Raw genomic sequence first — 71078 nt, forward strand, 5'->3', positions numbered from 1 at the left:
TTATTCTTTCCAATCAATCCGGTGGGCTATTCCTATAAGTGTCACAAATAGCCCTAGAGTTCGTACTAGAATAACACCTTAAGACACAAATCAACCAAAACCCTAATGTCACCTAGATACTCCAATGTCACCTCAAGTATCCGTGGGTATGATTATACGATATGCATCACACAATCTCAGATTCATCTATCAACCAACACAAAGGACCTCAAAGAGTGCCCCAAAGTTCTACCGGAGAATCACGATGAAAACGTGTGCCAACCCCTATGCATAGGTTCATGGGCGGAACCCGCAAGTTGATCACCAAAACATACATCAAGTGAATCACGTGATATCCCATTGTCACCACAGATATCCACGGCAAGACATACATCAAGTGTTCTCAAATCTTTAAAGACTCAATCCGATAAGATTACTTCAAAGGGGAAACTCAATTCATTACAAGAGAGTAGAGGGGGAGGAGAAACATAAGATCCAACTATAATAGCAAAGCTCGCGATACATCAAGATCGTGCCAAATCAAGAACACGAGAGAGAGGGATCAAACACATAGCTACTGGTACATACCCTCAGCCCCGAGGGAGAACTACTCCCTACTCGTCATGGAGAGCACCGGGATGATGAAGATGGACACCAGAGAGGAATTTCCCCCTCCGGCAGGGTGCCGGAACAGGTCTAGATTGGTTTTCGATGGCTACGGAGGCTTCTGGCGGCGGAACTCCCGATCTATTGTGCTCACATATGTTTTTAGGGTATATGGAGATATATAGGCGGAAGAAGTACGTCAGGGGGGCCACGAGGGGCTCACGAGGGTGGAGGGCGCGCCCCCCTACCTCGTGACCTCCTCGCAGATCCCCCGACGTGCACTCCATGTCTTCTGGGCTTCTTTCCTTCCAAAAATGAGTTTCGTGAAGTTTCAGGTCAATTGGACTCCGTTTGATTTTCCTTTTCTTCGAAACCCTAAAATAGGGTAAAAACAGAAACTGGCACTGGGCTCTGGGTTAATAGGTTAGTCCCAAAAATGATATAAAAGTGTATAATAAAGCCCATAAACATTCAAAATAGTAGATAATATAGCATGGAGCAATCAAAAATTATAGATACGTAGGAGACGTATCAGCATCCCCAAGCTTAATTCCTGCTCGTCCTCGAGTAGGTAAATGATAAAAACAGAATTTTTGATACGGAGTGCTACTTGGCATAATTTCAATGTGATTCTTCTTAATTGTGGTATGAATATTCAGATCCATAAGATTCAAGACAAAAGTTCATATTGACATAAAAATGATAATACTTCAAGCATACTAACCAAGCAATTATGTCTTCTCAAAATAGCATGGCCAAAGAAATCTATCCCTACAAAATCATATAGTCTGGCTATGCTCCATCCTCACCACACAAAATATTTAAATCATGCACAACCCCGATGACAAGCCAAGCAATTGTTTCATACTTTTGATGTTATCAAACTTTTTCAATCTTCACGCAATACATGAGCGTGAGCCATGGACATAGCACTATAGGTGGAATAGAATGGTGGTTGTGGAGAAGACAAAAAGGGAGAAGATAGTCTCACATCAACTAGGCGTATCAACGGGCTATGGAGATGCCCATCAATAGATATCAATGTGAGTGAGTAGGGATTGCCATGCAACGGATGCACTAGAGCTATAAGTGTATGAAATCTCAAACAGAAACTAAGTGGGTGTGCATCCAACTTGCTTGCTCACGAAGACCTAGGACATTTTGAGGAAGCCCATCATTGGAATATACAAGCCAAGTTCTATAATGAAAATTTCCCACTAGTATATGAAAGTGACAACATAGGAGACTCTCTATCATGAAGATCATGGTGCTACTTTGAAGCACAAATGTGGTAAAAGGATAGTAGCATTGCCCCTTCTCTCTTTTTCTCTCATCTTTTTTTTATTTGGGTCTTTTCTCTTTTTACGGCCTCTTTTCTTTTCCTTTTTTTTCGTCCGGAGTCTCATCCCGACTTGTGGGGGAATCATAGTCTCCATCATCCTTTCCTCACTGGGACAATGCTCTAATAATGATGATCATCACACTTTTATTTTCTTACAACTCAAGAATTACAACTCGATACTTAGAATAAGATATGACTCTATATGAATGCCTCCGGCGGTGTACCGGGATGTGCAATGATGCATGAGTGACATGTATGAAAGAATTATGGACGGTGGCCTTGCCACAAATACGATGTCAACTACATGATCATGCTAAGTAATATGACAATGATGGAGTGTGTCATAAATGGAACGGTGAAAAGTTGCATGGCAATATATCTCGAAATGGCTATGGAAATGCCATAATAGGTAGGTATGGTGGCTGTTTTGAGGAAGGTATATGGTGGGTTTATGATACCGGCGAAAGTTGCGCGGTACTAGAGAGGCTAGCAATGGTGGAAGGGTGAGAGTGCGTATAATCCATGGACTCAACACTAGTCATAAAGAACTCACATACTTATTGCAAAAATCTATTAGTTATCGAAACAAAGTACTACGCGCATGCTCCTAGGGGGATAGATTGGTAGGAAAAGACCATCGCTCGTCCCCGACCGCCACTCATAAGGAAGGCAATCAATAAATAAATCATGCTCCGACTTCATTGCATAACGGTTCACCATACGTGCATGCTATGGGAATCACAAACTTCAACACAAGTATTTCTCAAATTCACAACTACTCAACTAGCATGACTCTAATATTACCATCCTCATATCTCAAAACAATCATCAAGCATCAAACTTTTCTTAGCATTCAACACACTCATAATAGAGTTTTACTATTAATCTTGCATACCAAGCATATTAGGATTTTAAGAAAATTACCATGCATTAAGACTCTCAAAATAATCTAAGTGAAGCATGAGAGATCAATAGTTTCTATAAAACAAATCCACCGCCGTGCTCTAAAAGATATAAGTGAAGTACTAGAGCAAACAACAAACTACTCCGAAAGATATAAGTGAAGATCAATGAGTAGTTGAATAATTATGCAACTATGTGAAGACTCTCTAACATTTAATAATTTCATATCTTGGTATTCTATTATAACAGCAAGCAAAGCAAAAGAAAATGACATTCTAAGAATAGCAAACATCATGTGAAGAAGCAAAAACTTAGGATCAACCGAAACTAACCGATAGTTGTTGAAGAAGAAAGGTGGGATGCCAACCGGGGCATCCCCAAGCTTAGATGCTTGAGACTTCTTGAAATATTATCTTGGGATGCCTTGGGCATCCCCAAGCTTGAGCTTTTGTGTCTCCTTAATTCCTCTCATATCACGGTCTCGCTAAATCTCAAAAGCTTCATCCACACAAAACTCAACAAGGACTCGTGAGATAAGTTAGTATAAACCATTGCAAAAACCTTATCATACTATACTCTAGAAAATCACTAAAATTATTATTCAACATTTCATACTAAATGCCTCTGCATATTTAATAGTCCTATCCTCAAATGGAATCCTTAAAGAAGCAAACATATGCAAACGATGCAAACATAACAGCAATCTGCCTAAACATGATAGTCTGTAAAGAATGCTGCAACATCCATACTTACCTAGCTCCAAAAATTATTAAAGAAAATTCCCACTGTAGTAAATTTATCAGAGCTTAATATGCAAAAGGTTTCAACATTTTATCACATTCTGACTTTTCTAGGGAATTATTGCAACAGCGGTAAACTTTCTGTTTTCAAACAGCGACATGTATACTTGTAACATAGGCATAGTAAAGGCTATCAATGCCACTTTTATTGAAATAAAAGATGCCAAATATTGTTATAAATAACAGCAAGAAAATCCTAACAAAATAAATTGACGCTCCAAGCAAAACACATATCATGTGGTGAATAAAAATATAGCTCCAAGTAAAGTTACCGATGAACGAAGACGAAAGAGGGGATGCCTTCCGGGGCATCCCCAAGCTTAGGCTCTTGGCTATCCTTGAATATTACCTTGGTGTGCCTCGGTCATCCCCAAGTTTAGGCTCTTGCCACTCCTTATTCCATAGTCCATCGAATCCTTACCCAAAACTTGAAAACTTCACAACACAAAACTTAACAGAAAACTCGTAAGCTCCGTTAGTATAAGAAAATAAATCACCACTTCAAGGTACTGTAATGAACTCATTATTTATTTATATTGGTGTTAAACCTACTGTATTCCAACTTCTCTATGGTTTATAAACTATTTTACTAGCCATAGATTCATCAAAATAAGCAAACAACACACGAAAAACAGAATCTGTCAAAAACAGAACAGTCTGTAGTAATCTGGATCAAACGTATACTTATGGAACTCATAAAATTCTCAAATAAATTTCTGGACCTGAGTAATTTATATATTAATCATCTCCAAAAATAATTAACTAAATATCACTCTCCAAATAAAAATGGCAGCAATTCTCGTGAGCGCTAAAGTTTCTGTTTTTTACAGCATGATCAACAAGACTTTCCCCGAGTCTTCCCAAAGGTTCTACTTGGCACAAACACTAATTAAAAGCATAAAACCACATCTAAACAGAGGCTAGATGAATTATTTATTACTAAGCAGGAGCAAAAAGTAAGTAACAAAAATAAAATTGGGTTGCCTCCCAACAAGCGCTATCGTTTAATGCCCCTAGCTAGGCATGATGATTTCAACGATGCTCACATAAAAGATAAGAATTGAAACATAAAGAGAGCATCATGAAGAATATGACTAGCACATTTAAGTCTAACATACTTCCTATGCATAGGGCTTTTGTGAGCAAACAACTTGTGGGAACAAGAATCAACTTGCATAGGACGGTAAAACAAGCATAACTTCAAAACTTTAAGCACATAGAGAGGAAACTTGATATTATTGCAATTCCTACAAGAATATATTCCTCCCTCATAATAATTTTCAGTAGCATCATGAACGAATTCAACAATATAACCAGCACCTAAAGCATTATTTTCATGATGCATAAGCATAGAAATTTGATCACTCTCCACACAAGCAAAATTCTTCTCATTAATAGTAGTGGGAGCAAACTCAACAAAGTAACTATCATGTGATTGAAAATTAAGATCAAGATGATAAGTTTCATGGTTATCATTATTCTTTAAAGCATACGTGTCATCACAATAATCATCATAGATAGGAGGCATGCTTTCATCATAATAAATTTTCTCATCAAAACTTGGGGGACAAAAATATCATCTTCATCAAACATAGCTTCCCCAAGCTTGTGGCTTTGCATATCATTAGCATCATGGATATTCAAGGAATTCATACTAACAACATTGCAATCATGCTCATCATTCAAATATTTAGTGCGAAACATTTTATAGATTTCTTCTTCTAGCACTTGAGCACAATTATCCTTTCCATCATACTCACGAAAGATATTAAAAAGGTGAAGCGTATGAGACAAACTCAATTCCATTTTTTTGTAATTTTCTTTTATAAACTAAACTAGTGATAAAACAAGAAACTAAAAAACTCGATTGCAAGATCTAAAGATATACCTTCAAGCACTCACCTCCCCGGCAACGGCGCCAGAAAAGAGCTTGATGTCTACTACACAACCTTCTTCTTGTAGACGTTGTTGAGCCTCCAAGTGCAGAGGTTTGTAGGACAGTAGCAAATTCCCCTCAAGTGGATGACCTAAGGTTTATCAATCCGTAGGAGGCGTAGGATGAAGATGGTCTCTCTCAAGCAACCCTGCAACCAAATAACAAAGAGTCTCTTGTGTCCCCAACACACCCAATACAATGGTAAATTGTATAGGTGCACTAATTCGGCGAAGAGATGGTGATATAAGTGGTATATGGATAGTAGATAAAGGTATTTGTAATCTGAAAATATAAAAACAGCAAGGTAACTAATGATAAAAGTGAGCATAAACAGTATTGCAACGATAGGAAACAAGGCCTAGGGTTCATACTTTCACTAGTGTAAGTTCCCTCAACAATACTAACATAATTGGATCACATAACTATCCCTCAACATGAAACAAAGAGTCACTCCAAAGTCACTAATAGCGGATAACGAACGAAGAGATTATGGTAGGGTACGAAACCACCTCAAAGTTATTCTTTCCAATCAATCCGGTGGGCTATTCCTATAAGTGTCACAAACAGCCCTAGAGTTCGTACTAGAATAACACCTTAAGACACAAATCAACCAAAACCCTAATGTCACCTAGATACTCCAATGTCACCTCAAGTATCTGTGGGTATGATTATACGATATGCATCACACAATCTCAAATTCATCTATTCAACCAACACAAAGGACCTCAAAGAGTGCCCCAAAGTTCTACCGGAGAATCACGATGAAAACGTGTGCCAACCCCTATGCATAGGTTCATGGGCGGAACCCGCAAGTTGATCACCAAAATATACATCAAGTGAATCACGTGATATCCCATTATCACCACAGATATCCATGGCAAGACATACGTCAAGTGTTCTCAAATCTTTAAAGACTCAATCCGATAAGATTACTTCAAAGGGGAAACTCAATTCATTACAAGAGAAACATAAGATCCAACTATAATAGCAAAGCTCACGATACATCAAGATCGTGCCAAATCAAGAACACGAGAGAGAGAGAGATCAAACACATAGCTACTGGTACATACCCTCAGCCCCGAGGGAGAACTACTCCCTCCTCGTCATGGAGAGCACCGGGATGATGAAGATGGCCACCAGAGAGGAATTGCCCCCTCCGGCAGGGTGCCGGAACGGGTCTAGATTGGTTTTCGGTGGCTACGGAGGCTTCTGGCGGCGGAACTCCCGATCTATTGTGCTCACGAATGTTTTTAGGGTATATGGAGATATATATAGGCGGAAGAAGTACGTCAGGGGGGCCACGAGGGGCTCACGAGGGTGGAGGGCGCGCCCAGGGGGTGGGCGCCCCCCCTGCCTCGTGACCTCCTCGCAGATCCCCCAACGTGCACTCCAAGTCTTCTGGGCTTCTTTCCTTCCAAAAATGAGTTCCGTGAAGTTTCAGACCAATTGGACTCCGTTTGATTTTCCTTTTCTTCGAAACCCTAAAACATGGTAAAAACAGAAACTGGCACTAGGCTCTGGGTTAATAGGTTAGTCCCAAAAATGATATAAAAGTGTATAATAAAGCCCATAAACATTCAAAACAGTAGATAATATATCATGGAGCAATCAAAAATTATAGATACGTTGGAGACGTATCACCCTCCTCTTTCCTTTTCCCCCTCTTCCTCCTTCCCTCCTTCTCCTAGTTGGAATAGGAAAGGAGGGGCGAATCCTACTTGGACCGAGAGTCCAAGTAGGACTCCCCCCTTTTGGCGCCCTCGCCCCTTGGGCCGGCCTCTACTTCCCCCCTCCTTTATATACGTGGGAAGGGGTATCCCAAAGGCACAACAAGTCTTTTCTTAGCCGTGTGCGGTGCCCCCTCCACAGTTACACACCTTGGTCATATCGTCGTAGTACTTAGGCGAAGCCCTGCGCCGGTAACTTCGCCACGCCGTCGTGCTGACGGAACTCTTCCTTGTCCTCAACTGGATCAAGAACTCGAGGGACGTCATCGTGCTGAACGTGTGCTGAACACTGAGGTGTCGTACGTTCGGTGCTAGGATCGGTTGAATCACGAAGACGTTCGACTATATCAACCGCGTTACTAAACGCTTTCGCTGTTGGTCTACGAGGGTCCGTTGACACACTATCCCCGCTCGTTGCTATGCATCTTCTAGATAGATCTTGCGTGATCGTAGGAATTTTTTTAAAATTCTGCATTCCCCAACGCTCTAAATATTGTGTCTGCGTTCCAAAACATGAAGGCTGAGATTTGATAGGAGATACGGAAGTGACATAGACATACATAGTTTAAGCTGCACGTACTAGTACTCTAGTAGTGTAGAAGGGAAGACAAGACTAAAACGGAATTTCAGAACATGGGGCAACGGAGCACTTTATTTTGAACCCCCCAAAACAAGTGTTTAAAATATTTGAAACTTTTTTGATCTTTTTACATGAATACTCATGCATGTGGTCTAAGTGCGTGCGAAAATTTGTTCGAAAATACTTTGTATTGTCCGCTGCACAAAAAAGATAAAATTTCGGCCTAAAAAGGAAAAAAATCTGGCCCCAAATTTGCATGTATTTTGTCTCTTTTGTCTCTCTCACATGCAAGCACACATATTGATGAAATTTTGGCATGTTAGCTATACGTGCACGTACACAAAAATTTGGAATTTTTCAAGCCGTACAGATTTTTTATTTTGAACTTCAAAATAACGGGCACATAGAGCCCGTGCTCACATGTCATTTTTCGAGACAAGACGCCTGATACAACATGATGATCAGCTACAAAGCCCTTTCCAAGAGGGAGAAGACAAAAACTGAAAGCCGAAAAACCGACTACTCGCTACATCTGAGCCCATCTACGAGGTCCGCTGCATGAAAGTCATGTCGTCCTCTAGTTAGTCCCTTCTTATTGGACCATGTGGAGTACATCCCTAGGGGTTACACCATTGTACACCATGTCGTTCCTGTGTCTAAATGTCCAGAGAAGAAGCAAGGTCACCGTCCAAATGTCACTGGTGAGCTGCCTGCAGTTTCTTTAGACCCACCAATCCACCAGGTTACTGTCCATTGTAGGGATCCACTCATGCTTTTCCCATGCCTAGGGATGACCGTTCACATCTCTCTCGCAAGGACACACCCAAGAAGAATGTGTTATAGACTCTCTGGTTGTTGGTCGTAGAAGGTGCAAGCCGCCGGGTGCAGCATTCCACGCTGCTCCAAACTATCGGTCGTCCAACATCTATCTCGAGATGCCAGCCACCCAAACACCTTCTGGCGCCCTAGACCTCCTTATCATGCAAGCACTGGGCCACATCGTATGTCCCCGCAAAGAAAGAATGCACACTAGGCCAACCTAACAAAGAATCTCTCGTCCTTATCCCACACCAAAATCAGGTAGTCCTCCACCTCCTCATCCAACCAAACATCCACAAGCTTATCTCCAAGTATAAAGAACTCCCTCAGTGCTTCGATCGAGATCTGGTTGACATCTTTCGGCAACCCACCGCCCCCAGGCCATCATACACTGCTAGATTTGAATGCGCTTATGCACACAATGATGGAGATGTGGTGCGAAGTCGTGAATGCAGCCATCCAGCAACCACAGATCCTCCCAAAATAAGGTCTTCACGGTGGCCATCTACATCAATTTGAAGGCCACCATGATCGTCCATGAGTTGTTTTCTTCTGACTATGGATTTGTAGCAGTAGGCAGATGGTTCTCTCTCCCTTGCTTCTCAATACAAAGATCACATGAGCTGTTCTACATGATTGTGATCCATCAGATGTATAATCTTCTATTGTTGTTTGTTGGGATATGATGAATAGTCACTTTATGATCGTATTTATTCATGAATCTTTTTTAGATCTATTTTAGTTTCTTTGCTACATAACTTGTATTCATATATGCTCCCCGATTTATTTTCTCTTTTTGGACAAGTTTGAGGTTTGATCTTCATAAGGAGTTGTGTATGATAGTTGGGTTGAACTGTGCAAGTAAGCTGTTGCAGTGACATAAAAAGTGGAAAAGGCTTGTTTTGTGTTGTTGCCACTAGGGATAAAAAGACGATTACGTAGTTGTCCTTTGAAAGCGAAGTGAAGACAATATATCATCTACTACTTCATGTCATCGTACTCATTCCAATACTCTGTTTTTAACTTAATACTTTAAGATGCATGTTAAATAGCGGGCTTGGGTGGATGTATATATATAGGTAAAACTGTGTCTACCATAGCTTGCCACAGAACTTGTTTAGGCTCACTAAACTATTAACAATTTAAAAGTTATCAAAAATATGAAATAAATATGGGAGCATCTCTCTAATGTAATAAGATGATTCAACAGAGGGATTGTAAAAATATGCATTCATGTGCCCTCGGCAAAAATAACAAGCATTTCAGCTCACTGCGACATAAATATATACTGAACTATTTATCTTTTTTGTCCAGGACACATACAATCGTATTTTTATAATCCCTCTGTTGGATCTTGTTATATTATAGATGTGATGTTTCAGTATTCTTTTCAGGATTTTTGAGAATATTTACACCGTTGAAACTCTTAACTAGTTTTGTGGCAAGCTATTGCAAAAAAATTATATAATATATATATGAAGTTGGATAACGTTTTATAAATTTACAGACATGATGCTCATTTATTAATTATGTTATGAACAGTCATACTCATAAAAAGTGTAATTTAATCGCTGTCCAGCTGTAATTTGTTACTACACCATTTTTTTAGAGAGACCTCTAGTGAACTTATGGACCTCGGTTCATTTTCTTCCAGAAAGCCTCCTATCTCAATTAACATTCTTTTAATTTCCTGCTTTGACATTTTCGTCAACTTGCCATCAAGGTCGAAGCCTTTTTTTCGTTTCCATTGTTGCTTTAATCCTTTGTAACTAGCAAAGCTAGTGAGACTGACAACCTCGCTAGTTCAGTTGAGGGCACAAGAAAGTTTTGTGTTTGTGTATGTGTACTGGTCATTGGATGTGCCGCTTAGCTCTTGTTGGTTCGATAAACTTTGAGGTCACTTAAGAAAGAACATTGCTTACTACAAACACTTGCACTTATGGGCCCAACAACTTCCTAATCAAGAGAAAGTAGTGCTCACGACTGAAAACATAACCACCATGCTTCAGCCTCTTGTTCGTGTGCATCGTCAAGATCAATACTATGTCTTCCTCTTCGGTCATGTAAAATTCCTTGTCCGATGAGGGATCACCCCACGGATAAGATGAATCAATTGAATTCATGTACAATACGAAAATCTCCATCGCAAACTACTTACATTTGTGCACAACAAAAAATGAGAAAGCAAAAAAAACATTGTAGACAATTAGTCGAACACCTACAATGCGAGAAGAAGACAACCATTCGATTGCTCGACGAAGCTGAGGTGCTCGCTGCGCTCGATCAAAATGGCCGGGAGGGGCCTCGTTGACGCCGGGAGTTTGACTTCGCAGCAAAAAAACGACGACGACGTACCGTGGCCGCCATCCGAAGCAACGAAGGTTGTGCTCGATCGTGGATGTCGCGTGGCCAACATCGGAGCTTCGGCGGCCGCTAGTCGAGGTTATGACCCGCTGAGGAGCGGCGACGACCATGACGGGCGGCGGAGGACCAACAACCAATCGGAATCGGGCGGCGGAGGGATGCGTCGCCGGATCCCGATTTGACGGTGCGGGGCTCCGACACGTGTCTGAAGCGACGGAGCCGGAAGATGAATGCGGGCCGGCGACGGTTTTGACGACGGGGCAGAGGTGGTGCTGCTAGGGGAAAATATCCAGGTGACGGTTGGGCGTTCACGCGCGGCTGTTTTTGTTTTGCGGCAACAGTCCGCGTGCCACAAATACGCAGCGTGTCCTGCCAATCTTTTTGGCTGTTCAAAAAAGATTTTGGCAAAATTTTGCAACAAGGCCCCTTTCGGGTTGTTGAAGAGTGTTTATTTTTTAATCTTCAATTAAAGCCTAGAAAACAATTAGACCCTAAAAGAGCAATGCTAGACACACGGGCAAAGTTTTACAGACTTCACGGACTGTCACACATGGCACCATCTGATTGGGATTCAGGGAAGGAAGGGCCCCACCCCACTGAAAAATAGGGGGGAGAGGTTAATTAGCGTTAAGGCTTCTCCGTTGTTTGTCCGTGAGTCTAACATTTTCGGACCCTAAAATAGAGCTGCTATTGAAAATAAAAAAACCCGATGAGACATGAGAGTGAAAACGGTGGTGAAGCTGGTTCTGTTGGAACCTGCCTTGCTCTGCTCCCCCAATCCCCACCCAAAACCCTCGCTTCCGCCGTCCATGGCGTCGCTGATGGACGACGTCACCGCCGAGATCTTCCTCCGCCTCCCGCCGGACGAGCCCGAGCACCTCTTCCGCGCCGCCCTCGTCTGCAAGCCCTGGCTCCGCGTCCTCCGCGACCCCTCCTTCCGCCGCCGCTACAGCGTCTTCCACCGGGCCCCGCCCCTGCTCGGCCTCCTCCACAGGCTCCAGGTCTTCGAAGGAGATCCCGCCGCCCGCCTCGCCCCCACCACTGCGGCGCCCCTCTCCCCCTACCCCGACCTCTGCCGCACGCGCCCCCTCGACTGCCGCCACGGCCGCGCCCTCCTCCACGTGGGGGTCGGGGCCTGGCATTTCGTCGTCTGGGACCCCGTCACGGGCGAGCAGCACCGCTTCCCGGAGCCCGGCATCCCGAAGCTCATCTACACCGCCGCCGTGTTCTGCGCCGTGCCGGGCTGCGACCACCTCGACTGCCACGGCGGCCCCTTTCGGGTTGTCTTCCTGGTCACCGAAGACTACACAGATCTAGTCAAGGCCACCGTGTACTCATCAGAGACAGGTGCGTGGAGCGCGCCAGTGACAATGGACGCTGGCTGCGATGTCCAGCATAGGCGAGAAGCCCTTGCGGCTGGATTCTACTACATACCCTATGTCCAGCCTAGGCGGGGCGCTGTCATTGGAGATGAAGCCTACTTCACGCTTCGCTGGGGTAACCCAGTCGTCAAGTATAACTGGAGCAAGAATCGCACATCCCTGATTGATCCGCCAACAAAGTGTGTGTGCAAGCCGGGTGTCAGAAAAGAGTATGGTAACAACGTCGCCCTCATGGTGATGGAGGACAGTTCACTGGGGTTTGCCTGCGTTGAGGGTTCCAGCCTTCATCTGTGGTCAAGGAAGGTGAATGCAGAAGGAGATGCAGAGTGGGGACGGTGTAGGGCCATCCAGCTGGAGAGTATTATACCTGTTGCCAATTCTGATGACAAACCATTTGTGGTTGGATGTGCAGAGGGTGTGGGTGTCATATTCGTCAGCACAGGCGTTGGCTTATTCACAATCAAGCTAGATTCTGGGCTGGTTAAGAAGGTTGCCGAGTCTGGGGTCTACTTCAGCGTCCTACCCTACATGAGCTTCTATACTCCAGGTGTGGTCCTGGCCCTTCTTTCTTGTCTGTTATCCTGTGATTTCTTTACAGCATTTATATGTTCGCTTAATTGGTTGGTTTATGGTCTGTGAACAATTGCTCATAATTTAAGTAATGTGTGTTGGTTTGATTTATGTATGTGCTAGTATATGACATTCGAAAACAGAGCATGACTTTTGTTATGAGATTTAACTTGTTACGGAGCACAAGCAAGCACTAGTGGAATTGCAAAATATGCTGACAAATATGTTCATGTAGTATTACCCTGTTACCTTGCTTCAGATTTAGTTTTAAAAACAGTTTGTTATTTTCTGGCATGGCTGAAGTCCACACCTCAACTTAGTCTTGTAACACTTATAATGAGTACATGCACTTAGTTCTTCAATTTAGGATGCTAGTTGGACAGTTACTTATGAGTTTTTGTGCATGGTATCTTTTCTGATGGTGGCACATTATTACCGTGGAAGTCACTACGATCAATTGGGGCTGTCTCGTTGAATCCACCCTGATCGTACTGTCCAAATTTTGTACTTAAGTTTATTGTGTCAGGCATATTAGAGTACTGCTTGGTCTATGCTCGATTCAGTTACTTGGAACTAAAGGCATGTTTACTCTATGTTGTTTCTCTTTCCTGAAATTTAATATAACTCTATTACAGTATTATTGTTGCCTCCAAAAGTGCTATCAAGTATCAGCACCAAACCTTTTCGACATATCAATTGGAGATATTAGGATCCAAGTCCTAATTTGTGTTTATTTATTTATTTTGGAGTTACGTCTGGTTGTTGTTCTTCTGCTATTATATAGATCAACCCATGGGAAGCCCAATTGCATCACTAGCCCTTAAATTTCTACTTTTCCTTAGAGCCATTGATTGGTCAAATACTTTTCTTTTCTTGAATGCTTATAAGAACTGCACATCATTGTACTAGAGAAGGAACAATAATGTCCATACGATGGGAAGGGGAAGGAAATAGAGAACAGAAAAAACACTACTACAAGCCTGTCATAACAGGGAACACCGAGATAGATTAAAAAAAAACTACCGACTATAAAAATGTGAAGTTTGATGTAATCGATGAAGAGTGAAGTGGGCGCTAGCTGTTTGATAAATACTACAACAACCTCGTACATATCTGTTGCCTTGCATTTTCTTTACTGTATCTGTGTCTGCTTAGTTTGTTAGTTCTGGTTTGTAAACAGCTTCAACAAAGTCAAGCTGTAATTATTACTCCCTCTCTCCCAAAATAAGTGTGGTGGCTTTAGTTAAATTTGCTCAACTTATTTTTGGACAGAGAGAGTAGTTGTTATCTTCACATGTAGAGATTGCCACAGACCATTTGTGTTTGCTAGTGCAAACTGAATACATGTCCATCGGAAACTGAGCTTAATTTGATTCTGTGATTTCGATTGTTATTATGGACCGCATTGGTAAAAATACAAATATGCATGCAAACTTTTAAATCTCATATGATGTTCTTACTTTGTTTCAGATAATCTTTTCAGAACTATTATATTGTTATTCTGGTATATCTGAAGCTCAAATCTGGAGATCATTTTCTATTATTTTGTGAAGCGTTACTTGATCTTGTATTATGCTCTACTTGTATATAGCAAATCAAGCTGTAAATGCTGAGTTGGAATGTTGGTTTTGATTCTTGTGCATAATAATTTTTCAGATCGCGGTAGATTTCCATCCCTGGCGGAGATCACTGATGTCTGATATGCGGAGTGCAAGACCTTGCGAAATGGACGAAGCCATTATCATAAATGTACTGCTGGTGGCTTCTTGCTGAGCTACCGCTATCAAATCATTTTTACTTTCTGTTGAGTAGGCAAAGCATGACTGTTGCAAGTAATTATGACCAAAACAAAGGATGCATAATTTGAATGATCTGGGCCATTTGATCTGCCCGAAGTTCATCCAAATGTACTAATTCGGATTCCAAAGCGGCAAAAGTGGAACAAAGACCACATATGCTGCCACATGAAGCTGCTCGTTTTTACTGTATTTTTGAATTCCGGACGTTTAATGTAGCGTTTTGGTTATGGAGTAGTTGATCTGGTTGATTGAAGATGAATCGGCTGCCATGGTAAAACGGAGTATGAAAGTTGACCTGGATGTCATGTCATGAGTTTTCTGCTTTATTATTTCTGAGAATAACATGAATTGCCCCCTTTTCTTTTGTCACGGGAAAGAAAAGCTGGGAGTACATTTTAGCGTGTTGTGGAGTGGAGCCCGTTCAGTTTTGTTCCCCTGCATTTGCAAATAGGAAAAGGAAAACGGATAGGGATAGTTGTGGATTGCCATTGTACAAACATAAATGATACTCCCTCCGACTCACAATTTTTTTAGAAAAGAAGGATGACCCCCGGCCTCTGCATCTAGGCGATGCATACGGTCACTTTATTAATTATCCTCACAAGACCTTATAAAGTAATACAATAATAAGACTAAAGTCACCGTCTAAGCAACAAACTGTCGCTACACCTATCCAGTTGACGAAGGGGCGCAGATAGCCTGGGCCTAATACCAAACAGACATCGCAGCCAAACCTAACATCTAAGACCTGAGGTCCCATCTAGGACGCCTGCCGGGCATGGGTCTCTCCGGTCCGGCGTGCTCTCATAGGCCGCCACCGCCAACTGCCACCGCTCCATCTTCAGAACTGTACTGATGCATCAACCTTGCTCGGTCCAGCTATCGTCGACGCCACCATGGCGCCCAACGGCACCTCCTCCCTGCGCGCAAACAGCTGAGCACGTCGCGGTCGCCACTGCTACACCTCAGCATCATGCTGCCAAGTACCACCAGCCGACACAGCTTGAAGTCTTTGAAAGATCTGTCGTGCGTAGCACCTGCCGACTAGGCATGACAAAGCGTAGCACCTGTCGGTCAGGCAGGACTTGACATCTCCACCGAAGCTCCGCGCAAGACGAAGCCGCTCCACCTCCTGCCTCTGACATCCAGCTCTGCTCCACAAACGATGCTCCCAAGAGAGAAACGACACCGCAGTGCCGCCATCGTCCGATCTGGAACACCAGGTCCTAGGGTTTCCTCGGAGCAGCACGAGTGGGTCGACAGTAGTTACACGACGATACCGGCGTAGAACGCCGCCATCGCCTGCCGTCGGCTCGGTTTTCACCGGGAACCATGTCTCCCCAACTCCCAGCCAGGACTAGATGATGGATCTCGAGATCGAATCACCAAGCCTCTGGCCGGCCACCTCCGACGAAGAAAATGACCACCACCACTAGCTACACCGGCCAGAACAGATCTGCCATGTGCCGCCAAGCAGTCCACCAGGCCCTCGACGTCGCCGATCTAAAGCCAGATGACATGCCGCCGAAGACCGCATCGCGCCGCCGCCCGATCCAGGCCAGCTGCCACCGCAGCCGCCCGTGGCCCGAGGCAGGGTCGACCGCCGCTGTCGTCGAAGCCATCGCCGCCGCTTCTAGATCGGCCGCACCTCCACACATGTTGGGGCCCCGCCACCCCTGAGACGCGGGAGGGAGGAAGAGCCCCCGCCACCGCCGTCGGCCTCCGGGCGCAAGCCGGCGGCGTCCTCCAGCGGCGGCGGGAGGAAGGGAGGAGGATCGGGTGGCCTGGCCTGGAGGAGCGTTCTTATATTATATTATGGGACTGAGGGAGTATTGGATTGATTTGATACGGCACGCATGCATTGCAGTGAGTAGGAAACACGTATGCGTAGATATCCAAACATCCTGTTCTCCATCCGCTCGTAGACTAGTGCCCACTCATCGATCTCCCTCCTGGCCATACTAATGGTACTAGTACAGGAGCTCGGCAAGATTGATATGCAAGCTACTACTCCCTCCGTCTGGAAATATTTATCAAAGAAATGAATAAAAGTGAATGTATCTAGAACTAAAATACGGTTAGATACATTCATTTCTTCGATAAGTATTTCCAGACGGAGGGAGTACTACTGTATGTTGCATATTCTCTGTGTACTGTGCAATCAATGTGTGTCAAATTTCAGTTCATATGTACAAGAAATAATTAGCGCCTTGTACACGAAGCTAAACCCTTAGTTTTTTTTTGAAGTTAGCTAAACCCTTAGTTGGGAGAAGTTTCCTGCCTGTAGCATTTTTTTTTGAGAAATTCCTGCCTGTAGCACCTATTGTGGTATGCAGATTGCACAGACAGGCGCATACGGCATGAACGAAGGAGATTCCGAGCCCGGGAAAAAAGTCAAAAACCCTCCTGGGCCGTCGCCTGTAAACAGGGGTACACCACTTTCAAAAAAAAAATCTACAGGGGGACACCCGAGAGTATACAGAGCTATGGGCCTATGGCCAGGCCCAACCGTGGAGCCGCAGATGCAGCGTTGTGTTTAGCTTTTGTTAGTACCATACCGCTTAGCTGGATCAGGAACGGCCAGTTTATAAGTCGCTCCCCGGGCACTGCCAGCACCACACGGCAGGTGTGGTCAGCCCTTCATATTGATGAGAAATTGATTGAATGATGTTGAGTGGAAGAGGAGGAGAAGAAAAGGAAAAGGCCAAGAAAGACGCAAATCGTTTGAACGACCGCACGCAGGCTGGATTGGCATGCTTGCTACCAGCCAAACAAAACACACCGACATGGTGTGCTCGCAATTTTTTTTTTTTGCATACACCATAAATTTAATAATTTTTCTTCTCCCGATCATGGGATTTTTTCCTTGGGTAGAATGAAGCCGCAGTGCATCATGTAACTGGTCTCTGATCCATGTTGCTACTGTGCTCATCTCTCACGGGCCCAAAAGCTTAGCCTGTGGCATGGACCATATATAGCATTTGCCTCACAAATTAAGCTGCAATTTTGTTACGCCAAATGCTCATACAAGGTGTGTTAATTATACGAAAAAGGGTCTCCCATGCTTTAGATTATAAAGCAACAACCAACCGATACAACCAGTTTGATGGGGCCGCAGCACAAACAAGTCTAAAAGAAAAAGGAGAGAAAGAAAAAAACAAATACTGACGCCGACAGCTCAACTAAGCAAAGATGGCCGACACTCGCTGCACCCTCTGGAGAAGTACCACCGCCCGCCAAGCACTCCGAAGCCTCGCATACCAACCAACATCTTCATGAAGAAATGCGACGACGACGCCGCTGCTGCCCAGACTAGTCCTAGGGTTTCCCTCGGTACGCGTATGGCAGTGGGGAAGGGGTATCATCGACGCCCCTCGGGAGGGTCCGGCAACGCCCACGGGCGCAGCCGCGCCAGTGGCGAACAAGCCGCCAGAGATTTCTTCCGTCCCAAAACCACCACCGCCACCCTAGACAATCGGAAGCGCACCGCCCAACATGTCGCCCACCAGCCTGTGCCACCACGGACACTGCACCATCTTCACCTTCTCACTGAGGCCACCAACACGAGACCTAGAGGTAGGACGAGAAGACACCGGGCTCGGTGGCAACCGCAACGCAGCCGACAGGAAGGAACAACCTCCACCGCCGCGCGGAGCCGACCGGACGTAGCAATAGGGACCTACCAGGCCACCACCGGCCCGGCCGGACCTCAACGGGCCCGGACAGTCCCTGCAGCCATGCTGCAGCACGCCGGCCGCCGGAGCCATCACCACCGCAGCCACGGCCGCCTCACCTCACCACTAGGGAGCTACGCCGTCACGCCCCGGACCGCTAGCCCACCCCAGCCCAGATGGGGCCCAAAAGGGCCCAGATCTGGGCCAAGCGGGCGCCGCCGGCCAGCCCCCAACCGCGCCGCCCCGCAGCCAACGGCCACGCCGCCGTGTCGAGGGCACCCGAGGCCCGGAGAACTCCGCCGCCGAGCCCCACCGTCGCCGGGCAAGAGGGAGCCCCGACTCCCCCTCCAGGCGCGTGGGGAAGGGACGTTCGTCGCCGCCGGTGCCGCTCGGACACGTCGGAGGCCGCTGCCGGCGGCGATGAACAGAGATGGATGATGAGGGGGTCGAGACGGGGAGGAGGGCATGGGAGGGGGGGGGGGGGGGGGGGGAGGAGGAGTGTGATCCGTGCTACACCAACTGTGTTAATTATCGAAAGTTCCATCCATCATGTCGTAATTTGAACAAATACCCGGAAAGGAAAATGAAAACGAAGGCAGCATCCAGTGTTAAGAGACAAAGTTAGAATGCTACAACTGTCTGAAACATATTCCTCTTGCACGCACTCTCACCGTGTCACCCTGATAAGCTGAAACGCAATGAAGCCATGCATGGAGGAGGCGCTCAAACGTGAAAGGATTTCATTTTCGTACCAAGATATCACAAACTGTTCAAGTGATGGATGGTCACGACTCACAAGGTCCGGCTCGGACCGGGGGTGTCATTTGACATCGGCTGTGCGCGAGGGCCAGCTCCGCTGTTGGCCGTGGGGTTGCTTGGCATGGGGAGGTGTGTGCCGGTGTTGGTTAGCATTGCCACAACTTCAGGCATGGCAGGCCTCTGCTCTGGCAAATGCTGCACGCAGAGAAGGCCAATATGGATGCACCTGGCTAGCACTGAAAATGCCTCTTCAGGTTCACCCACTTGCGGATCAAGAAGCTCCCCGATCTCGCATTGCTTCCACGATTCCCAGACCTGCAAAAGAAAGAAATGCACCATCATACAGCGTCGCGCTCATTTTTCGATGTGGCCATGTTCAGAATGTGTGGAACGTGTGTTGGGGTATCCGCTGAGTTCATACTCACCGGTGCTCGTTTCAGTGGGAAGGAATTAGAAGACGTGTACTTATTATTTATTTTGGAACTTAGAAAAGGTGTACTTGGTACTTACTTGAGGAAGGAACGCCGGCTCATCTTTTTTTCTTTTGCCTCTGACTATCTCCAGCAAGACGACTCCGAAGCTGTATACATCACACTTGTCTGTCAGGGTCCCTTCCCCTGCATATTCTGGAGCCACATATCCCCTTCATTTAGCAACAAAAAAGAAAATGGAGTTAATTGAGGTCACTCCTGGACGCTGTGAAACAGGAACAGAAACATCCATAACTGTTGGTCAGCTAGCTAGACTTGAATTTGGAACAGCTAATAGATGAGGATTTGAGATTTCAAACGTACGCTGTCTGCACCAACGTCTGATTTGTCGGGTCCTCAATTAACGTCTTAGCAGTGCCAAAGTCTGCTATCTTAGGTTCCAATGTGTCATTCAGAAGTATATTGCCAGGTTTTAGATCCCTGTGAATGACTCCCTCGCCGTGAAGCCATTCCAGACCCACCGCGATCCCACGAATTATTTTTACTCTTTGCGCCCAATTCAGCAAGGAGCGGAGGCTGCTATCTTCTCCTGACAGTTGCTAATAGGCGTGTGAGGCAGAAAAACAGATAGGAATAGCAAGTTGTGTCTTACACGTTTCTACATGTAATGCATGATAAATTAGATGTCATGCAATGCAGTGATTACCAAATATGTAGAGATTCAAACTCCTGTTCCTCATGAACTCGTAGACAAGTATGCACTCAGCATTTTCTTGGCAATAACAGAGAAGCTTAACAAGATTGGCATGTGTGAACCTTGACATCAGTACTATTTCCCTTGCATAATCCCCCTTGATTTTCTCGCTAAGACTATCTTGTTTGAGCCTCTTTACAGCAACCGTTCCATAACCATCTAGCTCCCCCTGGTGATTGTACAATGAAGTGTTATGATGTAGATTCCACGGATATACTGAAGGGTGCAGCTGGGATGACTGAAACTCTGAATTCAAACTCTTTTGTGTGTACTGTGTAGTCAATGCGTGACAAGTTGTCAGTTCATACTATGTACAAGAAATAATTAACACCTTGTAGATGACACTAAATCCGCCTTTGCCAATGATATTTGCTTCGGAGAAATTTCCTGTAGCCTGTACCACAGCAGGAAGACCAACTGCAGGGAAGGACGTCGTGAGTAACGCAAGATTCGGAGGATGACTATCAGGACCGACATTGTCTACAACCCTTGGAGCATTGTCTACAACCCTTGGAGGATTGTCTACTGCAAAAAAAAATTGGCTTGTCAGGTTGTTTCTATCCTTTTTCGCAAAGCTACAACCAAGGAATATGAACGCAACCAATGTGTCTATATAGTTGAAATTTTACCTAATATTCTTTCTCTGTTCCATCGTCTCCTCCAGGGGGAAAACCAGAAAGCAACGAGAGCCAGAATTATAGTGACCAGGGGCACTGTTACACCAATAACAATCCCAGTAGGAAACGACTTGGGTGGCTGCGCTTCACCTGTGACAGTTCTGCATTATTGCTTCGGCGAAAATGTGTTGCATTATATTGCGCATGTAGGTAAGAACAATCCAGCAAACGGCAAGACCAGAGAGGAGGGTAAACCAGATTTTATGATGCACATTATTAGTGGAGGTATGTGTCAGTTCAGTTTGTGCAACAACCTAGCTAGTGCGGTATGGGACATGTTACGAAACTTGAACCTCGAAATGCGTACCGGGACGGAGGGAGTACCATTTATGGCATACTTACTTGCTTTTAACTGCTTCTATAAAACTACTCCTTTTACTTATTACACAAATTGTCACCCCTAAAATGAAAGTTATATGTTTTTCCAAGAGGACATCTTCGTTCACCAGTCCTGATCGTAGGAAGAAGGAAGATGTCGTGACAAGCTATATATGGATGAGTCCATGTAATGGGAGTTTGAGTGATTTCTGTTCTAGGTATTTTTGTTTCTGTGATTTCTGATCTATCCATCTATTATGAAGTGAATCCTGCTAAACAAATACGGGAAAAACTAATCAATAGCCAATGACCTTGCCTCATTTGCCCCTTTTGTAGGTAAGCGATCCTCCTCCTTCTCAGGTTCCCGTCTCCTACATGGGACATATATCTATCAGCCTCCTGATCTTGCCCTTCTCTGTTCTCTCCCTCCCTCTCAATTCCCCATAAATTTCTCAATGATATGTGTTGCTGCGGTTGATGTACATACGTTCAACTCATATTCTTGCAAGAAGGTTTGATTTACCTTTTTATTTGCGGGGCAACTACCACAACATCTCAGGCTGTAGTGGCTTGACAACTGAAACCCCCAATCCATCTAATGTTTCTTTGCGCAGATGTCCATGTTTTAAAATATGTCAGCAAGGTCTTTGATGAAAATGGTGGTTGAAAATAAATCAAGGTAATCTTTATTCTCCACTGCCAATATGTCTTTTGAAACTTTGATGCAGTCATTGATAACAAGTTCATTAGTTCATATAGCAGGCCATTATTTGAATTTTTGGAAACAAAAGCCTATTCAATAAATTTATGATTCATATTTATCTTAAGAATACCCAATTACGTTTCATAAGAATATTATCCTCTGTCTCTTCTTGATAGGTATGATATATTGCTATCTTCATAATGTTTGGCATTATATAGATTGAACTACCAGTTCTGTCGCAGTTCACCATTCGTACAATAGCTGATTTTGTTAAGAAAAGCTTTGTTTTATACTTGAATTGCTATCTGCCCTATGTGCAGATTCTTTTTGAGTATCTATCGACAAGTTGTATGATAAAAAGTAAAGTAGGCCAGCGATCTTTCTTAACTATATAGTATATACTATTGTCACCTGCCATTATTTTCCTAAGTCTGATGCATACATCCAAGAAGCGTGTGATTTCAAAAGTGTTTCCCCAGTGCTAAATATATTGATGCACAGGTGTCTTATGTCCAGTCTTATTCCTGCTTATATCTTATTTACAGTAACATCATGTACTAAGTCGTCTCTCTTTTGTATCAGCTACCCTGCATCTCCTTCACAGTAACATTGTAGGTGAAGCTCCGCGAACAAAGATTGAAGCACGCGGTTTTTCTGCGATCTGGAACATGTCACTCCAACACTTCTATGCTTTTCAGAGATTATGTTCCAGTCAGGTTTTTCAGTCAGGTGCGGTGATGCTAAAGTGGTGGCCGTTTCACCTAATTGGCTTGGAGGTTTACTCTCCATAGAAAATACCCGACCCCTTAGCCTTGGGGGTGGGTAGGACAAAGTAGATGGTGGACGGGTGGGGCAGAACAGGACACAGAAAAAGCAAAATCGATTGAGACCAGGGAACCTAACTCAATAACAAGCTACACATATGTCATTGCGCCATTGGGTGACTGGTGATAAGACAGTCCCTATTCTTTTTTATTGTTCCGGTTGTTTGTTGTATATGTACTTGTATCCTAAGATCTGGACCAATATCTCCCCTCGCAACAAATTATGCGTATTAAATTGATTTGTATGTATGGAATTCGGCTATCCCATTCAGTTTTTTTTTTTAATTTGACATCCTGTTTTGTTTTGGATCTGTATCTATCTTTGTACAATATATAAAGTTCGTTTAATCTGATTTCATTGTCATACATCAATGATAACAATTTCCTATAGATGTATGTGAGTGATAACCTAACTAATAGGCCATTGCCTATTATAATGATCAGGATTACTACAACTCAGCCTGAGAGCATTTAAACTATCGTCCTCAAGTGCTATCTTAACTGATCTATGAGCTTCAGAGTTGTGATCCCTGGTGATATGGAATACTTGAACAAAGTAAGATTTGTAATGGCACAAAAATCTACTAGAAGGCACCTCCCAATGTCCAGGAGCAACCATGGCAAGGGGTAGATTATGTATGGGGATAGCGGCTTCCTGAAGATGTATGCTTGACGTAATGATGGCAGCAAGTTTTAGTCCCTATGCTTCCCGCCCATGATGTCTGTTGTAAGTGTGCTTGCATTGCCAAGGAGTGCTTGCATGGCCAAAGAGTTCTGGTCCACGAATTTCATTACTGTCCATAAATCATAAGTCTAATTATTGTTGCAACTTTGTGATGATACTTGGAAGAATGAATGCCTTACTATAATTTTTCTTTGGTTGACAAACTTTCTGTAATTTGCGACATTGAAACAATATAGAGCTATCATTTTGCAAATGTAGTTTGCCTGAGCTCACAAGCATCCCACTTCAGCGGTAAAATTCATTTCCTTCTCATATCTTATTTGTCCTTTAGGAATACACTTCAACCGTTTTTAGAACTTGATATACTAATTTCCCGCAGCAACGCACAGGATGTTATCTAATATGATTAACACCGAACCTGTAGTTTTTCTCATTTCCTCTACGAAATGAAGCGTTTGAAGGGACGATTGTTTATATAAAAAAGAGACTAGAAGGGACTAGCCCCTATGGAAATTTATTGAAAAAACCACCGATCCATGAAAAAACGCGCAGTTCTTTAGGTCTATTGTCCATGAAAAAACCATCATGCAAGTTCAAAATTACCACTGATCCATGATTAACATCTTTAAAATTGACCGCCTTAGTTGCTATAGCATGCACCAAATTAAATATTTAGTTAAATGTTGACAATCTAGCTACGAGTTGGAGTTCTATATGATATTTAGTTAAAATTAATATTTCCAGTCTCAAAGCTAGATGGGTGGAGATCAGATGTGGGAAAGGAGGGCATCCATGTTGTACTTCTCAAGAGCACCCCTAAGTTAGCAGCACAGAAATCTGATTTGAAAGAGAGTGGATTTTCTAAACCCTGAACTGAAAGGTAAACGAAACAACTTTTTTTGAGCAACCTAGCAGAATCACCCCCTTTTTGAGGAGGTGAATTGCAGCTGTTGGTTTTTTAAAGAGGAATAAAACCAAATAAACTGCATTACTAATTGTTTGAAAGGTAAAAAAAACATCCTTGCAAAAAAAAAGTGTAGCAGTACCTAATTCTGACTTGGCTGATCTCAGAAACAGGCTTTGCCCCCCATCTACATGCCGGAGGTCCATGAGGCCCTCTCTCCAGATGATGCAGCCTGTTCCAGTGCCTCCTCCTTTGAGATCCAATGGAGCATACGCCACACAAGAACAGTTGGCCAGGCACCTCGTCCTGCACTCCTCCAATGTGATGCTAGCATCCACTGATGCGTTGTGCGTGTCAGGAAGCTTCACTCCCTGCATCACAACAAAACCATCCGTGGTGGATATTCCATTACCACAGTCCAATGTCACATTTCGGCGGCAACCGTTGGAGGTGTCCCTCATCTTCCACTGCATGGGAGATGCTGGGCTGAACCCCCTGACGCAGCTGCAGAACGACGTCGACGGTGCACTGGCGTTGCACAGTCCAAATGCCCCACACCTGCCGTACTGGTCGCAGATGTCCCTCGGCCCTTGGAAGAAGATCTTCCACGCCCAACTGCTCCCGTCCCATACCAGGCGTCGGAATAATCCGTCGTCGGTCAGAACTAGACGTGAGAAGGGCGTTCCAGCCTTGGCGACATAGCCATAGGTTATCTCGCTTGGGCTGCTCGTCAATCGGTAGATGAACATGTCAGAATACGTGCCCATCTCCGTGACACCACTGAACCGTAGGCCGTTCCACGGTCCCGTGCGGTAAATCCTTTTGCCACCATCCAACATCACATTTTGTGGTACGCCCTCCGTGTCAGTGATGTAGCGAAAATTCCCTGTGGCAGGGTCGTCAGCCGAACGCCATGACGTGAGGTACCACTCTTCCCCGGTCCATAGGTTCTTGCCAATCTTCATGCCGGGCAGCAATGTGTTCGACGGATGGTCAAACGACTGCCACGTGATGGCACCGCTGGCGTTCCCATCTCTCGAGACTAGGTTGCCGGACTCGAGCAGCTGCACCGTCGTTGAGGCAGTGCCTGTCGTGTTTGAAGACCACACAACCTGGCCGGAGCTATCAATCAAGAGAAGGTTTCCCGTGTCACTGATCATCAGCGCCCCGCGAGCATCAGTGAGAGGACGGTCTCTGTTGGCTACCCAACAGATGGCGTCCACATCCATGGAGAACCAAATCCCAAGGTATCTCTTGCCTAGCACCCCAGGAGGGAAGAAACCCAGGGTGAATGACCCACCAGCTGAGACAAGGGTCTCACCGTCGGTGATGTTGCGGGCCTTGTCGAGGATGTCAGATCCAGGATTCGCGGCAGAGGCTGTGGAAACAAGGAGGAATGGAACGACGATAAGAAGGAGGCTGTGGAGGTGTGGCTGATTCTTTGACCACATGATGGCTGGTGTTTCTTGTCCCGCGATCTGGGGCAAAAGACTACTCGAACAAGGTAACTAGGCTAACCGCCAGTCTGCATATACCCGGCCTTATACATTTTTCGTGTGTTTGGATGTGTCTGGCCCAATTTGGTGCTTGAATCATCCGAAGGGGCAGTGGCAGAATTATGCACTTGTAGAAGATAAACATTATCCAGTGGCTGGTCTTGGGTAGGAAGTAAGGACGGCGCCTTGTCACGGCAATTTTTTATCCTTGATTGACATCAACCGTGTCTACATTGAACGGTTCTTGCAAGGTTGGAAGAAACTTCAAGGAACTTGTTCACCAACCGATTGGTTCACCATATAAAATAAAATTTTATTAAGAAATAAGAATTAACAACTCCCCTTTTTGATTAAAAAAAGCAAACTCCAGCGAGAAACTTGCCTGGCAAGAAACTTTTGAGCACCAGCATTGACAGATTCTTCAGTACATTCGTACCAAGCATGTCAGACAAGACGAGGTGTCAAGGTGAACGACACGATGCAAGGTACCGCTCGCTTCATGCCAGGACACATGGTGTTCTGTTTGATCAACAGATCACCGAACGACTGCAACTACTGATCCCGTTTGCTGCATTTTGTATGACCCTCCAGATAAAAATATCGGTACACCAACTACAAGCAAAGTCAGAGGTTTGAACATGTCCTGATCGGGTCTCCTCCCTAGATGGAAGGCCATGTTGAGCTGTTTGCTGCATTTCTCTAATGGCCGCGCATACCGGTTACAGAGAACAGCACTTTAGATGCAATTGGTGGCTCGCAATTTCGAATTATTAGCAAGGCTGGTAAGAACTTCCATATCTAGCTACTGACCAATTCATTGGTTTGGTTTAGGCAACTCCCTGGATAAAACTGGCTGGGCAACAAGCCTTTGAGCAGCGCTGGCATCGACAGATTCTCCGGTACACTCAAATAGATAGTGTTCTTTAAACAGTTCAAACCAATAATGGTTCATAATCTACTCCGTGTGGGGTGTGGGGTGTGGATAAAATATGACATACCGTGTGGGGTGTGGATCACTGCATCCGGAACTTGGGGTGGATTCCCTGAATGTCTGAACCTGAAGATGCATCCGGAGGTTGGGCATGAAAGCGTCGACGTCCGTCAGGCGCTGGGACGCCACCGGGACGGCGGGACGCCACTGGGAGGACGCGAAGGCCCGGGAACGGCCAGGTGGTTGCCGTGGGGAATTGGGGGCGGCAGAGGAGGCCGGCGAGTGGCGGCCGCCGCCCCCAGATCCCGTCGACGACGCCCCGCCGTCACTGGAGGTCCAGATCCCCGTACGTGTCGATGAAGATGGCGCTGGTGGGGGCCGGCCGCGTGCCGGTGGCGTATGGCCCGTCGCCGCCACCGTTGGCCACCGTGGCAAATCCTCCATCCCTGTCTCCTCCCGTCGCGGAACGAAGTAGCCCAAGAAACTGGGGGAGTAGCACATGGAGTTGTTCGGCGGGGGGCGGTAGCCGTCGTTCCTGACCGCCGCCGGCGAATGGGGGCACTGATGTCGTGCGGCCGCACGTGCGAATGGAGGGCTGGGGAAGAAGCAGGCTGAGGGGGCCGAATGGGCTTTGGGGGGACTGAATCCAGCCCATATCCCAATAAAAAAAGCGCAATACTGTGTGAGCTCCTGTTCCGCATGTCGAACAACTATCCAAAAACACTGTTTGTGAATTTACTAAAAAATGCATCCGAATTTGAAACTATTCATAATTTAGAAAACTGTTCATGAATTCTAGAAAGAAATAGAAAAATGGAAGAACATCAGCAAAATAAAACACATGGAAAAAAAGTTAAGACCGGTCAGAAGGTTCAAAAACTTTCCCAAAAAAGGCGAGGGAAGGCTGCTACCCACCGACCCTACGAGCGGATCAGGATCACGAGCTCTATGTCTTAAGCGAGACAGAAGCTACTCTCACGTCAAGTACTATATGCACTGACGGGCTGGCCCACTAGCGCAGTTAAAAGAATAAAGGAGTGAAAAGGGCCCCGAGCGGAATGATAATACATACTCTTAGTTAGAGTGAGGTGCTGCTAGCCACAAAGTACTCGTCGATTTGGTGTTCGACTACTAGGGCGCGACCGACTTGAACAAAACGACCCGGGTTTCCACATGCTTTCCGGGTTTTTTTTGTTTTAGTTTTTTTTCCTTTTTTCTCTCTGTTTTTTTATTCTTTCACCATTTATATTGGTTTTCTCTTTCCTTTTTCTTTGTTTTCTTTGTTTCATACTCGGTTTTCAATAGCTATTTTCGTTTCTTTCCTTTTTCTTCGGTTTTATTTGTTTGTTTCTCATTTTTCATCTATTTTCTTTTGCTTTCCCTCGGGTTTTCATTGTTTTTCTACATATTTTTGACATATATCTAATACATTTTTCTATTACGCATACAACATTTTTTAATACAGGTCAACAGCTTTTATAAACATTTCACATTTTTAAATGCTTGTTTAACATTTTTAAAATATACTTGTTAAACATTTTTCTCAAACGCTTGATTAATATTTTTATGTACATGATAAAAAATTCATCATTTTTTAATACATTGTCAACATTTTTTCTATACACATTTAATATTTTTTAAATGCTTGATAAATATTTTTCAAATAGTTGTTCAACATTTTTTTAAAATGCTTGATTAACATTTTATATATACATTATCAACTTCTTTTATGATTTTTAATAAATGGTCAACATTTTTTGTATACACATTTATCATTCTTAAGTGCTTGAATAACATTTTAAAAATAATTGTTCAACATATCTTCAAATGCTTGATTAAGATTTCTGAAAGACAAGTTTAACATTTTTTAATACATGGTCAACATTTTTTCTAGACACATTTAACATTTTCCAAATACAAGTTTAACATGTTTTGGATACACGGTCAACATATTTTCCATATTATTTTAACATTTTTCAAACACTTGTTCAACATTGTTTTCGAATTCTTGGATTAACATCTTATAAATACATGATCTACATTTTTTGTATACAATTTTCACGTTGTATTTTTTTGTATACACATTAATCATTTTTAAATGTTTTATGTGAAGTATTTTTTGTAATATAGAATATCTGAGAATATAAATAAAGTAAAATAAAACAAAAAAGGAAAACATGGTGACGCCTTGGCAATGGCCTTCCTCCTCAAGCAGCCTGCGGTCAAGGTCGTTCAGGTTCGGACAGAAGCTTCCTCCGGCTGTCCAGTACGTTGAGCACGGCAGCGTTGGTGATAAGGGTCATCTGCATTCTTTGGTGCACCTTGTTGTTGCCGCTGGCAGATCACAAGGGCAAAGGGGGTTGGTGGTGGCGCCTTGGGACTTAGATCGGTTAGCCGATGCTTGTCACTTGGCCGCAGGTGGTTCATCCCATCCATGCGACGGGGTGATTTTTGTCCTGACCGTGGCGGCACAGTTTGGCCACTCGAGCGGCGGATTGCGGTGGCCATTCAAGGGTCTTCATGAGAATTTTTTTTCTTTAGATCAGATGGCTGGCGAGGTTGTGTGATGTAACTAGAAGGCTCCATTGAGAGTTTCAGTGGCTCTGAATCTGGCCAATTTTGCATTCAGCGGTGAGATAAATTCTATGGATGGCGGCTTGACGCGGAGGAGATGATTGTGCAGCAACAGTCATGCTGGAACGTAAAGACTGTGCCACACTTGTAGTTGCTGGGATCGCAGAAAGTGGTGGCGACAACATGATGACTTCAATTTGGTGGTGCTTCTCGAGTACCCGGTCTCGAGTTCTGGGGTGAAAACCCTAGGTCTGACCCGAATTGGTTATACCTGGCGATGGCAATGTTTTTGCGTCATTACCTGGATGAAGGCATTGCTCGGATGTGCTCGGACGTGTTCTTAGGGTGAAAACCTAGAGTCTGGCCTTTGTTGGTTGGATCTAGTGACGACGACGTTTGAGCGTCGTTTCATTCATGAACGCGTCACTATTGTAGAAACTTTCTCATTGCGCTTGTACTGTCAAGAGATGGTTGGTACGGATATGAGTTTTGTATGACTTTGCTCTTTGCCGGTGTTTTTTTTGTGTGTGTTGATATTGGTTGTGTACTTGTGTGCATCATGACTATTCAGAGGTCGGATGTGTGCTTATTGTGATTGTATCCCTTTAATGCTTCATTTTGAGTCAATAAAATCCACCCTTTGCCAAAAGAATCCAACACTGATGAAACCAAAAAGACACAATCGACCACAAATAACCTGCTAGAGAAAAAATATATCCCACCAGTGAAGAACGGCATGGCGAAGATGTGCGTTAGCCTCTGGTTTCAGTTCGTAAGTACGAGAAATAATTCGCACCTTGGATGACGAACTGCTAAGTCCCCCTTTGCGAATGATATAGTCTACTTCGGAGAGATTTGCTGCATGTAGCATCTACTCCGTATTTGGCATGATAGGAAAACCAACTGCTTGCTTTTTTTTTTTTGAGGGGTAAAACCAACTGCTTGCTGCAGGGAGCCAGGGACAGACACAGACGGCATGGACGAAGCAGATTCTGAGCCAGGGAAAAGTCAATGCTGGGCCGTCGCCTGTAAGCACTTCCTTCCATTCTGCTGCTAGGACGAACACCCAAAGAGTACAGGGCTATGGCCCAACCGTGGAGCCGCAGATGCAACGTTGTGTTTCGCCTTTGTTAGTACCACTAGATGACCAGTTGCGCCAAATGGCGCAAAGACCCGTTTAAAACCATGTTCGTGTTGAAAATATTTGCATTTTTTCAGTAATTGTATATTTGAGTACATTTGGTAAGAACTTATGCCCCTATATATAAGCGAAATTAAATGCAAATATTTTCTTAAGGTAATAATTAATGCCACAAATTAGATCATCGGTAGTCAAGATAGTTGAGTCTGCAATTAGGAACTCCGAGTAGCTGTAAACTTGCATTAAAAAAGGAGTAAATACAAGTGACACAATAAAATGTACTTAATACATGAACTTGTGAATATTGTGTACAGGAGAAGTTAAATAGAAATAGTGGTCAATTAATCTAACCTCACCATCCAGAGAACTAATCTGGACGCGCTTCCTTCAGCTTTGTCAAATAAGAACATAGGCCAAAAGAAAGGGATGAGATTAGCTGATAGACAGACATGCATCATATAGATAGCTTTGGTCACCTAGCTTATGGTAACTAAGATATGCAGTATTTAGATCAGGTAGAGCCTGTACCAGCCGTGTCGAAAATGACCTCATCATCTAAGCTGCTCTTCATGGTGGGTGTGTTTCGGCGGGTTGTAATTGGCAAAAGCAGAAATGCCTTCCATAGACATCATCCACCAGCTGCTGCTCAGATAGTCTGTGATTCCATCTTTTTCTTTCAGCTCGTGTTCCAGAGATTTACTTTTTGTTGAACCAACTGCAACTTATCATAGTTGATGTCTTGCAGCACTTTGTTGTAAGAGGCTTCCATGTATTTAAGAGGTTCGTCTGCCAGCCAATCTTCAGACTCATCCAGTTTCATAGACATAGATGGATATTAATGTCTTTGCAAGTTCATTATTTAGCTGGTACTCAATGGATAGAATTAAACACTTGCCTCGAGGTCCTTGCCTTGTGTGTTGAGTAAGCTGCGCTTGGAAGGCCAAGCTCTCTCATCGTAGCATCCGGAAGCACTTTTGTTGGAATATTAACGTTTTCCATCACGGCGGACTGGTCACAAAGAGAAAGACATTGTAAGCAAGTGTTTGAAGCTAGGCTACAAATTGATATTCTGAATGTGATCCGTGATCCAGCAAAGAAGCAATAAAAATACCATACAAATTTGCCACTAAGGTAACACTATATATATAGGCCTTACCCAAATGGAAAAGGAAAAAAGAATGGGAAAACTTCCTGTATTATTATGTAGTTGAACAAAATATTTTTCCAAAAACGGGACACAGTATCTCCAAAATAGGCATCATAAACGGCAGACACTAAGCTCGTGATCATTTGTTGAACTTTTAGTCTGGCACGTAGCAGTATATCATGGCCAGATCTTCTCTCAAGTAAATGAAATCCATGTTTTACTTTCTTGCTTTATAACTTATAGTGCATCCTCTTCCAGTATCAGAAGATGATGAACTCAGACATGATGTTGTATATGGATAAACAAAAACAAATCTGACTATTTTTTGATAAAAGGTGCTTTATTACTTAAAATACTTAAGCATTACACCCGGCCTCTGCATAATTGAGATGCACATAGCCATAACCAAGTCCACGTTCCAAAAAAAACAACAGAAAAAGGCGAAATACACTTAATCAAAGAGTCTGTATAACGCCTAAAGCGTAGGAGGACCAATCCGAAGATCATGCGGTCATCCATGTCAGTTAAAAGTATCCCTCGTCGTGGCCTCCAATCGTGTACACACCTCCGTAAACAGGTCTCGATACTCCACACGTTATAGAGACGACCATAAACGGAGCGTACCCATACATCTGTAGATAACCTACACAAGAGAAGTATTTTTATCGTTAAAAATCTTATCATTTCCACATAGCCAAAGCGACCAAATAACAAATAAAATTATCTGAACCCAAAGTGCCGTGAATAATCTGTATATTTATTGCTTCTTCTGATCTTAGCTACCAGTTTCAAACCCTCAGTATATGTAGTGCACTTGACCATCTATTTGGAACATTCTGCTTGCACTGGGGTGTCTAAGCATGGGAGAGGGGAGTTACCATGATGTTAACATCACACATCGACATTACTTCATATTATAAAGCAAATGCAGGATTGGTCCTTGGTCCACCAGCCATCTCACCGAAGTCGACGTTGTCGCCGCCGCATCTGTACCCTCCAGTTCCACCATCGCCAACAGCATAGTCAGAATATTGATAGTAACAAAATACACCAAATGGGGCAAGGCCCTAATTCATCATTTGTAATGTATCTAAGAAAATTCATTGTTGGTGTATCTACAAAATACTATATACCAAGTGATGAAAGGGCCAAACTGCGCCAATTAAGACTGTAATATTTCTTATCTTGTTTTTTTTTTTGAAACAAATGAGTTCTTTCAATGCAAAGAACAGATAAGTGCTAACCAAGAATTAAACCAAAGTATGTTCTGATGTAGATTTGTTACCAGCATCTCTAGCATAAAGGAAATCAATGTCAATAATAGCCTCTAAAATCTCAGTACATAAAAACTAAGATGCTTCTCAAGTGTTTTTCTGTTTCCATAGGAAATCATCGAGCTTATTATAGCAGCATGAACGGTCAATACATTTCATTAATACGCAGACTGAAATACATACCACATATTCTTGCCATCTCTTACACTTGATGATCACATATTGTACTTCTGATTGCACAGTCCTCTCTCTCGAAGAAGAAAATACATCACTATGAATCATTGGGTTCCACATAGTCGGCGCAACGTCATGGAACTCAAAGCTGGTGCATAAATTTGTCCTCTAAATCCACCATCCATATGGCAAAGTAGACATGCTTGTGTACTGGCCCTTACATGAACATTCTCCAGGCTGAGATCAGTATGTGTCATTCCATGGTTATGATAATTTACCTGCATTAAGTAAGACACATCCTCAGAGAAACTCGCTGAAAGAAAATCTAAAATATATAGAAAGCTCTAAATATGCCAAGGTTCAGCGGAAAAATATGTTGATCCAACCATGACTTCTATTGGCAAATGCTACTTTATCTAAAATATACAGATTTCAGTGCTCAGAAAGTGAAACAATGTGTACATTGAGGAATCTATCTTGGCATTCAGTTTATAACATAACAAGGAATGAGAGCTTTGACAAGCTTTTACACTTGGTCAGATTTTTGCATGCATGATTTGTCAGATTGTAATGTCATGATTTGTCAATAACTGAATGTTTTCAGTAAGCTGATGTACAAAACTTGAAAAATAAATTCAGTTAAAGCAGAAGTGCAGAGTGTATGTAACAGAAAATTCAGCTAAAGAAGAAGCGCAGAGTGTATGTAACAGAAAATTCAGCTAAAGAAGAAGCGCAGAGTGTATGTAACAGAAAATTCAGTTATACTAAAACCTGAATGTTTTCAATATGCTGCTGTACAGTGTATGCATATTTTCAGACTATCACTGAAAATATGCAGTGTATGCATATTTGAAGAGTACTCAAATGTTCTGAAAATAAGATGTGAGACCAATGCATAGATAGACCAATGCCGAGACCAATAAAATTTAGCTAACACTGGACAGAGATGCCTCCTTGCAACAATCTCTACAGAAAATTCTTGTACTCATCTTAGCTCTTAGCTAACACTGGACACTGGAGTAGTTTCAATTTCTAAAAAAATGGGGTGCACACCATTTATAAGCTGTTCTAGAGACAAGATGGCACTGCACCATTTTACAAGCCATTCCAGTGACAAATTCATGGAATATTTTCTTTGATTTTAGTAGTCCAACATCATTCTTTCCCCAAACTACTTACTTTGTGTGGTGATCAATCAATCCATCAACCCTACAAGACACATGCACATCCTCTTTTTTATGATACATAGATTTCCTTTGTGTGGTTTACCTTCTTGAAACAAAGGTAAACACACACCTCATGAATCATGATGGCAGGCAAGGCACACACACCTCATATGACACTTGCTAGTAATGATACCAAGAAACAACAGGGGCACCCTCTAATACAGAAATACTGAGGTAGTGCTTTACCTTTTCGAGAAATCCATAAACTTTAGTTAATTCAGTTAATTTGAAAAGTTCAGTTTGCACTGCAAAATTCAGTTAGCACGTTCAAGTTCAAAATCAGAACATCATGCAACATCAGAAAGAACTCTTAACACTGGCAGATTCTTTTCAACTAAAAGTTAATAGAATTATTCACAATGTAAGCAACTAATTTTGAAAAATCCATGCTGTACAAACATAAGCAATTCAATAGGAAGGTGAGGTCCTTGACAGTAATGCTAGCATAAAGACCATGCTCTCTGAGATTCATTTAACAAAAAAAAAGAGATGGAAGCAGAGCACATTGCACAAGCTTCCAGAGTTGCAGAAAGAGAGAGAGGGGGGGGGGGGGGGGGGGGGGGGGGGAAGAAGGATTGGGCGAAGCTCACCTTGAGTGTTGAAATCAGCCAAACTTGCCGGCCTGCGGCAGCTGCATCAAGTGCCCCGCTGGGACACACGACGGGCACCTGCGCTGCAAGCGACCCTACCCCTCGAGTGCCTCATAATGCACCCGGCAGCGGAGGCCGTGCCCTCCACCACGAAGCCTATCCAGGGATGTCACCAAGCATCTCGCCGTCGATTTCGTCCGGGTGTCCGCTTCTTCCTCCAGATCGGTTGGCATCCAGTCCTCCCCTCCTTCTTCGGCCGTAGATGGGTGAGACAGGCATCGGCAGAGCACGGGGCGGACGCATCTGGGACACCACGCGACACGGACGAGGCGCGTCTGGCTGCTGCCACTCCTCTCCCTCGGACTGACGATGAGGAAGATGCGGCAGGTCCGGGTGCCGCCATGGAAGCGAAGAGGGAGGAGGATCCAGGCGCCGCCATGAGGGAAGGGGGAGGAGGATCCAGACCTTGGTAGGAGAGGACGGCGTCGACGGCATGACGGACTGCCCGGCTTCCTCGTCCGTCTCTGACGCACACGCTGAGGGGGGAGAACGACAGCGCCCCTTTGCCCCTCACCGCCGTCCTCGGCAGGGGCGAAGAGGCATATCAGAGGAGCATGAGGAGCAGGCCTCCACGGCCAGAGCGCCGCCGACCGCCATGGGAGAGGAGGAGCGCCGCCGTTGTCGCCCCATCTGCCATCATCACAGCCACTGCGTCCCGCCCCCCGAAGAGGCGAAGCCAGGGTGGGAAGGAGGCGGGGCTTGAGGGAGAGGAGGCTGCGCGTGAAGATGGGGAGGAGGCGGCTGGTTCGACGAGGAGAGGAGGCGGCCAGGATGGAGTGGCGGCGGCGAGGAAAGGAGAGTACGAGGGAGAGAAAAAGGGGAAAGAGAGCGCTCGGCAAAAAAGGAGAAGTGGCCACAGCCGCTAGTTGGGCGCAGTCCTTCATCCTTTATATGTTCAATACCGCTTAGCTGGATCATATTTTTTTTTCGTGAATACACTGAGCAGCGTATTATTTCATTGATAGGTGAGAAAAGAAACAGTTTTACAGAGTGCAGTCCTCGCGAACGTACGCTAGATGGCTTTCGGGAGGGTGCAACGCGAGCAGCAGAGGAGGATGCTCATCCTCGAGTCTAGAACGTCAGGTTATAGGTAAAATTCTTCCTAAGCCTCTAGCACCGGCCGCGGCCCATCTACTCACCTCCTCCTTGATCAGTTGTACCAGGCCGGTAGTAGACGGTTGAGCGCCGTTGAAGATGGGCGCGTTCCTGTGCTTCCAAATATTCCACACGGTGAGGGCGATGATGGAGTTGAGGCCTTTCCTAAGGCTATCCGGAGAAGCCACCATAGCTTGAGACCACCAATCGAAGAAAGTGATGGAGTCGAGCATGGGCAGCGTTACCAATCGACACCAGGAGAGGATTTCGTGCCAGGGCTAGTTTATAAGTCGCTCCCCGGACACTGTTAGCACCACATGGCTGGTGTGGTCAGCCCTTCTTCATATTAATGAGTATTTGAAATGATGTTTGTGGAGGAGAAAGAATAAGAAAAGAAACGAAATGTAGATATGTCACATTGCATGCTTTTTACTGTTTGACTAATACACCGACACGGTGTGCTTGCTATTTTTTTTCTTTCATAATTTAATCATGTTTTCCTCTTGAGACTGTACATACTAAAAATTACATTGTGTTCTTGGAACAACCGAACGATCATTGCGATGAAGCCGCTCCCGTGCCAAAGCCAACCCCTAAGGACCAACACCCCATCGCCACACTTATCGTCGTTCAACCCTCGAATCAATTTGAAGAACCTACCACCAAATCTTGCCGTCATGTACACATGATGAGAAACCCTGACCTTGTAGCCCAAGGAGCCGACAAGAATCTAAACCAGAGCTCTGTCTAATGTGCCCCGACGAATGAGCTCGACGAGGATTAGAGCAAAAGACCGACTCAAAGCTGAAGCGTTACCATCCGCCGTCCTTGCAAGGACGAAAAACATGACCCATCTATTAGCCCGAGCCGAGGCATCAGGATTTCCCTCTCGACATCGGCCGCCGGAGAGACATGCAGAGGGGGAGATGAATCCACAGCCTCGCCGGCAAAGATCGAGAGGAGGAAGACTTAGCCCTAGGCTCCTTGTGGAAGGAGAAAGGAAGAGTTGACTGTATTCATTGACACCCGAAGCGAACCGGAACTCGGAAGTGATGGGATTTTCTTGGGGAGATCCATGTCAGTTATTATACACCAATGCTGCAAAACCTGCAATGCATCACTGGCATGCTACTTGTTCATCCAGTAGGCCTTCATGTTCCATTTGCTACTGGGACTGTGGATCATATCATATTAGCATTGCCCAGTTGCCCACACAAGATTTACTCTTCTGACTTTGCACTGCACCAGTTCAGTTCGGGGCCTCCATCCTGAGAACCGGGCTCAGCTCTGAATAGTGTTCATGCGTACCATTTCACTTTGCTGTGTTTCAGTCTGCTCTTGTTTCCAAAACATTAAGGCTGTGAGATCTGACAAGAGGTAAGAAAGTGACATACAAAACATCCACCACACATTCTACTTGGTGTGTGTGTAAATTATTATTTTCATAACAAAAGTTCCGACAATCTTGTTGTAGTTCGAACAAGCACAAATCCAGAAAGGAAAATGAAGGTGAAAGTCTGATAGAGATACCCAGTGTTGAAGTGCAAAAATAAAATGTCAATTTCAGGCCGCGAGCCCCGGACTGGCAGTAAATTTTAGGGAGTGAATTGCAAGAAACCACCACGTTTGGAGCTTCTCTTGCAGAAAACAACCTGGTCGCTAATCTTTTGCAAAAGCCACCGCACATTCAGTAAAAATTTTGCAGAGTGCACTAAACATGTCATTTGGCTCGGTTGAGGGCGTTTCCGACAGGTGGGGCCCAAAATCGCTGACGTGTCCTAACGGATGCGCGGACAGCGCCGTTTGCTTAAGACAGACGCGGTCGGGTCGCCAGAGACAGACCGCCCGCGCCCGACCACATCTGGCTCGATTTCTCTGCTCTCACGCTCGCTCTCTCTGCTTCCACACTCGCTCGTTCCCCTCCCATTTGCTCCTCTCCTCTCCGGTCGCCGCCGGCCGCCGTCCGCCATGGTGTCCTGGACCGACAGTGAGAGCACTGACGGCTCCGCTGCGCAGTACATCTCCTCCGACGACTCCCCTCTCAAGGTCAGAACATTGTATTCCTCATTTGTGTTCTAGGGTTTGTAGGGTTGAACATTTACTCGATTTGAACAAGTTTTTGTTGGATTTCTCAGATCCCAGCTACAATTGATGAGCCGTCGTTCGAGGGTCTTGCTGACGACTTGAATGTGATTTGTGAGCATGGGAATCCAGGGAGGAAGTATGTTGCATTTGAGGGGATAAGCACTGGTAGGATGTTCATTGCTTGTGCCATTGAAGTAAGTTTTAAGTTGTGTTTGCAGCATTCCAATTCTTGTTCTAGGGTTCATAGTTACTGTTCATGTTCTAGGGTTCATAGTTACTGCTCATGTTCTAGGGTTTATAGTTACTGAATTTAGTTCTAGGGTTCATAGGTAGTGTTCTTACCTGTAGTTTTCATAATTATTCATCATTGAATGAATGTGATTCTGGTACATTAACTGAATCAGCTATTTAACTGAATCTGTAAGTAATGTCTGTAATTTTGAACTGATTTTTTTCTATTGTAGGGTGTTGCAAATTGTGGATTAGTGCAGTGGGTAGATGAGCATTGGCCAGAGCATCTGCAGAATTCTATTCATAAGCTCTGGCTTATGTATGAGCATAGCCAGCATGAAAACAGGATGGCATGCCTGGAGCATTCAAGCACTGTACACAATCTCACACAGCAGAAAAAAGAGTTGCAGGAGACATATGAGAAGCTTGTTGAAGATGTGAACAACCTCTTGGATTATAAGGATAGCCAGCCTGAGGTAAACCAGAAGAATGATGCTGACAACATTTCAGTTAGTGTGGAAAGCAGCATAACAAAGGATGCTGAGATCAAAAAAATTAAAGGCTGTTGTTGACCAGTTAAAGCAAATTCATGTAGCTCAAGCCACTGTCATTAGGAATTTGAAGTTCAACCATCTTAAGGAGAAGGAAAAGTTGAGCTCTGATAAGAGGACTTTGGAGATTTGCTATGCTGACCTGAAGAAAGAGAAGGATGACCTGAAGAAAGAGAAGGATAAGCTGGATTGTTGCATTGCTGAGCTGATGAAAGTGAAGAAGAAGTTGACCATGGAGAAGAGTACTCTTGCTTCCTGCATTGTTGAGCTCAAGACAACAGGTGATAGCAACAAGAGGAAGCTTCACCAGATTAAGGCTATTTGTGATGAGGACTAATTTGTGTTGCTGTCTGACCATGTGTGTCAATGATGTCTTTTATAGTAGCTATGGAGGAAAGCTGTAATGTGTTAAACTTTATTGTGGTGAACTCTATTATTTCTGTAGCAATGAACCTTGGATTGTATGTTGTTTGTGAGAGTACTATGTTTGTGATGAATTATCAGCTTGTATTAAGTTCAGTTTGTGATGAATTAACAGCTTGGATTATAGCAAGTAGATAGTGAACATAGATAGTAAGTTCATAGTGCATAGATAGTCTGACATAGATAGTGGCATACTAACATAGATAATAGCTGCATAGATAGTTTGACATAGATAGTGGCATACTAACATAGATAGTAGCTGCATAGATAGTCTTACATAGATAGTGGCATACTAACATAGATAGTAGCTGCATAGATACAACTGACATAGATAGAACTGGCAAACTAACATACTGACGAAACTGAACTTTTTCTTCTTCTGACGAAATTGAAGACAACATGTCACTCCTCCTTCTTCAGCATCTTCAGGCGTAGGGAGCGCCGCACGTCATTGTTGTTCACCGCCGCCCTCTTCTTCTTGGCCGGCGCTGGCTCCACCACATCTTCACCGCCGCCCTCCTCTTCTTGCTTCACGACGACGAGCTCTGGGTTGTCGGCGACCTCCGGCAACTTATCCACATTAATTGGGCTGTTCTTCTGCCCCTCGACGGCGTGGAGGACGGGCGCCAGGAGCTGCACATCAGGCTCGTCGGAGGAGGAGTCGGAGGAGAGTACGACGACCTCGTCCACCTCGTCGTCAGAGGAGTAGCCGTCAGATTCGTCAGAGTCGTAGTCATCAGAGGACTCGGACTCGGCGTCGGAGTCGTCGTCTGGCCCGAGCACCCATGGATTGCACCTCTCCCAGTAGGCGTTGTTGATGGGGGCTGGGAGAGCGAGGACGGCGTCAGTGATGTCATCTGCGGCGGTCGGCGGCGTGGTGGATGAGCGGTACATCCACCAACGGGCGCGCTGCCTGGGGTCGGGGGAGCGCTGCACCTCGCGCATCGCCCACAAGAGAATGGTCGCCGGCGGGATAGTGCGGCCGGCAGGGAATGCACGCTGCCTTTCGGCAGGTGTCATCACCTTCACCAGGCCGCGGGCATGGTTCCTCAGCATCGCCGTGCTGGGGAACCAGCGCGCGATCTCCCTGTACTGCGCGCGCAGCTCGTGGTTGTTCCCGGCGAGCTCTTCGATGGCCAGCTGCCAGTCCATGGCGACGGCGGTGGGGGTGGCTGTCGGCGGTGGTTTCGACGGGAGAGAGGGGGAGAGGAGTGGGCGATGCGGGCGGCGAGTGGGAGAGTGATCGAAGAGAGAGGTAGGTGGACACGTATTAAAGGCAGAAACCGAAACGACTAGTTATACTAAACAGACATTCACCACGCTGGCAGCCTCAACGCACTCTCAACACAGTGCATGCCTAACTAAATATAAGTAAAATTGCGGATGCTACTAAAACAACATCACTAGCACTATCCTATTGGTATTGAACCCCTGGTTACTACCAACTGGTCCTGGGTTCGATCCCAGGCCAAACTATTTTTGTGCATTTTTTTGGATTTACAAAATTAATATGTTAGTAACTTCTTAGGGTTTTTATTTTTGTGCAATTTTTTTGGATTTAAAAATTAATATGTCAGTAACTTCTTAGGGTTTTTTCGACTCCGAGGCACCCTAAATGCCCAAGTGGAGACATTTTAGGTTTTGTCGACGCCGAGGAACCCTAAATGCCCAAGTGGAGACATTTTGGGTTTTGTCGACGCCGAGGCACCCTAAATGCCCAAGTGGAGACATTTTAGGTTTTTTCGACTCCGAGGCACCCTAAATGCCCAAGTGGAGACATTTTAGGTTTTGTCGACGCCGAGGCACCCTAAATGCCCAAGTGGAGACATTTTGGGTTTTGTCGATGCCGAGGCACCCTAAATGCCCAAGTGGAGACATTTTGGATTTTGTCGATGCCGAGGCACCCTAAATGCCCAAGTGGAGACATTTTAAGTTTTTTCGACTCCGAGTCACCCTAAATGCCCAAGTGGAGACATTTTAGGTTTTGTCGACGACGAGGCACCCTAAATGCCCAAGTGGAGACATTTTGGGTTTTGTCGACGCCGACGCTGAGGCACCCAACTTCTTGCAACACATCATAACACATCATATCAACAACATGAAAACTAAGATCATCATCATATCAACAATGAAACTATGCTCATCATCACAACAACAGAATGAAAACTTCTTGCAAAACATCATAACTAATAAGTTCATCATCACATCATCATAACCAGAGTATCATAGTGCATCACAACCATTAGGTACATTACATAGTCCACCACTTGGACTTGAACTAACTGGTTTCAACATGAAATTCTTAATATTCTTCATCACAAACTAGCCAAAAAAGGCTGAATTAAACATGTTTCAACATTACATCACTTCTTGCTGCCTTGAGAACAATTGAACCATTCAGACATCTTGTATGATGGCTTTCTCACTCTTCCAGTACCTGACAGTCTTGGTGGTATGAATGTTTTCTTTGCCCTTGACCTAGCAGCAGTAGCAGAAGATGAACTAGGCCTATCAGCAGCAGGAGAAGATGAACTTGGCCTTGTTGGAGCAGGAGCAGAAGGAGTTGTCCTAGGTACAGCCCTAGTTGCAGTCCTAGCTGCAGCTGGAGCTCTTGCCCTTGCTGGTGGTGGAGTTGTCCTTGGTGTTGCACTGGTTGCAGCAGGAGCTCTTGCCCTTGCTGCTGGTGGAGCAGATGGAGTTGCCATTGGTGCATCAACTTTCCTGTTTTCCTGCAGTGACAACATATAGACAGATTAGAACATAGTATTAAACTAGTTGAATGCCCGCGCGTTGCCACGGGCCAACGAACATAGACATAGAGACATTGATTTCAAATATTATTAAAATTTACAATGTGTATGCCATATGTAGCTTATGACTTTGTTGGGATAGATATCGTCTTGGAGCATGTCTTCACTGCTTCCACTGCTAAAGATGGATGTCTTGTCTCCATGCTCTCATGTCATTGCTAATCTTGTGGGCATGGTGAGCTCCCATTTATTTTTCCCTCTTTAGCCCTCTCTGTCGTGCCCACCTGCCCGGTCATGTCTAGCAGCGTCCACTGCGGAGCCATATTTCTTGGTCCCCTGGAATCCTCGCGCCATGTAAATTGTTGCAACCTTGCTCTTGCATGGTTTCCCGCCCATGTCTAGGTTTTCCTAGACGATCATGTGCGTGTTTTATAGTTGCACCATCATGTCACGCTTGTCATCAGTGTTCAACAACGACCCAATTATGAAATAGATTAGTTGTCAACATGAAATTTTCCACCGCAACTTAATCACCAACTTCTTTGTATATTCTCCCTTGTGACCCAATCACTGAGTTAATGTTTCCTCTTTGTCATGTGTCGTGTTTTCCATGCTTGTCCCTACAGGAATAGGGAAAGTATCAGGTGCTCCCGTAGCCTACATGAACGGGAGCAGATGGAGAGTTGGATGTGAGATCCAACGGTTAGCTTCGAAGGATGTGGACCTAAATGCAATACAATGACTATTTGAGGGGGTTTTGTGCAATTTTCTCCGCATCGTTGGATCTGACATCCAACGTTCCAAGTGCTCTCATATAATGGGAGCATATGTTTATGGGGGCACATGACATTTTCCCTGCAGTAATACCCTTGGCTCCACCAACATAACACCATTACATGCTCTCTCTCTTTTGCTTCATTACCCTTGGCTCAAGATTTACAGATCGTGGAAACAAAACATGATGCATTAAGCGGCTCTGCATAATCACGGGGGACATGCTTCATCTCTTAAAAGACCTTGTTTCACCTCTAATTATTCCCCCTAGCTTCTTTTATGTAATTATTATTAATTTCTTCCTAGCCTTTTCTATCTTTTTTTACTCCTAATGTATTTCCTGTCCTATTCGCCTTGGTTCACGCATGAATGATATCTCCTAGATCTGATGGCCAAAACATTAGAGTATGAATGATCTCTCCCTAAGTCGAGTGGCAAAACCAACTGTGGACGCATGAAGAGCATGGGTATGTAATTATTATTAATTTCTTCCTAGCCTTACTCTTAAAATTGCAGGTTATCACTATGTATCCAACAAGAGCATGTTTATGTGTCGAGCACATGGGAATACCAAAACCTCAAACTTAGAGAGAACCTTGAGTATCGGGATTAGATTCTCTGTGTACTCTATATAACTCTAGGGCTGCCTCCATGATCTTAGGTTCAGATAAAAGTTGTGATCTTTTCTTATTTGAAGGATGAGTAGAGAAGAATCTTCTATTACTATCTCCTAGCTTCTTAAAGGTCAGTGGGGCTATGCGAGGATCAAAACCGGCTGCAGCAAGTATCATCATTCCAATCTGATCTGCCTCTCTCTCCGCCCTACATATCATGAACATCATCAGAAGAGCTTGTAACATGACATACTTACATTGAATTGATAATGCAAAAAAGGAAGAAAACCGTGGAATTTATGGATTAGTTCCGAAAGAACTGTCGTGGAGGGAAAGGGAATATCACTATACTATAATCAGAAAGGTGCCATAGCACCCGGGTGCCCCGACACCCTGTTATCCTGTGCGTCCAACGATTTGAAGATTCGTGCTGATGATTAGACAGCAGCAGGCCACTTACATCTGCATGTTAATTAGGCAGTTGTTTTACAGGGTGTGAACAGGGTCGCTCGACCGCTGCAGGAGACAGAACAAGGCTGGTCTAGGCACCTTTTTTTATGGAGAGAGAGATGATTTGACAGCACTGTTGTAGACCTGTCACTGTCAGGGAGGTGCTGTTTGTCCTTTTTTTTTTGTGCATGCGGTGAAAGGACTGGTCATAGGCAGCGTGCATGTGGTGCAACCAATGCCGCACCCACAACAGAGCTTTTATAACAGGCGTTCATCTTCTTCCTTCACATCAGAGTGTGGCCACCAAGGTGTTAATGGGGAATCTTCAACCTGTATAGTCTAGCAGAACAACAGGTCATCTCCATCTTTTTTCAGTAGGTGGAATCATGCCAGGAAGGGCAGGGCTAGACTAGACCCGTGTAATATTTTTTGGTACACCCGAGCTTAAGAAAGACATGAACTGCTAATGGATTCTATTGCTACAATGCTTGGCTCAAATCTCTAGGCATTATATTTTGAATGGATGGTACAGATAAGAGGGTGCCTAGGCACCTGGGATCTAAAAGTCCATTCTCTACCATAATAACTAGAGTTTGACTCCTTTTTTCTGTGTCTGACAAACAAGCAGCCAGTTTCATATGGAGAGCAGTAGTGGCTCATATCCTTCTTTTATGTGTAAAAGCGCAGGAGCTCCGTCACTCGACTGTAGAAGGAAAAAAAGGTTGATTTACAAGTGAATATACCTTCGGGTGAAGGGCATCCTCAGGGGTCTCGGAAGCCACTTGTAGATGATGCTCTCTGACACTCATGCCTTGCAACGATGTGGGCAATCTATAAAAATAAAAGAGGGCCAATGATAGTTAGTTTGAATTGACAAGAGAAAATCCAAAAGGCACACATCAGCCAATTGATCCAATAAACCTACCTCATGAGCAATTATAAAGGCAACTTCAGCATCTTCTGAATTGAAAAATTGGAGCAATCCAGTGGGGACTATGATCTTGCCAGCGGGGTAGCTCCACATGGCAACACGCTTTTTTTTCACGACAATCACCTCCCATTTGAGCCCATTGAGATGCCCGGTTGCCGGCCTTGCGTTAATCCCCAGCTTCCTCCTCAAAACCTCTACGGCCGAGTCCACGCTGCCACGATGGAGCATGACGGTGTCATGGCTCTTGATGGCGATGTGGTTGTCGATGGCGTGGACAAGTTTCGAGGTGATGTTGTTGACACGGACGCTTTTCGGGTGGTGTGGGTCAAGTATAATGGCAGCACACCTCTCCTTGAGGTGGGCGAAGCCGGACTCACCGTACTCACGCTCCGGCCTCCTGGCGAGTGCGGAGAACAAAGTGAGTGCGATTGGTGCAGGGCACGGTCTCAAGGTATCCATGGTCGGCAGCGATCACCGCATCGCCGATGCCGATGATGATGAGAGACGCCGTTGCCACGATAATCTTCCGTGGGTACGAGTACCGCCGAGACCGAGAGTGCCCATGGGTGAAGTGGGTCACTGGTCTAGACAGGATGGTGCAGTAGTGCCGAGCGGGCCGCGCCACCACCTGCCTTAGTGCAGGTGGACGAGCGATGACATGATTAATGTTCTGAATGTGTGGTGCCGCCGGCGATCGACAGACAGCTGATGCAGTGTGCCAGAAGAAGAGTCCTCGCATGGCGCCCAAGACATCTGGGCGCCGCGAGGCTGTGTGGCGGCGGCACGCAGAGGTCAAGCAGTTCATGTTGCTGCAACTTTCCTTTCTTGTTACTGAGGGCGGGGGGTGGGGGTTGATCTGAATGGCAGTTGGATTTGCCGGGAGCAGGGGCGGATCTGGATGGTGTACCCCAGAAATTGTGAACCCCCCAACCTAGCGGGATCGATTTGAATTACAAAGGACTCAAATATGAGCTAAAATCTGAGGTGGTTCATGCCGCGCTGGATGAAAACAACGTACAGTAGTACGTTGATTCCTAAAAGAATCTAGCTGCTCATACCTCAAAGGAAGGAAGGAGACCCAATCCTAATGGCCAAAGACTGGGACTGGGCGAAGTCCGTAGCTGCAGGATCAGGATGTCCCGGGAGGCGAGGAAGAAGGGGAACGGCAATGGCGGCGGCGACGCGCGTCCCCGAGAGGCGGGAGGACGGGAAGTACTGAGGCGGCGGCGGTGACGCTAAGGTCGCGTTGGAAGGGAAGGTCACGTGTGAGTGAGTCTGAAGGGGCAGACGAAAGAAAATGAAAAAAAAAAGGTTGAACCGACGATGTGAATTTTGTTAGGTCAAAAGAAAAACGATCTTCTTCTAAATCTACATAATTTTCGTCTTCATCACACTAAAATTTGAACGGTTGTTTTTCAGTGTCAAGTTTGCCGCAACTGTTACGTATACAATCTACACCCTCTGTTCCTAAATGTAAGACAATTTTAAATGTTCATTGGAAGAGAGGTAGTAGCTATTTTGATAGTGTATTGAGTCCTGCCTTGTTCAGAAAACTCTGATTTGCTCTGGATTAAAAGCTGCAGCGACCCATTTCCAGGACAACCGTAGAACTCCAGCAGCTGGGTCTAGGATGATGAACTGATGATCCCGAGATCTGCCTTACCATAGCCCATTTCAGGAGACAACAATCCTACCTATCAAAGATATGAACACACACCGTCTGTCATTAGTATCGAAAACCAACGCATGTTTCCCCTCGATTATTCACTCACGCATGTGCCACTAGTAACAGCCCAAATTCAAACTGTGAGAAGAGATCGCGAGTATACGTACATTTTAATGCCAGCATTTCCTTACCATTTGCGTTTTTTTAACCATGGACAAGGAACACATCAAGTAAAGGATAAAACAGAGGAAGTTACACTTTCTGGTAGAACATATCTTCATCTTCGAATACGCTACTAGCGGCCAACGGAACAAAATAAACGAAAAATGAGCTCACTTGGGCATTTCATGCTCTTCTAAACTCTGATTTCAAATCTTTCTACTCGAGATCGATCGTTGTGGTCCTAGTGAGATCCGCCTGACCTGTCACAAACCTTGTTCGTTGGTTGTATATTCCGGGCCTGTTGGGCCGAGCGATCTGTGAGGTCTTAGTGGTTAGCACTGCGACAACATCAGACATGGCCGGCCTGTCGTCGGGTGATTCCTGGATGCAGAGAAGCCCAATCTGAATGCACCTCTCGAGTTCAGAGCCTACGTCGGAATCAGGCCGGGAGAGGGGAGGGAGATTCACCGTCGGATCAAGGAGCGCCATTTTCCTGTCCTGCTCCCACAATCCCCATGCCTGCAAAACACAAGAGAATCCCTAACATAATTTTCATGAGATACGGCCAAGACCGTAGACAATTGAGGCAATGCAGTTTCTACTTACATGTAAAAGGAGCCTCTGCGTCTCGCCATTCCTTTGCCCGCTAAGGATTTCCACCAGCACGACTCCGAAGCTATAGACGTCGCATTTGAGCGTCATCTCCGCCCGCAATGACTCTGGCGATGCATATCCACTTTTTTTGCAACAGACATGACACACCAGTAAAATCATCTGAGCCCACCCAACATTTGCAAACGAAACAAAAAAAATCATGCAGATATGAACGGAGAGTAGAGTAGAGTGGCTTACGGTGAGTTGACGATGGTGAGGCTAGAGTCCACCCGCTCAGCGACAAACAGCTTCGCGGTGCCAAAGTCCGCAACCTTGGCCCGCCAATTGTCATCTAGCAGCACGTTTTGAAGCTTCAAGTCTCTGTGGACGACGCTCTCGCCCGATCCCTCGTGCATGTACGTCACGCCTTGTGCAATGCCGTTGATGATATCCAACCTCTGCCTCCAGCTCAGCGTAGCACGGAGGCTGGGTTCACCTGCAATGTGCAAACATTTTTTTGCTGTTGGCAAACCAAATGCAAAGACAAACAGAGGAGAACCTAATGATCTATTTTGCTCCAAATTCTGATAAGAGGCAAGACAAGTTGTGCAAGTATATGTACCAAATATGTAGAGATCGAGGCTCTTGTTGGGCATGTAGACGTAGACAAGTATCCTCTCTTCGCCTTCGTCACAGTAGGCAAGGAGGCGAATAAGGTTGCCATGCCTGAGCCTGGCCATCACCTCCACTTCTCTTGCGAAGTCGCATTTGCCTTTCCTTGTGAGAGCACACTGCCTAAGCCTCTTCACTGCAATCGTTCTCCCATCAGGTAATTGGCCCTGGTGAGTGTACCATTATCAAGCTCTTAATTAGCCTATAATCTCTATAAAAATTCTTTTTAATTGGGTGTGGGGATCAAATGGATGCGGGGATCAAATGGATGCGCGCACACCTTATACACTATGCCAAATCCTCCTTGACCAATCACATGGCTCTCGGAGAAATTCAGTGTAGCCTCCTTTAGAGTGTGCAGATCAACCGAGGGAACTGTCATAGCTGAACTTTGTGGAATACCATCTGCAGTTTGAGCCGAGTTAGATTTATGCAAGTGTATTAGGAAAAACAAAGAGATTAGAAGCTACGGCAGAGTACCGTTTAGTCGTTTACGTGAGATTCTGTGCTTCCTTCTCCAGCAAATGACAAATAACAAGACAAGTATTATAGCAACAGCGGAAGCTACCGGCGCAAGAACAGTCGCAATAGCAAACTTCGAGCCCTTTGGCACAGCTGTTACAGAAGAAGAAAATACTTGTTGGTGTGATCATGCAGTCAACCCTTAAAGCTATCGCCTAAAGCCAGTGAACTGATGTACTGAAAAATGAGGTTGACTGCCATTGTTTTCATACCTATTTCAGGCCCGGCCAGCCTGAGGTACAGATCCTGCCCTCGGTCCACGTAACGAAGATCGACCAAGTCACCCGTCCAAATGATGCAGCCACTGCCACCGCCACCTTCTCGGATCTCAGCGGATGCGTAAGCCAGGCAGGAGCAGTTGGCGAAGCACCTATCCCTGCACTCCTCCGTCGAGATGCTCATATCCACCGACGCGTTCTGAGTGTCGGGCAGCTTCACGCCATGGACCAGCACAAAGCCATCCGTCGCTGTCTCGTTGCCGCCGCAGTTCAGCGGCACGTTTCGCCGGCAGCCGCCCGAGGTTTCCCTCATGTACCACGCCGGTGGCGACGCGGGGTTGAACCCCTGCAGGCAGCCGCAGAACGCCGACGACGCTGCGCTGGCGTCGCATAGACCGAATGCCCCGCACTTCCCGTAGGCATCGCACACGTCTCTTGGCCCCTGGAAGAAGGTCTTCCACGCCAGGCTGCTCGCGTCCCACACCAGCCGCCTCACCACGCCGGCGTCCGTCACCACCACACGGGTGAGTGGCGCACCTGGCCTGGCGGTGTACCCGTATGTGATCTCTGACTTGCTGGCCGTCACGTCCAGCGGGAAATCGTGCGCATACGTCGAGGCCTCCGGGACGCCGTTGAACCAGCGCCCATTCCACGGCCCCGTGCGATACGCCTTGGCGTCCTGTTGCCAGAGGACGACCTCCGGCAGCCGAGTCGCGTACTCCAGCACGCGGCGGTAGCTCCCCGGAGACGGGTCATCCGGCGACCGCCACGACGTAAGGTACCACTCGTCGCCGGTCCACAGGTTCTTGCCCATCTTCATGCCGGGCAGCAAGGTGTTCGATGGGTGGTCGAACGACTGCCACAGGATAGTTTTGCTTCTCTGGTCGTGTACGACCAGGTTGCCAGACTCCAGAAGCTGCGCCTCCACTGAGGAGGTGTTGGGGGAGTTGGATGACCACGCCACCTCGCCGGAGCCGTCGAGCAGGAGAAGGTCCCCCGTGTCGCTGGCCAACAACAGCACGCCGGAGGTGTCCTTGAGAGGGTGATCACGGTTGGCCACCCAGCAAACGGCATCGCTGGACACCGAGAACCATATCCCGAGGTATCTCTTGGCCGACGCACCGGGAGAGAAGAATCCCAGTGTAAACGTGCCACCGGCCGAGACGAGTGTCTCGCCGTCAGTGACATTCTGGCCCTTGCCGAATGTGTCAGTAGCACCGGCGGTGATGGCTACAGGGGAGAGGAGTATGAACTAGAGGAGGAGGATTTGAAGAGTGCAGTTTACTGCCATCATTAGGGACCTTCCTCCTACTCCTAAGCAAAATATTATGGCTAAATTGGCTACAAGGGAATGCACCAACAGCTAAGCTAGGCCACCGTACTTATGGAGGGGCGATCTGATACAGGAATTCTTAACTAACAATGCTAAGACTCTGACTGACAGAGATAAGCTAGCCAGGTCAGAGTTTGAATTTGTCCACTTATCCTCGATTGGAGGGAACGAACTAGATGTGGTATTTTTACACGTATATAGAAGTTGCAAGTGTGCAACTGCGGATGCAATATATATGTGTCCATGCAGCTTACCCCTTGCAGGCTAAGGAACATTCACGTTCTAGTGGAGTAGTAGTATTTTCTGCATTCAGATCTACTAGCTAGCTGTACGCTGCATTCCTCTGTGACTGTTCGGATAAAATACTACAGGTCCATGATTACGGTAAGGTCAATCAGTGAAAAAGTCAACATGTCAGCTAGATGTAAGAAAATTTGACTTTTCTACAAATGTTACTGGATAATCTAGCTTTTCATTAACAAGAAACTACTGAATGAGGAAAAACTAAGACTGGGTATTGCGATGGACTATTATATAACTACTAGAGATTTAGACCTTTAGTCACCAAGGTCCTTGGTTATTACTACAAGCTGAACATTGGTTGGTAATCATATATATTGTCACATTATCGTGGTTAATATCCAATCACTAAATTATTTAGCAAGCAACATTGTGATCATTGGTGGCCAAATTAAGTTCCCATGAACAATTACCAATACTTACTTGGTAATAGTAAGGCACTGTTGGGCAACCCTCCACTCCCCCACTGCGGAGCGGAGCGCTTCATTCTAGCCACTCCTCAGATTATGGCTGCATGAGCGGAGTTGGGGAGTGGGAGGGAATCCGAACGGGGCCTAAGTCACTGAGCAAACCAAATCGTAGATGCCAAGAATCCAGAAATTAAAAAAAATACCTCTTGGGCAATTTGGCAAACACCTTGTGGGCGTCTAGCCGTCTACCACCTCACCGGACGATTTGGCGACCGAAGGTTGGGGGAGGGAGTACGGCGCGCGAGGAAGGGGAAGGAGGGGAGGCGACTGCGCGGAGCCCCTACCGTGCTCCGGCCGGCGACGAGAGCTCAGGGCAGGTCACGAGACGCCGCAGGAGATGGAGGAGGTGCCCGTGGCGGATGGTCGCTGTGGACCGGCGGCCTCATCAGCAAGAGAGGAGAGGCGGCGGAGCGAGCTAAGGCACTTGGAGACGGGCGCTCTCACGGGGCGGCCGTGGCGGCGAATGAGTGTCCCCGGCAGCCTCTTGGCGGCGACGCCGTCGGGTGCTCGCCGGCGGCGGGAGGTAAATGTCTTTGGCAGAGAAAAGAAACTCCAAAAAAGTACTCCAGTAAAAGAATGGATTCTCTAACATTGACAAGAAAAATCACCGTGCTATAGTGTTAGCCTAGTATAAAATAAAGAAGGAAAGTTAGAGACCGTTAGTAGATAGTAGTAGGTTATTTACTGTAGGTATGTACTGTAGATATAAATAATTTAAAATTAATTTTATTTCATCATCAATTTGTTTGTATGTAATTACGATAAATGTATACCATCGTCATCAATTTGTGAATTAATTTAAGTTGTTTTAGTCATAATCATATGGATAGAAAGAAGAAAAGTTAGATATTATAGCTTCTCTAACTTTCCTTCTCAATGTTAGAAGATCCGGTTCCCTCCCGTAAGTGATGGTCCTTTGTGTAAAAAGTTCATTTTACTTTACTAATCCTTGACTAAGATGATGCAAACATGGTGAACCAAAAAAGAAGAAAAAATGTGAGCTATCTCTCCTATTTCCAGAAATCTTTAGCTGTCCTTTTCATCTAATTATTCCTTTTTAATAGCCATCTACCAAGTTCTAAAATGATATACAAGAAACATATGATGCCACAAATAAATACTAGCCCGTAAGGATGCATGTGATGGCGTCCAGGTACCCGTCTTGTAAGTACTCCATTATAAAATTGTAGTCATCCATATCAATACATTATAATTTGGCATGCTATAATGTCATGGTAAAAAATGGACTAAATTAATAGCTGATTGGTATTAATTATATATATAGGTATTGAGCTACTACCCCGTCCTAATTTATTAGCCCCCTCGTATTTCAGGTCATATTTTGACTGTGATTTTAGCTAATAAAATATAAGTTATACATAGAAAAAATAATATTACCAAAAACTGTGTTCAAATATAAATCCAATGCTATAATTTTTTATGACATACATTAACATTTTGTTAGTTAAATCTATGGTCAAATTTGACAAAAAAATAAAAAGGGGACAAATAAAGCAGGACTGAAGTAGTAAGCTGGTCATCCATATATCCAACTAGCCACATAACTGCAATGCAATTTGGCACAGTAGAATCTAGAATTTCAGTGCCAAAATTGGTATCATATTAATGGATCCATTAGTGATTTCTGGCTAAGAATGCTTGGTGAAGCGTACACCCAAGGCTTAGTTTAGTAGCGTTCATGCATAGTACACACTGCCTGCAAATGCCTCGCTGTTGCATATAAATACGAGAGGTGTGCTTCGCTTTGCTTACCTTGCCAGACTTTGTGTTTAGGGAGGAGTTGTAGTCGCGAAAGATCATGGCCAGGACAGTGACGGTGCCCGTGTGGGTGCTGGTCGTAGCGGTTGTGGTGGCGGGTGCGATGGCGGCAAAGCCACAACACCCGGAGAGGCTTACTTCTTGTCAGACGGCGAACAAGTACGGTACTGCGCCCTCGGTATTGTGTTGCTTCAACCTTTGGGCACAGAAACATTTCCTTTGCATGTACTTGGCCAATCCGAGGTACCGGCGCTACTTCGCGGGCAGCTTCGCCCGCAACACCGTCACCTCCTGCGGCATCCCTCTTCCACAGTTTTGTATACAATAGTTGCACAATACTATGTGTCACTGTACCTCTTTTTTTTTACAATAAACGGGAATTGCTACTCGGGAACATTTGCTTTTTAGGTTGTTGTCTTTTAAATACACAAATTTATATCTAAATCCATCGAAGGATTTATCTTCTACTCCCTACCTTCACTAGTATAAGATGTTTCGAATGTTTTAAAATATGGACTATATACAAACTGAAATGAGTGAACAAACACACTAAAACGTGTTTATATACATTCAATTTAGAATTTTTTTAAAACATCTTATATGTATTTGTGAACGAAGGTTGTAGTATTTGTATTGTGTTTATCTAATTCGTGGTTTGTGGGGACCCTTTGTCTTTGTGTTGACAAGGATTTGGTAGTCACGGAGCCTTCTGCCGCTCCAGCAAACGCGCCACCGTCGAGCGCGCAGCTCAACCGTCACTCTCTTCATCATGAACATGGGCGGCACGTTTCTCTGGGCATCAACTCGTGACATCCGTGCCTGTGCAGCTGTGCTACTCGTGTGTTCTCGTCGAAACGGGTCAAGCGATAAAGGTTCTTTGCAGAAAGAAATTGTCGAGAGCAACGTGCGATCGGCCCTGGATGGTGAGCATGGCATGTGTACTTACTTACTGGGTTGTGCAAGATTGCTTGCAAACTAGTTCCTTGTTCTATCAAAAGTCTGTTTTTTTATGAAGGCTTAAAATAAAGTATCAAGAGAATACAAAATCAATGAGCATAAACCTGGGTTCTGTATAGTTAGAATACACGTCAAAATCAATGCACAAACATAAAATACACGGTGGCAAATAGCAAAGTTAAATAAGACCAAAACTATGCATGTGCGAGGAAAGAAAAGAAAAACGACCAGACCCGTGATTAGCAAATTACACAAGTGACCATCCACACCAACCATCTCATCATATCACATTCACGCGGATGACAAAATTCTTCAACAACAACACTTTGGGGAAGACACTAACGCTCATGCGTCGGCGTCACCGGATCCATCCACCCAAGACCAGAATCTAAGTTTTTCACTCTAAAGAAACAGACCGAGCATATCGGCACAATGCGTTCAAGAAGGTAACGTTGTAAGACCTTTGGGTGGTCACCACACTCCAGAGTGAGTCTGTCATCGCATGTCGAAGTGGTCACCACAAAGACCAACACCGACGGCGGAGCACACACCACTGCCGACTAAGACCTCACCGAAGAGAACCCTGCCCATGTCGGTCAACTCAGGAGGCGACGTAGCTTGAACTGAAGCACAAGAGGCATATCACCATCGCCGGCCCGTGAAGAACCTACTTGGTCAACACAATCCGCAGCTCGATGACAGACCGACTGATGCTGACACGATCACGCAAGCTCTAAACAAGGGGCAAGCACGTCCTAGCGCCTGGCTCTATGGCTCCGTGATAAGTGAATATGTGCCTATCGCAGAAGGGGAAAAAATAAAACACGTTTTTCGTGCAAAAAGAAGTTCGATTTTTTGGGGGTCCAAAACCTAAGATAAGCCGGGGAAATACCGAAAAACAGAAAATAGAAAAAAATTAATAAAATCTGAAGGGAGCGCCAATAACGCGACATGTGACGGCGGCTGAGAGCGCGCCAAATGACGCGCTGCCAACCCACAAAAAATGACCCTTGCGAGGGCTTTTGAAGGAGTACTCGCTGATTAGTTACTCTCGGTCAAGGCAGGATGGGTGTGCAGGAACCATAGCGAGGTTGTGGCCCAGGCCCGAAGCAGGACCCTAGCTGAAGCAAGCAATGCGTACGCGTACCATGGACTGCGGGTTGATTTTCTGAAAGGTAAGGGAATTTTCTTGTAAAACTATGTGACGAAGCAAGAATATTAAATGTATAATTAGTACAAAAATATATAATAAAAAGTAAAAATTATAGATACAGATGTAGATCTTTTTGAGCTGATTTTCTGGACCATACATGTAGGCCTATTCGGGAGTCAGAGTTCTTACGGACTCCTTCACATAGGTGGCCCATAAAAGACCGCAATCTTACCCCAGTGCCTAGCATACCGGCTTCTGATCTGAGGTGCACTACGGCGGCAGAGATCGATCAAGTCTTGCCGGAACAACATGGCGTCGAGCACTGGGCTGCCTAACCAAGTCGTGGAAACGTATTGCCGGCAAGAAAAGCGTGCACGCATCGCCGGGATCCCCATGGACCCTAACTGGTAAAGTGGAGTTCCTGTTACCCTGATCAATGACGGGAATATCTATTCTCACCTGATGGTATTCTACCGTACTATGGGGCTTGCAGGAGGGATTGGGCGGACCTGATCGCCGGGCCGGCAGGCCTGATCGCCGAGCGTGTCCTCGCGGACGACGTTGCCGACTACCTCCGCTTCCGCGGGGTGTGCCGGACGTGGCGGCAGTGCACGGCGTCCCCGCACGCGTACGGCAGCCTGGACCGCCGTTTCCACCCCCGGCGGTGGATCATGCTCCCGCAAACCATGGGCGACGTCCGGAAGCGCCGCACCTTCATGAACGTCTCGACAGGGGAGCGCCTCAAGGTGAGCCTCCCGGAGCTCTGCTATCAGCACGTGTTCGGGACCACCTCCGACGGCCTCATCGTGCTGTGCGACAGGCGCAGCTACGTCATCCGCCTCCTCAACCCGCTCACCCGGCAGCTCACCGGCCTCCCGGACGCGACCACGCTGCAGTACACGGCGAGCAGCCAACAGCGTACCAGCGGGTACACGCTGAAGTTCCTGCAAGTGTTTGGAGCCGGTCTCGCCGACGACACGACCGTGGCCCTCCACTTTGGCGGGACCTGGCTGGCCACCGCCAAGCCCGGCGATAAGCAGTGGACGCGGTTGCACCACATATGGGGCAACATGATCATAGCAACCTTGCCGTTCGCCGGCCGCTTCTACTGCGTCACCGAGAAGGCCATCATGGCGCTGGACACCAGCCAGCGGCAGCCGCGGCTGGCGGTGGCGGCCGGGCTGGGCGATTTGGGCTCTACTAACATGCGGTACGATCGGACCATAAAACTAGTGGACAATGGCGGGGAACTGGTTTTGGCGCGCCAGATCCCGTTTGACAGTAAAAACCCTATTCGGGGTGGCTACGAGGCGCACCGGGTGGATTTGGAAGCGGGGATCACCATGCCCATGCAACAAGGGTTTGGTGGACGTGCCTTGTTCGTCGGCACGCCAAGCCACCTGGGGCCAGGGCGTGCTCTTTTGTTGCCCGCCGGGCTGTTCTCGCATGTCCTTGGTGACACCGTCTACTTGTGCAATGCCACCATTGCTGACCCGCCGAGAATTGAGGCCTGCCGCCTCCTTTACGGCAATGCCCAGTCATGGAGTGCCATTGGGGCCACTGGCCTCTCATATGGCCACAACAACAGAGCCTACATTGGCGATGCCCGGCCATGCAGCGTCATCGACTACGTGTCTCGCTACGTGTGTGGTTCAAAGATCATTGTAAAGCAGCGACGTCGTCGCAGTGAACGACAGGCGCGCCATGGCTCGACTAGTGTGCACATCAGATCTGTGTAATACTTTTGTGGCTTTTTAATAAGATGGTTGCATGCATCATCATGATGCAGAGGCAGGGGGTACGCCTTCATTTTCAAAAAAAATATGGGTTGTCAAAGCCAATAGTTCTGCTCGATTTCTTATGAAGCTGATTAATTATACTATAATTTATTTTCTACCGTTTATGATCACTTTCTTATGTTGCTTAAACTATACCAGAATTGCTACTTTACTGTTGTCCGCACAGTCGATCTTACGGTTGGGGCTGGCCAGCAATTGTGGCTTCATTGTCGAGGGCCCAAGGTGAAGATGCACGTAATGCAAGAGCGGTGCCGGAGGCAGCACATCGACGAATAATAGTGTGAGAGTAGGGTTGGAGGAGTGACCCCTGGCACTCCTGACTACTACAATGTTTACCTCTCAGATTAGGCCTACGCTAGCAACCATACTACAATTGACATAGCGGTTGTGCGGATTGCGCATTATATTGGTTGGTGTCTTTGTAGCTCGGTGGCCTTATAATAAGGCTACTGAGAAAAAGAAATCAGCATCATAAGATTTTTCTTAAAAAACTGTTTTGTAAAAAAAAATAGCAACATAACCATATTGGTTTGGCTGGAAAAAGCGATAAATCATAACTACCAAGTTCATAGGAGTTCGTATAAACATGACATGACCAAATTTTGGTGCACGTCAACAACAAAACTTTGTCAGCCACACTGAGAAATGAGCATATTTAGTAAAAAAAAATCAGTAAGGAACTCGATGTTTAATCTGAGGATACTTGTTGCATTTTTTTTTTGAGAAATCCAGTATTGTTTCACTTTGAGAGCACTTGTGTAGTTACCGTACTTAACATGAGTGATCCACAAAATTGTATCTTTATCTTTATCTAATATTAAAAAACGGAAGATTAGTTCTCCATCCATCATCCCTTTATAAACGTTGATTTTATGTTAACTATAAAGATTGATGGATGATATTTAAAGTATGATATTTAAAGTATGTCTACAGTTGATGAAAATTACCTATCAATGTCACCCACAAGTGAGGAAAAAATGATTGTTTTTTCTTCTTGTCGGTCATGAAAAGAGAAAAAATTGTCAATGCTAGGCACACTAGGGGAGTTGAATTCACCTCTTAAGCCCATCTCGAGCCCAACTAAAAATGCAACACTCGGCAGAGGGACATTCACAGCGTCCCTCGCTGGCCTGGGTGGACCAGCTCATGCATCCGGCGCATTCGATGCACGTCCGAAACACTACGCCTCATGGTGGTAGCACACTAGTAGAAAAGGGGGCAAAGGTCCAGGCTGGGTCAGCCCATTAGTCCCGGTTCAGTCACGAACCGGGACTAATGTGAGCATTGGTCCCGGTTCATGCGGATAAGGCATTAGCCCCAGTTCACCTGAGCCCTTTAGTCCCTGTTTGAGGCACGAACCGAGACTAAAGGGTGCGATGCCCTTTAGTCCCGGTTTGTGTCTCAAACCGGGACTAAAGATTAGACCTTTAGTCCCGGTTTGAGACACAAACCGGGACTAAAGGATGCAATGCCCTTTAGTCCCGGTTTGTGTCTCAAAACGGGACTAAAGGTCCCATTTTCAAACTCTAACCCCCCTGGATCGCCTTTTTTGTTTCGAAAAAATCAAAAGAAAATGATAAAAACTTCAAAAAATAAAATCCTTCGAGAGGTAGTTATATTACTACATCTACTAGTTAGGAAAATTTAAAAACTTAAATTTGGACATGTTTTGCAAAAATGTAGGGAAAATGTAAAACGGCTATAACTTTTGCATACGATGTCAGAAAAAAACGTATAATATATCAAAATGTTCAGAACGAAAATCTGCTCCCGATTTTGACAGCCTATGGTCTGTTTGCAAATTTTTAGAATCCTCAAATTCTAAAAGGAAAAAAAGTTATGCTCAAATTTCAGTTTTTTTAAATTTTTGTTAAATCTGATCAAACTATGGTCAAACTACTTATTCAAGAAGTATTAGTGTTACTAAATAATTATTCAATAATATTAGTGTTACTAAATAATTATTTCAGTTTTTTTGAATTTTGGTCAAACTATGGTCAAACAATGGTCAAACTACTTATTCAAGAAATATTAGTGTTACTAAATAATTATTTTAGTTTTTTTGAATTTTGGTCAAATCTGGTCAAACTATGGTCAAACTGTGGTCAAACTAGGGTCAAACTGTGGTCAAACTACTTATTCAAGAAATATTAGTGTTACTAAATAATTATTGTTTTTTAGAACAATAGTTTCAAACTCAAACAGTGAAATGTGTGACTTCATGCTCAAGCTAAATTCCTGAGGGTTAATAGGATTGACATCTTACTATTGTCAGGAAAACAACAAGTGCAGACTTGGAAACAAGGGAGAATAGAACCCGGAAGTTAAGCGTGCTCAGGCTGGAGTAGTGAGAGGATGGCTGACCGTTCGAGAAGTTAGATAATTTGGAATGGTGAGGGGGTGATTAGAGATCAAAGGTTAAATTGAGCAGTGATGAGGGGTGATTAGAGAGTAGAGGTTAAAATAATTCAGAAATTTAAAAATAAAAAAAAATTCAAAAAAATCATAAAATTTCCTTTAGTACCGGTTGGTGTTACCAACCGGGACTAAAGGTGGACCTCCAGGCAGTGGCCACGTGGAGGGCCTTTAATCCCGGTTCGTATAAGAACCGGGACTAAAGGGGGAGGCTTTAGTACCGACCCTTTAGTCCCGGTTCCAGAACCGGGACTAAAGGCCCTTATGAACCGGGACAAAAGGCCCTTTTTCTACTAGTGGCACATGATACTCTTGGCTAGCCTCTTTTCTTGATACTTCAAACTTGAAGACTCTTTTCTGAAGTAGTTTTCCTCTTTAATTTTTTATAACCTTTTTGTTCTTTGCTTGACCTGGTTGAAAATCATCCATTTCGACTCCCTCTTTCTGAGAAACAACACTAGCCATTGTAGTAGCTGCCGCCGCAATTTCAAGAGTTTCATGCAACGGGCTTTTTGAAGAAGTATCTGAAGTACACTTACTACCAGTCTGCATTGCCGGATTGTTTGATTTATCAGCAATTACTTGCTCAGTTTCTTCTGCAGTATCAATCGACTTTGAAGAATTTGGACAAAGAGAAGATACCAACTAATTAGTTTCCATATGTTGACCAATCTCTTGAAGCTTCTTTCTCAACATTATTTCATGGTGTTTCATCACCTTAGATTTCTCAAAGTCTGTCCTCTTCCAGCTTTCTCTGACCCGAATTTCTCTAGTTTTATAAATGCCTTATCTCTAGGATTTCTAGCAGGAGGCATTGGAACATCTAAATTACCAGATGAGAACTTCAGAATATTCTCAACGGCATCCAAGATAGATATTTTCCTGTTTCTTAATACCAAAGACTTGCTTTTACAGTCAACCTTTTTGACAAGCCATAGCAACAACCGACGAGATAATTTATATTGAGGCATATCAATAACAGACCGGAATCCCATTTCTTGAACCCATTGTAGTTGCCTTGGTGTTAATTTCTTTATAAGTTCTGCAAGTTTGTGAGGGCTACATTTCCAACTGATGCTCTGCATTTAAATATGGATGATAAATTTGTAAGAAGCTAATATATATATGGGTGATAAATATGGATGAGAAAATCATTCCTTGCATATAAAAATGTTGATAACAAATTGAATACAAGAAATGTACAAATGTGGGAAGAGTACAAGTGGAAAGTGTAATGACAAAATAAACCCTTACATAAAAATGTGAAAAACAATCCTTACATTGAACAACAGAATGTAAATAATAAATTTCACATTTGTAAGACATATTCAAGATCACATTTCATGTTTAGCAAACATTAAACATGTGCCGCTAAATAATTTCTCAATCAAGGTTTGCTTTTCCTACTCTATACTTCAATTTTAACATTGCATAATACACGGAGAAGTTAAGATTTGCTTTTCCTACTCTATACTTCACTTTTCCTACTCTATATTTCATATTAGCAAACATTAAAAGTACAAAATCTGTACTTCACTTTTATCATTAAACTTAATATGTTAAAATTTTCACATTTCACATTTTGAATCATTAGAAAAGTGCGGCAAAAAAATTCAACTACATTCATCAATACACATTTCACATAACACAATTGATGAAATGTGCGAACCAGAAAGTTTTGGTATAGGGTTCAAATATAGCTACAGCTACAACAATTATTTTTTTCAAGATTCACATAAGCATATTAGGTTAGCAACAAGCAATATACCTAGAAATCCATCTTACAATTTAAATGACGAAGGTTAGTTACAACGTCCAAATCAAGATTGCAGATATGGGATTACAAGGGGCAAGATTTCCGCATGAACAAAAAGCAAAACCAGATGGAAGAAATAGAACAAACCTGGAGCTAGACTTGTCGGAAATCCACCCACTCCGCTAGATGGAAGAAATCAACCAACTCCGCCAGGACTCAAGAACTTCGATTCAGCTTCAATCCATATTTGTAGAAAGGAACGACTTCAACAAGAGGGTAGACCGCAGCGACTGAGCCGAGAAGAAAGAACAGCGCGGCGAAGCTCAACGGACAAGGCCGACGGAAGAGAAAGGGGAATCGGGGAGTGGGAGGAGGGGTCACGGTTACCGCGACGCAGTAAATGTAAACCTGGCGTAAAGTGGTTGGTGGGGTCCGTCCGGTTTTCCCGACATATTGCAAATACGTGCGGACTGGAAACACAATACAACAGCTATACATGGCAGTGGGCTAGCCCAAACACGGATCACGAAAATGCTCAAAATGACTTTCCGGTCGTGCTCCCCATCTAGCTGGTTGCAGCACCGCCTTTGCCGGTACAGCTAGGCCTCGGCGGTTCGCAGCGGTGGCTAAGTGAAAAGAGGGATCTATCAGCATGTACTGATACCATAGTTTTAAGTCTTGCATGTAATTTAGAGATGACAAAAAAGATGTCTACAATAAATCATCTCTTATCCTTATCTTTAATAACTAGCTATTTGTAATGTGACGCCCCCGATTTGACCGTACACTAATCATACACGCAAACGTGTACGATCAAGATCAGGGACTCACGGGAAGATATCACAACACAACTCTACAAATAAAATAAGTCATACAAGCATCATATTACAAGCAAGGGGCCTCGAAGACTCGAATACAAGAGCTCAGGGACTAGTCGGAGGGGCTTGGGGACGACGGTGGCCGGGGTTAGCACGGCGGCGCGGCCATGGGCGCGCTCGGGCGTTGCCGATCTGGAGGGAGGAGAGAGCGAGTGGGAGAGCGAGGGGCAAGTGGGGAGGGGAGCCCGAGGGGGCGCGGTGTCGGCGTCCTTATCCTCTCGCCGGCGCCGTCGAGCTGGTCCGGCGGGGCACCCCCTGTAGCGACCCCAGTCGGGGGAACAGGAGGTCGACCGAGGGAGGGGGTAGTGGGCCGGCTGTGTGGGAGTGGGCCAAGTCCCAGGGGAGCCAGGGGGTTTCCTTTTTTTGTAAGTTTTGTTTTTCCGTTTTATCCTTTTCCCTTTTCTTTATTTTATTTTCTATTTTCGCTAATTGTTTGGGCACCAAATGAGTTTGGTAAAACATGAGAGCTCGACCACAAATCACAGCACAATATATCCTACCACCAAAAACTAGTTTGGAGTAAATATCATTTCATATTTATTTTGTATTAATAAAAAGGTTAATAAATAATGTTTTCAGCCACTATTTGAGGTTATTTATGTTACTTATCAAATTTCAATAATGTTGTTTACAACTTTATCATAGCCTCTGATTTATCTACTATTTATTGAACATTTTAGTTTTAATATTTGGAAACTTTTATTGTTTGCTTGATTTTTTTAATTTTGAATTTGAATCGGTTTCGAACTAACGCGAGATTAGCAACAATAACCAAGGTGATGTGGCATCGTTAACGTGGGATTACTATAGCTTAATTATCCCGGCGTCACAATTCTCCCCCACTACAAGAAATCTCGTCCCGAGATTTAAGAGGTGGAGCAAGGGCGAAAGATCTGGTTAAGAAATTCTACCGAATCTTCTTGGTCTTGGATGCTGTTCCCAAAGTAGTTGATCCTTTTCGTTGATGTCTTTATTTCTTTTCTTCAGGTCATCATGAAGTCAGGACCCTTCTTCAGGAACTCCATCGTACTTACGAAAGAATAGGAGTAGCTTGACAACGATAGGATACTATAAGGGTTAATCATCTAGGGGTTATTCCATGAATGAGCACATGATTATCTCTCGAGTTGAACCAATAAAATACATCGAGAGTAAGGTACGAAGGTACTATAAGAGGCTCCAAGCGGATAGATAGTTGCTCGAAGTCTGAACCAGAGTGAGAAAGGGGTTCAGAGCAGCGAGAGTAAGTATTGCGTCCGGTACCAGAATAGAGCACTAGGAAGGTGGCCCATGAATTAAATACGAAGCCAAGCGTGAGGAATAACTTTGGGAACAAATGTGGGGTGTAAAGGAGTCAGGTTTCGATCCTGTGAAACTGTGGGTTATGGGCCCACCATGTGGGCTAAAGTAGGAAGGGCGGTGACATCTTGCACAGTCATGATAGCAAGGCATGTCAGCGGGTAGCCTGTCAGTTATATGTTAGCAACAACGTCGGTACCAAGGGCGAGGGACGAAGAGAACCTTTTTCCTGCTCGTTGAAACGAGGCGGACCAATAGGCAAAGTTCTCATCCATCGGTGGCTACCAGAATGTCATCAACAATAGTAACAAGGTCTTGCTGACAGAATTGTACACCGAGGTGTTTACATAAGCAGGAGAATATTACTGCTTAGGTCATATAGATCACAAGAAGCGTTAAACCAACCAATGAAAAGGAAAATATGATTATCAGATTAAACAGAACAACGGAAAGGAAAATGTGTATAAACACATATTTCAAGGGTATATTCCTTCCAAGGACAAGCGGAGCATGATATCCATGACAGGATATAATGTAGAAAACCCTTTAGGTAGGGGAGAGAAATTTCATGACATTACCCATACAATGGTGTTAGGATAATTGATAAATAAAAATTAAGCATTGCGCTTCAAATGTTATTATGGAAGACCGGAGTACCACAAACATGCTTCGAGATAGCATTGACATGGTCAACAGGTGAAGATCAGACTTTGGAAACAAAAAGGATCCATCAGGAACAACTTATAGAATAAGTCTTACAATTTCCTCATGGAAGGATGGACAATATTGCTAAAAGGAAGAACTATAACAATAGGGCCTCCGGCCAGGTGGGCTAGGTATGACACCACCTTATCGGGTCATACAAAGACCAACGTTATAACTCTTGAAAATATGTTCCAACCATCATATCTGACTGAGATTAAGATTTGATTGGTGTCAGGATACCTTAGACTCAGGATGCCTGAGAAGAAAAGGTGCAATACAATTTGACGAGATGACATTGTGAGATTCTCATAAATGATCTATGGAAGTGAGCTCTGAAACAAGAGTTCATCAGTAAACCAAGGAGAGGATGAGGAGGTGGCTGATAGGCTCAGCAATAAATCATCGAGATTTCCAAAGGATGGATTTCCACAATTATGTGAACAAGGAGATATCATTTGTGGATCAAATGATATAATGATGTATGCTCGAGGGAAACATAGACAACTGAACAATGATAGAAGGGTGCACCCAGGAATCTGGACTAGGTAGCACGGTTAAAATTTAGCACGATAATGATATAGCCAACCGGGCTAGGAATGACTTGAAGGATTATTAAACTCGTAAGCAATGAAAATTACTTATAGTTATTGAATCGGAGTACAGACTTGATTCACTATCGGTGTCCTTGAGTGTCTAACAACTCAGAATCCGGGGAAAATTTTGGAATCAGTGTGAAATAATACTTGAAGAAGAACTCATAAGAAGTTATGCAGTTCCGTGATAATCTCGAGATACCAGAGGGGGTAATACTCGGCGACGGATCAAAGTAGAGGTTGGACTGGGGTATTGCTCTATAGAAGACAAGCGCTTAAACTTGCACGCGAAATGGTATTTAAAGGAGAACATGGTCGGAACCACGATTGCAAAAGGCCAGATCCCAGATATAAGATGAACTTATACCAAAGGAATAATTAATTTTAAGAGAAGCTTTAATGATAAGATCTACATCGTGTCCATGGGCATGAACACAAAGTTCAAGGTCAACTCCCACTTCTCCAATGCATAACCTTTCATTCACTTCTCACTTTCGAAGAAGTTGTAGTGTTGAAATTTTATCTGGCAAAATACCAGAAGTGTATGACTCGTGAAAACTTTCGAGTTCACACATATTAAGGAAGGCATAGGTTCAACCCATCAGGGTATCGTGGAAATATATACCACAAGCTTCAATAGTAAATACCACCAGCTCGAAAGCTGAGCATGGTTGAGAAAGCAGAGGATACAATTTACCAAAGACATTATGTATCTGAGAGAAGGCCCACAAGGTTATTGAGTATGAAGGACGCTGTTGGATAAAACCCAACAAAGGATCTGCCGGTCCATAATGGAGCTGATGTGAGTATCGGTACACGATCAGAGGACAAAACAAAGCAAGGGCTTTGAATTATAGAAACACTGACTAATCTAGAGCTCAAATGCAAAGGGATTATGATTTTCAAATCAAAGGATCAGAAGCAAACACTCTGATTAAGGAGGGATAATTTGAGTAAGCTTAGGGTAAAATCGACATCAATTTGATTGGTCGAGATCCAGCTCATGTTTAAGGCGATGTCTGAGCCGAAAGGATGAATCCTAGGATCTGATTGAGGATTGCGAGCATTTGCAACATATTGAATCAATGTACTCAAAATGATAGTAACAAAGGCTGCCCATAAGATTACTATACTTATGGGATTAACCATAATGCAAGCAAGCAAGAATTTCAAGAGCAATAAGCTGCTAAGGATTTTCAGAATATTGAATATTATTTCGAAGAACTTAGTGAAACACATAAACAACTGGGGATGGGTGGATACTCGGTAAGTGCGAGGAATTATCCGTTGGGGTGATCATGTGGGTAATGAACTGCAAGGCAGTAGGCACAAGGTATTCTTGGAACAATAGAGAGAATTTTCGGGGTATCTTGTAATAACAAGATCAATGGGATTGAAAGGACAAGTGTATGTAGTTATCCATAATAATATAACAGTGGTAGGGAATTTGCAAGGGCGGTGGGCACAAGGGTCTCGGGAAAACCTCGGAGAGTATCTTCCGAATCGTCTGGTGCAGCAAGCGATCATCTAGAGTGAGGGGCTCTCCGGGAGAAAGTCTTTCGAGAACCTAAAGTTAGTCCTTTTTGCAAAATCATTTAACCCGAATAGGGGAGAGATTAGAGTCCCAGAGTAAAGATCGAGGAGTAAAAGATCCTAATACCACCCAATGGCGACGTGGGCCCATGGGCCGCACAGCCATGTTAGTAAAACAGTTTTCATCGACTAGACTCAACTTCGGCCCAGGAGTTTGGAAAGGGGATTCCTACAGGCAGTCGGCTCTGATACCAACTTGTCACGCCCCCAATTTGACCGTACACTAATCATACATGCAAACGTGTACGGTCAAGATCAGGGACTCACGGGAAGATATCACAACACAACTCTACAAATAAAATAAGTCATACAAGCATCATATTACAAGCCAGGGGCCTCGAAGGCTCGAATACAAGAGCTCGATCATAGACGAGTCAGCGGAAGCAACAATATCTGAGTACAGACATAAGTTAAACAAGTTTGCCTTAAGAAGGCTAACACAAACTGGGATACAGATCGAAAGAGGCGCAGGCCTCCTGTCTGGGATCCTCCTAAACTACTCCTGGTCGCCGTCAGCGGGCTGCACGTAGTAGTAGGCACCTCCCGAGTAGTAGTAGTCGTCATCAACGGTGGCGTCTGGCTCCTGGACTCCAGCATCTGGTTGAGACAACCAGAAAGAAAGGAAAGGGGGAAAAAGGGGGAGAAAGCAACCGTGAGTACTCATCCAAAGTACTCGCAAGCAAGGAGCTACACTACATATGCATGGGTATCAAATGGAATAAGGGTATCATATGTGGACTGAACTGCAGAATGCCAGAATAAGAGGGGGATAACTAATCCTTTCGAAGACTACGCTTCTGGCAGCCTCCGTCTTGCAGCATGTAGAAGAGAGTAGACTGAAGTCCTCCAAGTATCATCACGTAGCATAATCCTAACCGATGATCCTCCCCTCGTCGCCCTGTGAGAGAGCGATCACCGGTTGTATCTGGCACTTGGAAGGGTGTGTTTTATTAAGTATCCGGTTCTAGTTGTCATAAGGTCAAGGTACAACTCCAAGTCGTCCTGTTACCGAAGATCACGGCTATTCGAATAGATTAACTTCCCTGCAGGGGTGCACCACATAACCCAACACGCTTGATCCCATTTGGCCGGACACACTTTTCTGGGTCATGCCTGGCCTCGGAAGATCAACACGTCGCAGCCCCACCTAGACCAACAGAGAGGTCAGCACGCCGGTCTAAACCTAAGCGCCCAGGGGTCTGGGCCCATCGCCCTTAGCACACCTGCACGTTGCGTGGGCGACCGGAAGCAGACCTAGCCTAGTAGGCGTTCCAGTCCAATCCAGCGCGCGCCGCTCCGTTGCTGACGTCACGAAGGCTTCGGCTGATACCACGACGTCGAGTGCCCATAACTGTCCCCGCGTAGATGGTTAGTGCGTATAGGCCAGTAGCCAGACTCAGATCAAATACCAAGATCTCGTTAAACGTGTTAAGTATCTACGAACGCCGACCAGGGCCAGGCCCACCTCTCTCCTAGGTGGTCTCAACCTGCCCTGTCGCTCCGCCTCAAAGTAATAGTCGGGGGCCGTCGAGAACCCAGGCCCACCTCTACCGGGATGGAGCCACCTGCCCCTTCAGCCCCCAACTCCGAACAGTACCACAGGTAATGTAACCATGTAAAGTATATAGTATATGCCCGTGATCACCTCCCGAAGTGATCACGGCCCAGTAGTATAGCATGGCAGACGGACAAGAGTGTAGGGCCACTGATGGAACACTAGCATCCTATACTAAGCAGTAGGATAGCAGGTAATGGTAACAACAATAGTAGCAAGGACAAGCTATGCATCAGGATAGGAATAACGGAAAGCAGTAACATGCTACACTACTCTAATGCAAGCAGTATAGAGAAGAGTAGGCGATATCTGGTGATCAAAGGGGGGAGACTGTTGGAAATATGCCCTAGAGGCAATGATAAATTGATTATTATTATATTTCCTTGTTCATGATAATCGTTTATTATCCATGCTATAATTGTATTGATAGGAAACTCAGATACATGTGTGGATACATAGACAACACCATGTCCCTAGTGAGCCTCTAGTTGACTAGCTCGTTGATCAATAGATGGTTATGGTTTCCTAACCATGGACATTGGATGTCGTTGATAACGGGATCACATCATTAGGAGAATGATGTGATGGACAAGACCCAATCCTAAGCCTAGCACAAGATCATGTAGTTCGTATGCTAAAGCTTTTCTAATGTCAAGTATCATTTCCTTAGACCATGAGATTGTGCAACTCCCGGATACCGTAGGAGTGCTTTGGGTGTGCCAAACGTCACAACGTAACTGGGTGGCTATAAAGGTACACTACGGGTATCTCCGAAAGTGTCGGTTGGGTTGGCACGAATCGAGACTGGGATTTGTCACTCCGTGTAAACGGAGAGGTATCTCTGGGCCCACTCGGTAGGACATCATCATAATGTGCACAATGTGATCAAGGAGTTGATCACGGGATGATGTGTTACGGAACGAGTAAAGAGACTTGCCGGTAACGAGATTGAACAAGGTATCGGGATACCGACGATCGAATCTCGGGCAAGTATCGTACCGATAGACAAAGGGAATTGTATACGGGATTGATTAAGTCCTTGACATCGTGGTTCATCCGATGAGATCATCGTGGAACGTGTGGGAGCCAACATGGGTATCCAGATCCCGCTGTTGGTTATTGACCGGAGAACGTCTCGGTCATGTCTGCATGTCTCCCGAACCCGTAGGGTCTACACACTTAAGGTTCGATGACGCTAGGGTTATAAAGGAAGTTTGTATGTGGTTACCGAATGTTGTTCGGAGTCCCGAATGAGATCCCGGACATCACGAGGAGTTCCGAAATGGTCCGGAGGTAAAGATTTATATATGGGAAGTCCTGTTTTGGTCACCGGAAGAGTTTCGGGGTTTATCGGTAATGTACCGGGACCACCGGGAGGGTCCCGGGGGTCCACCAAGTGGGGCCACCTGCCCCGGGAGGGCCACATGGGCTGTAGGGAGTGTTCCTTGGCCTACATGGGCCAAGGGCACCAGCCCCACTAAGGCCCATGCGCCTAGAAGGGGAGAGGGGGCAAACCCTAAGGGCAGATGGGCCCTAAGGCCCATATACCCTGCGCCTCCCTCTCCTCCCCCTTGTGGCCGCCACCCCTTGGCCATCTAGGGCTGCCGCCCCCCCTAGGGGTGGGAACCCTAGAGGGGGCGCAGCCTCCACCCCTTCCCCTATATATATGAGGCCTAGGGGGCTGCCCAAAACACACGTGATTTGATCTCTGCCTGATGGTGCAACCTTCCCTCTCTCCCTCCTCTTCTGTGGTGCTTGGCGAAGCCCTGCAGGATTGCCACGCTCCTCCATCACCACCACGCCGTTGTGCTGCTGCTGGATGGAGTCTTCCTCAACCTCTCCCTCTCTCCTTGCTGGATCAAGGCGTGGGAGACGTCACCGGGATGTACGTGTGTTGAACGCGGAGGTGCCGTGCGTTCGGCACTTGGTCATCGGTGATTTGAATCACGACGAGTACGACTCCATCAACCCCATTCACTTGAACGCTTCCGCTTAGCGATCTACAAGGGTATGTAGATGCACTCTCCTTCCCCTCGTTGCTGGTCTCTCCATAGATAGATCTTGGTGACACATAGGAAAATTTTGAATTTCTGCTACGTTCCCCAACAGTGGCATCATGAGCTAGGTCTATTGCGTAGATTCTATGCACGAGTAGAACACAAAGTAGTTGTGGGCATTGATTTTGTTCAAGATGCTTGCCGTTACTAGTCTTATCTTGATTTGGCGGCATCGTGGGATAAAGCGGCCCGGACCAACCTTACACGTACTCTTACGTGAGACCGGTTCCACCGACAAACATGCACTAGTTGCATAAGGTGGCTGGCGGGTGTCTGTCTCTCCCACTTTAGTCGGATCGGATTTGATGAACAGGGTCCTTATGAAGGGTAAATAGCAATTGGCATATCACGTTGTGGTCTTTGCGTAGGTAAGAAACGTTCTTGCTAGAAACCCATAGCAGCCACGTAAAACATGCAAACAACAATTAGAGGACGTCTAACTTGTTTTTGCAGGGTATGCTATGTGATGTGATATGGCCAAAAGGATGTGATGAATGATATATGTGATGTATGAGATTGATCATGTTCTTGTCAAGGGAATCACGACTTGCATGTCGATGACGAGAAAACTTCAAGAAGACACGATGATGGAGATCATGGTGTCATACCGGTGACAAGATGATCATGGAGCCCCAAGATGGAGATCAAAGGAGCTATATGATATTGGCCATATCATGTCACTACTATTTGATTGCGTGTGATGTTTATCATGTTTATACATCTTATTTGCTTAGAACGACGGTAGTAAATAAGATGATCCTTCATTAAAATTTCAAGAAGTGTTCTCCCCTAACTGTGCACCGTTGCTACAGTTCGTCGTTTCGAAGCACCACGTGATGATCGGGTGTGATAGATCCTTACGTTCACATACAACGGGTGTAAGACAGATTTACACAGCAAAAACACTTAGGGTTAACTTGACGAGCCTAGCATGTGCATAGACATGGCCTCGGAACACAGAAGACCGAAAGGTCGAGCATGAGTCGTATGGTAGATACGATCAACATGAAGATGTTCACCGATGATGACTAGTCCGTCTCACGTGATGATCGGACACGGCCTAGTTGACTCGGATCATGTAATCACTTAGATGACTAGAGGGATGTCTATCTGAGTGGGAGTTCATAAGATGAACTTAATTATCCTGAACATAGTCAAAAGATCTTCGCAAATTATGTCGTAGCTCGCGCTTTAGTTCTATTGTTTAGATATGTTCCTAGAGAAAAATTAGTTGAAAGTTGATAGTAGCAATTATGCGGACTAGGTCCGTGAACTAAGGATTGTCCTCATTGCTTCTTAGAAGGCTTATGTCCTTAATGCACCGCTCAGTGTGCTGAACCTCGAACGTTGTCTGTGGATGTTGCGAACATCTGACATACACGTTTTGATGACTACATGATAGTTCAGTGCGTAATGCTAAACGGTTTAGAGTTGAGGCACCGAAAACGTTTTTGAAACATCGCGAAACATATGAGATGTTTCGAGGGCTGAAATTGGGATTTCAGGCTCGTGCCCACGTCAAGAGGTATAAGACCTTCGACGATTTTCT

At 45.0% G+C, this 71078-nt stretch overlaps 4 protein-coding genes, 1 long non-coding RNA gene and 2 pseudogenes across 9 annotated transcripts; 4 read left to right on the forward strand and 3 right to left on the reverse strand.

Annotated features, from left to right (window-relative positions):
• Positions 1 to 11780: 11780 nt before the first annotated feature.
• On the forward strand, positions 11781 to 14996 carry LOC125534202 (uncharacterized). The gene is made up of 2 exons (XM_048697479.2): positions 11781 to 12985; positions 14665 to 14996. The coding sequence occupies exons 1-2, from the start codon at positions 11866 to 11868 to the stop codon at positions 14706 to 14708; spliced, it is 1164 nt and encodes a 387-aa protein (XP_048553436.1). The 5' UTR covers positions 11781 to 11865; the 3' UTR covers positions 14709 to 14996.
• Positions 14997 to 19060: 4064 nt separating this feature from the next.
• Positions 19061 to 27019, reverse strand: LOC125539869 (receptor-like serine/threonine-protein kinase SD1-8). 2 transcript variants are annotated; one of them, XM_048703409.2, is made up of 7 exons: positions 24679 to 27019; positions 21055 to 21192; positions 20757 to 20947; positions 20378 to 20594; positions 20035 to 20260; positions 19751 to 19883; positions 19061 to 19555 (listed from the first exon to the last, which is right to left on the reverse strand). In XM_048703409.2, exons 1-7 carry the CDS (start codon positions 25985 to 25987, stop codon positions 19274 to 19276), a joined length of 2496 nt encoding a protein of 831 aa, XP_048559366.1. In that variant the 5' UTR covers positions 25988 to 27019; the 3' UTR covers positions 19061 to 19273. The 2 variants fall into 2 exon arrangements, with proteins under 2 accessions (XP_048559366.1, XP_048559365.1); XM_048703408.2 differs by having other exon boundaries at positions 20757 to 20950; positions 24679 to 27018.
• Positions 27020 to 31762: 4743 nt separating this feature from the next.
• On the reverse strand, positions 31763 to 36111 carry LOC125539870 (uncharacterized). Of its 2 annotated transcripts, none has more exons than XR_007297066.2 (4): positions 35090 to 36111; positions 33283 to 33551; positions 32704 to 32819; positions 31763 to 32468 (listed from the first exon to the last, which is right to left on the reverse strand). It is a non-coding gene; the product is annotated as an uncharacterized LOC125539870 (long non-coding RNA). The 2 variants fall into 2 exon arrangements; XR_007297067.2 differs by having other exon boundaries at positions 31764 to 32468; positions 32704 to 32812.
• A 2101-nt stretch (positions 36112 to 38212) lies between these two features.
• Positions 38213 to 39448, forward strand: LOC147986940 (uncharacterized; annotated as a pseudogene).
• A 7435-nt stretch (positions 39449 to 46883) lies between these two features.
• LOC125539871 (receptor-like serine/threonine-protein kinase SD1-8) lies at positions 46884 to 51563 on the reverse strand. 3 transcript variants are annotated; one of them, XM_087545007.1, is made up of 9 exons: positions 51134 to 51563; positions 50944 to 51030; positions 48882 to 50117; positions 48628 to 48762; positions 48428 to 48552; positions 48098 to 48314; positions 47734 to 47971; positions 47488 to 47617; positions 46884 to 47421 (listed from the first exon to the last, which is right to left on the reverse strand). In XM_087545007.1, the coding sequence occupies exons 2-9, from the start codon at positions 51005 to 51007 to the stop codon at positions 47098 to 47100; spliced, it is 2469 nt and encodes an 822-aa protein (XP_087401133.1). In that variant the 5' UTR covers positions 51008 to 51030; positions 51134 to 51563; the 3' UTR covers positions 46884 to 47097. The 3 variants fall into 3 exon arrangements, with proteins under 3 accessions (XP_087401133.1, XP_087401134.1, XP_087401135.1); XM_087545008.1 differs by lacking the exon at positions 51134 to 51563 and having other exon boundaries at positions 50944 to 51120; XM_087545009.1 differs by lacking the exons at positions 50944 to 51030; positions 51134 to 51563 and having other exon boundaries at positions 46884 to 47400; positions 48882 to 50921.
• A 1246-nt stretch (positions 51564 to 52809) lies between these two features.
• On the forward strand, positions 52810 to 53097 carry LOC147986941 (non-specific lipid-transfer protein 2P pseudogene; annotated as a pseudogene).
• Positions 53098 to 55188: 2091 nt separating this feature from the next.
• On the forward strand, positions 55189 to 56618 carry LOC147986942 (uncharacterized). Its single transcript, XM_087540205.1, has 2 exons — positions 55189 to 55286; positions 55373 to 56618. The coding sequence occupies exons 1-2, from the start codon at positions 55189 to 55191 to the stop codon at positions 56616 to 56618; spliced, it is 1344 nt and encodes a 447-aa protein (XP_087396331.1).
• Positions 56619 to 71078: the final 14460 nt, after the last annotated feature.

This window comes from Triticum urartu, chromosome 2A (assembly GCF_056163025.1).
Source record: "Triticum urartu cultivar PI428250 chromosome 2A, HENAU_Tu73, whole genome shotgun sequence".
In the NCBI taxonomy this organism is placed as follows: Eukaryota; Viridiplantae; Streptophyta; class Magnoliopsida; order Poales; family Poaceae; genus Triticum; species Triticum urartu.

Coding starts and splice junctions, on each gene's coding strand:
- LOC125534202 (XM_048697479.2), top strand. CDS start 11,866: ATGGCGTCGCTGATGGACGACGTCACCGCCGAGATCTTCCTCCGCCTC. Junction 12,986..14,664: donor CATGAGCTTCTATACTCCAG/GTGTGGTCCTGG, acceptor ATAATTTTTCAG/ATCGCGGTAGATTTCCATCC.
- LOC125539869 (XM_048703408.2), bottom strand. CDS start 25,987: ATGTGGTCAAAGAATCAGCCACACCTCCACAGCCTCCTTCTTATCGTC. Junction 21,193..24,678: donor ATCAGCCAAGTCAGAATTAG/GTACTGCTACAC, acceptor GAACTGTCACAG/GTGAAGCGCAGCCACCCAAG. Junction 19,556..19,750: donor AGCCGGCGTTCCTTCCTCAA/GTAAGTACCAAG, acceptor TTTCTTTTGCAG/GTCTGGGAATCGTGGAAGCA.
- LOC125539871 (XM_087545007.1), bottom strand. CDS start 51,007: ATGAAGCGCTCCGCTCCGCAGTGGGGGAGTGGAGGGTTGCCCAACAGT. Junction 48,763..48,881: donor GCTGGCCGGGCCTGAAATAG/GTATGAAAACAA, acceptor CTTCTGTAACAG/CTGTGCCAAAGGGCTCGAAG. Junction 47,972..48,097: donor CCTCGATCTCTACATATTTG/GTACATATACTT, acceptor TGCACATTGCAG/GTGAACCCAGCCTCCGTGCT.
- LOC147986942 (XM_087540205.1), top strand. CDS start 55,189: ATGGCGTCGAGCACTGGGCTGCCTAACCAAGTCGTGGAAACGTATTGC. Junction 55,287..55,372: donor ATCCCCATGGACCCTAACTG/GTAAAGTGGAGT, acceptor TGGGGCTTGCAG/GAGGGATTGGGCGGACCTGA.